Source organism: Micromesistius poutassou (assembly GCF_964030765.1).
Source record: "Micromesistius poutassou genome assembly, chromosome: 9".
Classification (NCBI taxonomy): Eukaryota; Metazoa; Chordata; class Actinopteri; order Gadiformes; family Gadidae; genus Micromesistius; species Micromesistius poutassou.
In genome coordinates, this window is record NC_140279.1 from 1189468 (window position 1) to 1259371 (window position 69904).

General features: G+C 46.1%; 8 protein-coding genes across 10 annotated transcripts in view; 4 read left to right on the forward strand and 4 right to left on the reverse strand.

Moving 5' to 3' along the window:
• The first annotated feature begins 5943 nt into the window (after positions 1-5943).
• Positions 5944-11016, forward strand: tmem161a (transmembrane protein 161A). The gene is made up of 11 exons (XM_084472875.1): positions 5944-6056; positions 6642-6745; positions 6946-7029; positions 7219-7310; positions 7445-7601; positions 8267-8482; positions 8691-8834; positions 9151-9264; positions 9428-9602; positions 10178-10274; positions 10630-11016. Exons 1-11 carry the CDS (start codon positions 6054-6056, stop codon positions 10941-10943), a joined length of 1500 nt encoding a protein of 499 aa, XP_084329001.1. The 5' UTR covers positions 5944-6053; the 3' UTR covers positions 10944-11016.
• A 3210-nt stretch (positions 11017-14226) lies between these two features.
• mef2b (myocyte enhancer factor 2b) lies at positions 14227-26988 on the reverse strand. 2 transcript variants are annotated; one of them, XM_084473290.1, is made up of 9 exons: positions 26807-26988; positions 21961-22041; positions 21205-21408; positions 20288-20422; positions 19777-19963; positions 18397-18581; positions 17364-17490; positions 17073-17187; positions 14227-16301 (listed from the first exon to the last, which is right to left on the reverse strand). In XM_084473290.1, the coding sequence occupies exons 2-9, from the start codon at positions 22012-22014 to the stop codon at positions 15962-15964; spliced, it is 1347 nt and encodes a 448-aa protein (XP_084329416.1). In that variant the 5' UTR covers positions 22015-22041; positions 26807-26988; the 3' UTR covers positions 14227-15961. The 2 variants fall into 2 exon arrangements, with proteins under 2 accessions (XP_084329416.1, XP_084329417.1); XM_084473291.1 differs by lacking the exon at positions 26807-26988 and adding an exon at positions 22314-22396.
• A 3393-nt stretch (positions 26989-30381) lies between these two features.
• tmem221 (transmembrane protein 221) lies at positions 30382-33631 on the forward strand (the record flags this gene model as incomplete). Its single annotated transcript, XM_084472863.1, has 3 exons — positions 30382-30680; positions 31193-31278; positions 32483-33631. 3 exons carry the CDS (start codon positions 30382-30384, stop codon positions 33019-33021), a joined length of 924 nt encoding a protein of 307 aa, XP_084328989.1. The 3' UTR covers positions 33022-33631.
• borcs8 (BLOC-1 related complex subunit 8) lies at positions 31551-35206 on the reverse strand. Its single transcript, XM_084472866.1, has 6 exons — positions 35049-35206; positions 34775-34887; positions 34179-34243; positions 33985-34092; positions 33612-33703; positions 31551-32112 (listed from the first exon to the last, which is right to left on the reverse strand). Exons 1-5 carry the CDS (start codon positions 35083-35085, stop codon positions 33634-33636), a joined length of 393 nt encoding a protein of 130 aa, XP_084328992.1. The 5' UTR covers positions 35086-35206; the 3' UTR covers positions 31551-32112; positions 33612-33633.
• rfxank (regulatory factor X-associated ankyrin-containing protein) lies at positions 34825-37776 on the forward strand. 2 transcript variants are annotated; one of them, XM_084472865.1, is made up of 9 exons: positions 34825-34903; positions 35467-35610; positions 35761-35886; positions 35976-36041; positions 36193-36293; positions 36383-36508; positions 36708-36774; positions 36882-36962; positions 37096-37253. In XM_084472865.1, exons 2-9 carry the CDS (start codon positions 35496-35498, stop codon positions 37167-37169), a joined length of 756 nt encoding a protein of 251 aa, XP_084328991.1. In that variant the 5' UTR covers positions 34825-34903; positions 35467-35495; the 3' UTR covers positions 37170-37253. The 2 variants fall into 2 exon arrangements, with proteins under 2 accessions (XP_084328991.1, XP_084328990.1); XM_084472864.1 differs by lacking the exon at positions 34825-34903 and adding an exon at positions 35258-35392 and having other exon boundaries at positions 37096-37776.
• nr2c2ap (nuclear receptor 2C2-associated protein) lies at positions 37390-38874 on the reverse strand. The gene is made up of 5 exons (XM_084472867.1): positions 38835-38874; positions 38593-38683; positions 38185-38290; positions 37973-38042; positions 37390-37800 (listed from the first exon to the last, which is right to left on the reverse strand). The coding sequence occupies exons 1-5, from the start codon at positions 38870-38872 to the stop codon at positions 37680-37682; spliced, it is 426 nt and encodes a 141-aa protein (XP_084328993.1). The 5' UTR covers positions 38873-38874; the 3' UTR covers positions 37390-37679.
• Positions 38875-39851: 977 nt separating this feature from the next.
• Positions 39852-41601, reverse strand: LOC311353561 (uncharacterized protein). The gene is made up of 2 exons (XM_084473480.1): positions 41473-41601; positions 39852-41010 (listed from the first exon to the last, which is right to left on the reverse strand). Exons 1-2 carry the CDS (start codon positions 41598-41600, stop codon positions 40029-40031), a joined length of 1110 nt encoding a protein of 369 aa, XP_084329606.1. The 5' UTR covers position 41601; the 3' UTR covers positions 39852-40028.
• Positions 41602-64514: 22913 nt separating this feature from the next.
• The window catches only part of ncanb (neurocan b), a gene marked incomplete at both ends in the record, with an annotated part of 106130 nt that continues 100740 nt past the window's right edge, over positions 64515-69904 (forward strand). The window contains one exon of the mRNA XM_084473505.1: positions 64515-64676. Within this exon, the coding sequence (XP_084329631.1) occupies positions 64515-64676 (162 nt within the window). The remainder of the gene's footprint in view (positions 64677-69904) is intronic.

Here is a 69904-nt window from a genome sequence, read left to right on the forward strand (position 1 = left end):
ATGGAAGGACCAAATAAGAACTGTGATCAGTGCTTTGAGTGGGCCTCCATAGCCACTGCTGATGAAGCAACACTCTTTGGTCTACACAGTAACACAACCAGTTGACCAACATCGAATTCATTTCACACCGAGCCCCAACTTGTACCAAACAGTGTAACTGAAATAGGCTCGTTGGAGGGAAACCAGGAGGGGCGCGACAGACCTCAACACGTGTAGGCCCGCACGGTGATGAGACCTCGACGGGCCATGCAGCCCAGCCCGCCCTCCGTGCGCACATGGCCCCGTGAGGGACAGACCGTGAATCTATCGCCCGGGTGCACCTCCACCACACAACGAACGAGGACAACCAAACACTCTGATGAACTTGACGAGATGTAGTGAATAACGTCAATAAACAGACATATTGTCTGTAGCCTAATGTTGCAACCGACCCCAAATATTGCGCATGTATCAACAAAAAATAAATACAATGACAATGACATATCTGCAAAATACACGCAAATGACTCCACTTCCAACTCCTGTTAAATCCAATACCTTTTGTAAATCGTATAAAGATAATTACTCACACGCTGATGCATGGATAGGGCCATTCCCTGCTCGGATGCAGGGAGAGATGTTGATTCATTCCTTGCCATGTGAGAACAGACTGGCTTGTCGCTTCTTTCCTGGTTTAATTAGGAACAGGCGGAATTTTATGCTAATGAAGGCTGACATCAGTCTCGACAGCCTCCACTCCATAAAGGAGAGGAGCAAGGGCCACATTCCCGCCTCCCGCGCTTCCATGCAGCAGCGGTCAAGTTCAAGCGCAACACTTGTACGAGCAATAGACAGTTAAACAGGCTTTCCCGCGCGCGCGCACACACACACACACACACACACACACACACACACACACACACACACACACACACACACACACACACACACAACACACACACACAGTTGGGTGAGAACCTCGCTCAATGTGCCTTGATTATTAACTCCCACAGTTTAGGTATACAAAAAAAAATCAATATCAATATGGAAAGAGACAATTTAGCCCTATATTATAATATTATTATATATATGATGTGAGAATTTGCATGTGAAGGGCTGTGTTGGTGTGTGTGTGTGTGTGTGTGTGTGTGTGTGTGTGTGTGTGTGTGTGTGTGTGCAGTCACATATGTGTGTGTGTGTGTGTGTGTGTGTGTGTGTGTGTGTGTGTGTGCAGTCACATATGTGTGTGTGTGTGTGTGTGTGTGTGTAGTGTGTGTGTGTGTGTGTGTGTGCGTGTGCGTCTGCATGTGTGTGCGCGTGTGTGTGTGTGTGTGCTTCTGTGTGTGTGTGTGTGTGTGGTGCTTCTGCGTGTGCGTCTGTGTGTGTGTGCGTGTGCATGTGCGTGTGTGTGCGTGTGCGTCTGTGTGTGCGTGCGTGTGTGTGTGTGTGTGTGTGTTCACATGCCCCTCTGTACATGTTGGCCAGAGACTACATTTGCTTACCGACTGTATTCCTGCTCACTGGTTCACGCTGCCATCCTGAAGCAGCGTGCCAACCCAGGCCCTCTAGCAGCTTAACACAACCGCCAGCAGGCAGGGCCTCCACACACACGCCTCTGTACCTAAAGTCCCATCTTGAATGTCTGGATCATCTGGAACATCTGTTTAGGTGGTGCAGACGCTGGGAGGAATCAGAATCGAGACTCGAGAATCACTATTCACTCCGTGTTTAGACACAAAGGCAGTAGTGCCTCTGACAGGCGTTGGCTGAGTGTGTATGTGTGTGTTTGTGTGCTTGTTTGTGTGTGTGTGTGTGTGTGTGTGTGGGGGGGGGGTGTATGTGTGGGTGTGTGTGTGTGTGTGTGTGTGTGTGTGTGTGTGTGTGTGTGTGTGTGTGTGTGATGTGTGTGTGTGTGTGTGTGCGCGCTGTGTGTGTGTGTGTGTCGGTGTGTGTGTTTGAAATTGTACCGGAAAGTGTGTGGCTTCCATTAAGAAATGCATGATTCAGCTATATTTCTCGACTGCATCATTTTTACAACCTCAAAAATAAAACCAAGCATAGCTTTGATGCCAAACTCATCAATGGATTATTGAGAAAGGGTGTATACTCTGGATTACTGAGAAAGGGTCTAATAACTGTGTTGTACACAGAACATGCTTACATTCTGAGGGCAAGGATATGAATTATGCATCTCTGTAGGCTACACATTTTTCATTACACTCATTATAACCCACTTTAATTGACCAAGTTCTTATTTGTCACCAACTCTGATTTGCGCTTCAAAACCCATGTTCTCACAATCTCACGTTTTGATTGACTCATCTAGATGAGAGATGTGAATGTTGTAGATGAAGTACATGACAATTTCCAAATCAGCAGAGTATAAGTAGGATGTGCGCTGTTTTCATGATCCCAAATGTACTGTCTGAAATTATTGCCAAACTGTTAAATACACTATTAGTCAACTAAAATCATCAATGTAGCCATTTAAGTATAATAAAGAATGGCCAGCCTATCATGCATGTCACTTCCTTTTTACACTGCAGATTACAGTAAGGAGCACGCTAACATATGCATTCGGTCGCCATATGTCACAGTGGTTCTGGACAGATGCCAACTGCTTAATCGATTCCAAACGAAGAAGGGAGCCTGTCGGCTGAAACAACCGGCTGGCACATCTGGGCCAATTTTTTATTCTGATTACTGCATTGTTCTTTCTCTGTCTCTCTCCGACTGTGTCTGTCCTTCTCGCTCTGTGTCTCCATCTTCCGATGCCCCCCCCCCCCCCCACCCTCTCTGCTCTTTTCTCGTTCTATTCTAAGGAGGCAGCGTCAGGTATCTCTCAGTGGTGAACCCTTGTCCCACGCTCACTGTTAGCATACACAAGCTACAGCCACTCTCCATCTTGCTCTCTGGTTCCCCGTGTTGTTCTTCCACGGTCCCTGCCCCGCTCCCATCCCCACCAGCCAGCCGCCAGGAGGCCAAACGCCGCGGTTAAAGGCGTAAAAAGGAGACAGAGAGAGGGGGGGGGGGGGGGGTGGGGGGGGGGGAAAGAAAATGAAGGCGGTATTTTATTTTGCAACATTTGCATATATTTAAATGAGATGGGGCGAATCTAGATGAATAACGTGCGCGCGGCAAACAAAGGCGAACCACTGGGAGGGCTGCGCCTCTGCTGCACGCCCAGGGTGAGGCGACAGCACCGCTGTGTCTCCCCGGGGGGGGGTGGGGGGCCGCACTGGGCTGTACGGTGGGAACCGAGAGGCCCCCCACTTGTGGCGCACTGGGAATTAGCATTTTATTTGTGTCCGTGTTCCCCCAGTCATCTCTGGCCAGACACTTCCACCACAGATGGCTAATATGAGCAGAGGGATTAGCGTGTGTGTCAGAGATGATGTTGATGAGAGTGTACCCCCCCCCCCCCCCCCGTTTATTACAGAGTTGGGGTTCTGGGGATGTGAACACAGAGGGGACACAGTCGAGGCGTACGTCCATGGCTGGGCTGATTGTGGTTGATCGCAGCACGGAGACTAGCATGAGAAAATATGTTTTGGTCGCATGGTTGGAAAGCATTAGCAGAAGTAAATATCTGTTGTTCTACGTGACTCATTTTCTTTGTGTATTGGATAATCATGGACACACAAATGCATTATCTGTGCATTATCCAAGGTTAGACAGGTAGACTTAGTGTCTGAGAACTGATATAACATTGTTTATAAATGTGTGATGCTGCAAATCAGGTCTCTCTTAGAAGAGAGGCAGCCTCAGTGGGACTAAACTGTATACAGGTCCGATAACTACATAGTATACTTATTAGGCCCAACGGAAAAATGTTGTAGTAAATAGGAGATACCTGCAACTGTACTTGCACTCTTATGTTCCTCAGCATCGGCTCATCATAAAGAAAAACAATTTGATGTATTCTCTATCATATCACATAATGGGAATCATCTCCATGTCAGTGATGGTCCTCACAAGGTAAATATTTTATAGTATAGTATATAGTTTATGAAGCAATAGACACCTAATGAGTCTTAACAAGGATGTGCTCAGAGATGATCATATTAATACTAGGACTGATACAAGTACTTTATGATGGTAAAACAAAATAAGTTGTTATTGTTATGTAGAAAATGCAACAAAAAACTGTAGGCTTTATAGAAAAGGGACAATACATATAATGCTTGCTTTGAATAAATCAAAAGTTGGTATGAATCTAATGACTTGAAGTCGTTTATTACTTTGAAAACTGGCCTTAAACAGACTTTTGGGTGATACCTTAACTAGTGTTGAGCTTGTGCTATCAATCAACACTAAAAAGTGAATGGAACCCATCGGAAAGACGGATATTGTTATACGCTCTTTCAACCCATATGTCATATTCAACAGGGCATGTTTTGCAATTAATCATAGAAATGAAAAAAACTAAATTGTCCTCACGACAAACAGGTGGACGAGGTCCGTGGGTGCATTCTCAATCAGGATAAAGAAAACCAAAAGCCATTAGTTTCAGAGGAGCAGAATCCACCTACTGGAGGACGTACAGATGTCGGCTCTTGGATGTGCTGCCTGGCCTCCCACCGGAGAGCCCTGGTGCCTCAGCCCACCGAGCAGCTGTTTGCCCCCGGTCGGTGTTACCATTGACGCGACACGCTCGCACGCACAAAGTCTCTGGGCAAGGCTTCAAACACATCTTCACCGGGAGGCCGGTCTCTTACACCGATTAGTGGAAACTGGCCATTTAATCAACTTCTTGGACCACCCAAATGACATGAACACACATGCTGAACACAGATCTGAATGGAGATTGGAATGGAGGCGTTGTGGACGGTGTGTGTGGATCACGGGCCCCGCTGAAGGCATAAAGGCCTCCGCTTTACACGGTGATCTGACATTATAATGCATGTTCAGACTGCAGAGTGTACTGGTGTGTGTGTGTGTGTGTGTGTGTGTGTGTGCCCTTGCATGCGTGTGTGTGTGTGTGTGTGTGTGTGTTTAAGTGTGTGTGTGTGTGTGTGTGTGTGTCATATGTGTGCATTTGCATGCATATTTGTGCATGCGTTCATGCGGACAATGACAACCATGCACATCCTGAGAGATCAGGCATGCTGTATCATGGCATTCACTGATTTTTTGAATTTATGTTGGAGAGATATTCCCCCAGCCACTCAAGGCTTAGTCTTAGCAGAAACTCATTGCTCAACTCAATGCTATAAATTACACATTACAATGTGTAATATTTTTGCGCAGCTGTGTGTGTGTGTGTGTGTGTGTGCCCGTGCATGCGTGTGTGTGTGTGTGTGTGTGTGTGTGTGTGTGTGTGTGTGTGTGTGTGTGTCCTTGCATGCGTGCGTGTGTGTGTGTGTGTGTGTGTGTTCGTGCATGCGTGTGTGTGTGTGTGTGTGTGTGTGTGTGTGTGTGTGTGTGTTCGTGCATGCGTGTGTGTGTGTGTGTGTGTGTGTGTGTGTGTGTGTGTGTGTGTTCGTGCATGCGTGTGTGTGTGTGTGTGTGTGTGTGTGTGTGTGTGTGTGTGTGTGTGTGTGTGTGTGTGAGTGTGCCAAACTTCAGAGCTAAACATGCAAACCTCAGAGTTAAATCTTTTGAATTTGCATACATTTTCTTTTCATTCAATTCGATGTATCAAGTATTCTGTTAGGGGCATGTTACAGGGAGATTATTGTTGGAGGGATTTGGCGTTGGGCATTCAGCTGTAAAAGAAAAGGAAGAGGAACAAAAAACTAAAATGGATCCAATCTTGGATAGATCAAGATACACAAAAAGGGGGAAGGGGCTTTAGCCCTTCAGCCCCTTACTAAAATGAGTATAACTTATATTATTAGTAGTAATAACGGTATTGTATTAACGGTAATAGCGTTGTTATTAATACTATTATTATTATTAGGCTTATCTGCTACAGGAACCAGCACTGCTGCTGGTTCCTGCGGCTCCGTGATCACATCCGGTACATGCGACACACTCACACATGTTAGCTGCTCCAGCTGTCAGGGCAAGGCGTTTGAATGAGAAGGAACTACACGCAATCACGGTTCTCTGAATTGAAATCCTTCGCTTAAGATGGTAAGTCACTCTCGGTAGAGTACAGCTACCAAGCCAACCACAAAGGTGCAGCGAGCCCATTTCAAACCAGAAAGCTGCCTTTTCGTACAATGCTAAAACGAAGTCGCTAATGCTAGCCAGCTAACTTGCTCCTGCAGAAACGTTCGCAGCTCCTATTGGTCATCTAAATTTAGCACGTTAAGCAACTGTCTTAACTTCCATTCAAATGCGGACCGACGCTTTCTAACATGTCTACAGACCGGGGTTCTTCGTTATTAAATCATTAGCATGCGTTCTGTTTATCCTACCCTCAATCAGAGCTATAATCCCTCACGTCAAATGAGCAAAGTGGTGTCGGTGTCAACACAGCTGACTGGCTTCCACAGCTGTGATAGAGCGTGACATGTGTGTGTGTGTGTGTGTGTGTGTGTGTGTGTGTGTGTGTGTGTGTCTTGTGGTTGTAATCGCTCTTAATGAAACATTTGCTAATGCACCTCGTTAGTATATACTACTAACAACAGTGCAACTATCCATTGCATACATACAATTTACCAACCATGTTTGTTGTGATATTAAAAGCCAGTTTGGTGTATACTCATTTGATAGGCGCTCATGGGGATTCAGCTGGTGGTCAGCTTGCTGGCTGCCAGTATTATGCAGAGAATGGCTCCCCATTGCTCCTTTGCCCGCTGGCTTCTGTGTAACGGCAGGTAATCTCTCTCTCTCTCTCTCTCTCTCTCTCTCTCTCTCTCTCTCTCTCTCTCTCTCTCTCTCTCTCTCTCTGTGTGTCTGTCTCTCTCTCGCTAGAGATGTCTAAAGATATATATACAGAAACCAACAAGAGTTAGTCATCATACACACATTTCTACCACAGTGTTAAAAGCAAAAGTCACTGTTGTGTGTCTTCCAGTTTGTTCCGGTTCAAACACCCGTCGGAAGGCGAGTTGTGTGCGCTGGCTGGGAAGCTCATTCCCAAGCCCAGCAAGAGAGACAGGTGAGGCCCGGGGGAGGGGAGAAACCACATCCATGTGTTGCAGCAGCACAGCCTTCTTCTTGTGTGGCTCAGCTCTCATGCAGTCACTGAAATATCTGCTGCCGTTTTGGTGTCCTCAGTGAAAGTCTTCCCAAGAGCCGACTTTTACCGGACAAACTTTAACCAAACTAAACTTTTGTCTGCTTTTAGGAGACAGAACGGGGAAAATAAACCTCTCACGGTGCCAAAAGACATCGACCTTCATCTGGACAAAGCTCCCGTCGGTGCCCTTGACGCGCTCGGTTAGCAAAACAAACACTCCTACCCTGCACCGTGTGACCTTCAGGACTCGACGGGAGTGCTGCACTTCGCTGTGGCTCCCTGCACTCAGTCCCCTGCAGAACTGACTTCCTCGTCTGAACCTTTTTGTTTCCAGTGTTGCGGTTTTTCCTGGAGTACCAGTGGTTGATAGACTTTGCCTTGTACGCCGCTGGTGTGTTCCTGTTCACCGAGGTCTATGGCACCGTGGTGGACGCCAGCAAAGAGGTGAACATCGGAGCCATCTGGTGTGTCCTCACCGTGCTGTTTTCCCTGTATCCTTTAAACCGACAGTCCTTCTGTTGCTCCTTCGCCGCAATCTATATAAATGAACATTGTAACGTTAATAACATGTTCATAATAATGTATTGCATAACATTATCACGTTGCTGAAAAGTAGTACCACCCTGAGCACTTGATATGAAAATGAATGATGAAGGGAGTCACACAGTAAACGTTAATATTTAAAGTTGAAAAGGTGTAGATAGCCTGGTGGTTATCAGCTCTGCTATCGGTGCAAATAGTGGCCTGAACGCTCACATACGTTCTGGAATGAACTCAAACCGAAATAGACCTTACCTAAGGAGTAAAATCACTTTTGGTGGCACAAAAAAAGATCAAATTAGCATATACAAAATGAATTGAAACCATGTGCCTGTATGTATGTATGTATGTATCCATGTATGTATGTATGTATGTATGTATGTATCCATGTATGTATGTATGTATCCATGTATCCATCCATGTATGTATGTATGTATGTATGTATGTATCCATGTATGTATGTATCCATGCATGTATGTATGTATGTATGTATCCATGTATGTATGTATCCATGCATGTATGTATGTATCCATGTATGTATGTATGTATGCATGTATGTAACGTGCGCTGGTAAAGTCACCCCAGGGTTAGCGTGACCTTAACCGGCAGGCCCCAGGCGGTCGCTGCACACCCTGATGAGCCACTACTTCCGCTCGGACGAGGGCGGGGAGCGCTCGGTGTGCCTGGCCTTCGGCTTCCTGTCCCTGCTGGTGGCCATGCTGGTGCTGGTGGTCCGGGAGGACTACTTGGAGTTCGGCCTCGACTCGGGCTTCGCCAGCGCCTTCGACAACTTGGAGGTGTTCGCCAAGCAGCAGGGCTACGCCGACTGGTCGTGAGTACACCTCAACGTTTTGGGTCCGAGTTCTCGATACAGGGTGTGTAGCAACTAGCACTAGAAATGCTTTTATGTGCGATTCTTTGAAGGTGCTGCTGAGTCACCCTACATTCCCGTTTCACAAGACATCCTAAGGAAACATTACGATTAGGAAGAAATGTCTGACGCCTAATGCTTTTTTGACCTCATTTTTTTCTCCGATCAGAATCCCTGTAACCAAACTCACAGTGAAGCTTGGTCTGGCTGGTATCTGTGCCTTCATTGGTGCTCTGTTGGCCTTCCCTGGACTCCGATTGGCTCAGACTCATTTAGATGCTGTCCAGATGAACTCGGACCGCCCCCTCATCCAGTAAGAACCTCTCTTTTCACTCTTGTTAAGTGGCACTGCGTTCTGATGCTCTCAGGCGTCAAGAACTTCTGAATTGGAAAAGAGCAACACAACAGTGACTTCAGTTGGAATTAAAGCTTAAGTAAAACTAAAGGGTCAAAGTTTTCCTAACCCAGATAGTAGTCCTGATATGCCCATGGTTGATGAGAGCACATTAAAGACTTAAATCAAATTTAAGTCACTAATTAACTTTTTTTGTGTCTACATTTTTGCACGACATTACTGAACGCAGCCCTGTGTTCCGGTTCCTATCTAACATCCCCAACACTTCCTATAGGATGTGTCTGCATGTAGGATTCCTGTCGCCTGTGATCATAGTTCTTCTGTGGATCAAACCCATCGCCAGAGACTTCCTGGCCAACGCACCAATGGGCAAGACCTCCATCACACTGTAAGTCATCACACACACAGGACCCGCTGTTGAGCCTCTGTCGGGGGGTATTAACTATGATGGCAATAGCATCGTTGGCGTCCTTCTATCCATAGGAGACTTTCCTGTGCAGCTTGAGCTGATCTTGCTCCCTGTCACCCCGCTCTCTCTCTCTCTCTCTCAGTGTGTCCAGTGAGGCCTTCGACAGCGTGCGTCTGTGGGTCATCGTGACCCTGTGTGTGATTCGGCTGTTGCTGACCCGCTACCACCTGCAGGCCTACCTCAACCTGGCCCAGAAGTGGGTGGAGCAGATGAAGAAGGAGGCGGGACGCATCGCCACCATCGACATCCAGAGGAAGGTCAGTGACGGCCGTCACTGTGTCAACTTAAAGGGCTGATGTCACGCCACCAGGTGGAAGCGTGATCAGCCATTACACGCTGTTTGGAAGCAGCGGCCCTTCCCCTGTGCCTTAGTGACATCACAAGTGGGCGTGTCCGCCTAGACATATGATGGATCGATGAGCAACGTTTGCTACAGTCCACTGGGTAGGCTGGTAGACTGATCTATCCACAACACATCTGGGTGGACACGCCCACTTGTGATGTCACCAAGGCAAAGGGGGAGGACAGATTTCCAAACGGCTGGTGTTGGCTGATCACACTCCCACCTGGTGGCCTGACGTCACCCCTTGAACTTTTGTTTAGGCGTGGGAGGACAGACGCTGTATTGGCATGAATTGAGTAACGGCCGTCCTCTGACATGTTAAAGGAGACTGGATGCTGTCTCCAGTCCGCTGAACGCCGGTGCCATGAGCAGCACGCAACCTCGGCGTCTTTGCTAAAGATTTTATCATAGAGGTTTTTTTATTATTATTATTTTTAACAAACAATGGAAAATTCATAAAAAATGACCCGAAACCGTGTTTGCCCTCAGGTGACCCGCGTGTCCTGCTACCTGACGGTGGTCACCCTGCAGTACCTCATCCCCATCCTCATCATCCTCTTCTCCACACTGGCCTTCAAGGCCCTGGGTAAGACGGACCGCTCAAACAGTGTATATCTCTGTCGGCACAGCGAGGATGTTCGTAGAACCAAGTGCAAGGCACTAACGATCGCTAGGTTAACCCCGTCCCCCGTATACAACAAAGACAGCTAGGGTAAGGTGCTACACACTGCTAAGGACTATTTTTTACGGGCAAGGACGTACAACAGACAATAAGTGCGTACATCAAGTGCCAGTATGTAGTATATACATGTAGTACATGCTACATACAGTACATCCAACATGTAGTGTATTGTGAGGGTCTCAAGTGTGCTGCCACCTAAACAAGTAACCCCTGAGCCAACCCTTTGATCCGGTCCGTCCCCCCCCCCTCCCCCCCCCAGGCGAGTTCTCCTGGGGGCTGTACCCGGACCAGACCCCCGGGGTCTCGCCCGCCCTCTTCATGCCCACCGCCGCCCCCGTGCTGCCGGGCGTGGCGGCGGCGTCGGACGAGGACGAGGACGGCGGCGAGGACCCCGAGGAGGACATCCAGGCCACGGTGGCGCGGCTGACGGAGGCCTTCGCCGCGCTGCGCACGGTCCTCACGCCGCTCTTCTTCCGCGGCTTCTTCGCCTTCCTCACCTGGTGGACGGCGGCCTGCCAGGTCATCAGCTCCCTGTTCGGCATCTACTTCCACCAGTACCTCATGCAGAACTGAGGGAGCCACGCCCCCCCACCCCCACCCCCTACCCCCCTCCCCTGAGGGACACGCCTCCCTCGAGGACACGCCCCCCCCCCCCCCCCCCCCCCCCCCCCGGAGCGCTCGCAGCCACTGTGTGTGTGTGTGTGTGTGTGTGTGTGTGTGTGTGTGTGTGTGTGTGTGTGTGTGTGTGTGTGTGTGTGTGTGTGTGTGTGTGTGTGGCAGACGGTTGAGATGAAGGCGACAGGACCGGGTCTCATCATGAGGGGGCCCGTGTGAGAGCCTACCCCCTCCTCGTTGGCATGTCCCGGACCCCCTGGCTTCTGGTTTTCCCTCGGCCTCTTGGCTTCTCTAGCGAGGTTTAACCGTAGAAAAGTGGTCGTTTCCGCTACTATGGAACGGCATGGTTTATGTTTTGAGATATACCTATGCCAGTGTTAGCCCACTGCTAACCATTAGATGCTGCGTAGAGATTTAGCAGGTGGCAAAGTAAGATGTCCTACTTTGCATCCTTTGTACATTTTAAAAGTCTATTTTTGAGGGACTCCGTGTCCCAATATGAAACCGATTTCATGAGTGCTCGAAAGCGTTTTTAGTTTAGGTCGTGTTGCTGTACCGCACTAATCACGAAGCAGCCGTCAGATCCGGTCACAGCCTGCGCCGTCACACCCAGCAGACCACACGGGGAGTCTGACGATGAAAACGTAGACGTGGCTGGCCTATTAATCCAAGCTACTCCAATATCTTTTTTTTTTTTTTGCCTGAAAACAAGAGTATTACGAAGCAAGTGGGCCTGTCCGACGCAAGGCTTTACTCTTTGACTTCTTAAGTGCCTGGGATCTCAGGGATTCTAAATGATGTAGGGCGCCTCTGTCCTCTCAGTGTCATATCGTTTTGGAATGAAAGGTCTCCAGTGTTTTTGTCTCCTTCGCTCAGCTTATTCGACGCGTTGTTTTGCTACCTTTTTACGTTTTGAATGGCGCACGTTTTACATTTAAAATTTGTATTGCGACACACTCCCTTAACAGAAAATACTTCTTAGAAATCGGTCAACGTCTGAAATGGAATTAAAAATGGATGAAATGGTTTATTTATATATTTATAGTGCCGCAGATAACCTTTTTGTTATTTTCAAATGCTACTGGATATCATTTTGCGGTACATTTGCGTGTTCCGTTTGATTTGTTTGTGTGATTTTTCTCTTGACTGAGACGGAACGTTAGTTAAATCATGTTAAACTGTGACGGGAAAATAAACACTTTTACATCAACTTAAGAGTTTTTTTAAGTGCATGGTGTGTGTGCGTGTGTGTGTGTGCGCTTTTGGCTGTAAACACATTTGTGACGTTTTGTATGATTTTGTTTTTATTTTCGTGTGACTTAAATAAAGTGTTTACTAGTATTTTCCCATCTCATGGCTGGTGTCTGGTCTCGGGTCTCCTGGGTTCCTCTCGCGTTCGTGGCCGCCGGCGGGGGGAGTGTGGGAACCATGAATGATGATGAAGGGGCTTTCTTCCCTCATCGCCGCCACTTCGTTGGACAAAAGACACACGCATGACAATGGTGTCTGGCCGTCGCTCTGGGCTGTGGCCTCAGACCCGCAGCCGTCGGTGCCCCCTTCTGATGATTGCTCTCGTTGCCTCTCTGAGACATTCGGGGAGCAGGTCCAAGTTTAAGGCGGTGATGGATTGTACTTTCTGTTCCCAACAACCCTCCCCCAAAAAAGTGTGACTACAGAATCTGTAGTCGCAGATTTCATTCAACTATTTGTCTGATTTCAAAGCAGTTTTAAACAAGACCTTAACAAGGCTTTGATGTATAATAATGCTTTGAATCTATCAGCAGCTAGTCAACATTACAGAACAACAACATCTTTCCAAGGTCTGCACCCCTGAGCGTGGTATCTTCGGCTCTAGTCTGGTTTTATGTGGCAGTTGGAAGATGACCTTTTAAACAAGGCAGGGTGTGGGTCTTTGCCTGACATAACTGACATTATGTACAATCAATGATATTGTTTGACTTCCAGGATCAAACCTAACCCAAGACATGGAGAATATATCACAACAGCTGAATGGAAGTTAGGAAACGTAATGCGCTGCCAATTAAACACAAAAGACTACTCGCAAAATCAGCAGAGATAATAAAAATACTTGTACTGAGAGAATGGATCTGTGGTTCTGTCGCAGATTGATTGTTTATCTGACGTTTGTCTTTGAATGACTTTATAATGACTATAATATTCTACCTAATACTTTACCCTTTTTAGACATGAAACTGTTAAAGGCTTTCTGTAAATCAGTAGTTGTCTGTGAACCACCCTGCCATAAAACATGGAGCTTTGTGGAGTGTGTGAATGTATTGTTTTAAAGCACTGGCTCTCTGGTTGTGGGAGACGACGGTCAGGCCTAATGAAGTGCAGGTTGACAGTGCTGACCTATCCATTAAATCTCATGAATCATGTGTACCCACACTGGAGGCCCCAGGCCAGCCCAGTCTGCTCTGTGGTCTGCAGCCGGCAAGGGAAACATAACCACCATGCAGTCTCTATGGGGACGTGTGAGCGGGAGACAGAGAGAGTAGAGAGAGAGAGAGAGAGAGAGGGAGAGAGAGAGAGAGAAAGAGGGAGTAGAGAGAGAGAGTGAGAGGGGGAGTAAAGAGGGAGCGGGAGAGAGTGAAAAAGAGAGCTAGCGAAGAGGGAGTAAAGAGGGAGTAAAGAGAGAGAGAGAGAGAGAAACTGTGTGTGTGTGTGTGTGTGTGTGTGTGTGTGTGTGTGTGTGTGTGTGTGTGTGTGTGTGTGTGTGTGTGTGTGATGTGGAGCCCAGACATGGCCTCCTAGACTGGACCTCTAGCCCCCAGGGGACCAGACCAGACGTGACCCCTGTGGGACCTCCTCTACATTTACGGCTGAGGGTCCCCTGTCTGAGGGCCCCTGGCTGGGCGCTGCTGTGTGGGAGTCCTGGTTCCACTTTCACAGAATCCCTCTTGGGTTTGTCAACATGTAACAGAGCCGGAACAGAATGGTGGAACGTTTCCAGTAAAATTATCCACCGGTGAGACACCAAACTGTGACGGAAGACACAATATAGTTTGTAAGAAAGTGGAATGATGATGATATGAAATAAGTCCTTTGAGTATTTTTGAAGAGAGACCCACGATTTTTAAGTGTCTGTGTTCGTCCCTGTGTTCAAAACAGATCCAAACAGTAGGTAGGCATTTTAGCAGTCTAACGTATTGATAAAGAAGAACACAGAATCACAAACGTCAGCCAAAACAAGTGTACGAATAAAACAGCGTTTATTTTAAAGAAGGCACAACATAATTACACTTCAAAATCCTTTTCAAGGATTGCAAATCCTTTTTAGGTTCAAGTTCGACTTGTCGAGGTTTCAGCTCTCTACACACCAGAATCCGAGTTAAACATAGTTGTTCATGCAGAAATATATCCATACAATCAAATAAAAATGTTCTTCTTAATAGTATCTGGTTGAAATGTATTTTCTGGGTCCTTCTGTCAAGGCAGAACTGCACACACGATCACGGCCATTTTTTCTGTTCCCGATTTCTCTTTTCAGCAAGCAAAACATAAACTAGGACGCCCCCGTGTGGGCAACGCACGTAAATTAAATTGTATTAGAATAATCAGAATTCATCTCAAAAGGCTCTCTTGGTAAAATCAAGCTGAAAAAAATAATCATCACAGGCGCACACAGTTACATACAAACTCATTGGGCAAATTCAGTTCTCCAATTGACCAAACTAGTGCATATCTTAATGCACCATATCATATGATCAGATCTGTTCATTATAAAACCAAAAACGAAAGATATATTTTTTTCACCCAAAACAAAAAGACACACACCTCTAGCATAGCATATATTGAGATAAAAGACAATTAAAGCTGTAGCTAGTTAAAAATGATCATATATCATTAAGGGGCTGGGCAAAATCAATAAAAGGGCAAACATTGGTATGTCAAATACATTCATTGTATCAAATTGAACACAACATATACAAATCAATATACTTGACACCAGATATGTATTATCAATGCTTTGGTTGAATCAAACATTGAAAGGGAGAAATAAAAAATAAAAAACATTCTGATGACATAAACAAAAAGGTCTGATTTAGCTTAATAAAGGCACTTTTATCTTAACTCTCCAAATACAAACTGTAATCATGTCGACGCTATCTACCATTATAGTTATTTGTTTGAAGTAAAAATAACGGAAGGCGTGTAAACTATAGATGAGACTCATCAAACTATATGACCAGGATTCAGGGATCATTTACCTCATTCTGGTTTCCACTTTAGCTCCCAGTCGTTTCCACGCATTGTTTTGAATCAGTGTTTGAATAGCCTCAGCATAAAAAAGGTTTCTCCTTGTTCTTTTTATTTGATCTCAACACATAAACCAAAACATCCCCCGGGGTCGGCTTTACTGTTCCTGTGGTGCTCGCAATATAAGTTGTATATAAAATAAAATACAATGAATTTTGACTCATAAAACCCGAAGCCAAACCAAACAAAAACACTTGCTTCCATGCATCACCTCAGGATTAATCAGAGATGCACTTAAAGTTGTTTATGAACCAGCAGAGACCTGCTCTACATCAGAGCACACAGAGACACTCTTAACCATGGGATCTATATTCCCTGTGTGCGTGTGTGCGTGTGTGTGTGTGTGTGTGTGTGTGTGTGTGTGTGTGTGTGTGTGTGTGTGTGTGTGTGTGTGTGTGTGTGTGTGCGTGTGTGCGTGTGACGTGTGCGTGTGTGCAGCGCGCGCATGTGTGCCTGCATGCGCATACGCGTGTGTGTGTGCGTGTGGGTGCATGCACGTGTGTGTTTGTCTGTGTGTATGTGCATGTGCTTGTGTGTGTATGTCTGTGTGTATGTGCATGTGCATGTGCATGTGCGTGTGTGTGTGTGTGTGTGTGTGTGTGTGTGTGTGTGTGTGTGTGTGTGTGTGTGTGCGTGTGCGCGTGCTTCAGACCTGGGGCCGGTGTGTGATGGCGCTGCCGTTTCTACGGCTGCCGCTATCTCGGCCACCCGTCCGTGCTCACTAATTGCCTGGGAAACTGCATTTCTTTCCCCTCGTCTCCCGGTTGCCGGCCGACCACTGGGTATCCACCTCTGGGAAATTCCTTCCCGTCGCCGGCCGCCGCGTAGGCCTCCGGCGGGCTGTGGCAGGCGGAGCCGCCCGCCGGGGACGGCTGCCCAAAGTGGTGCTGAAGGGCCGGGGAGGCGGAGGGGGAGGAGGAGCTGTTGTGCTCCGGGGAGGTCCGCTCCGACTTGATGCTGAGGTTCAGGGAGAGCTGTGGCGGGGAGGTCTGGACGGGGGTCTGCGAGGGGAAGTAGCAGCCTCCGTCCGAGAGTCTGGGAAACGAGCCGAAGAAAAGTGGGATGTTGGTTAACGGGACGGTTTTGGTGCGAGCGTCTCGTTTCTATAGAAAGTGGACTTGATCACTGGTTCTGCTTCATGCACTCTGATTCCTATGTCAGCCTGATGTATATATCGCCCCCTATAGGTCTCCTAGTATCTATGCCTCAAGAGGCCATCTGGTGGTCGCTTGCTTCCAAAGCAATACCCTGGGAGTGTGCACCAAACCCACAACACTGGCAGTGTTGACGCCATGCTCCACCAGCCCAGCAAGACGGGAGCACCGTCAGAGCACAATGATAGCTATCCATAATGTCACACGATACCTGCAGCCCACAGAGGGATACAGAGGATTCCCCAGGGGCATGCAGATGCATATTAACATATGATTTCTACATCTTTTCTGGATGTTTTCTAGACGTTTTCTAGATGTTTTCTTCATGTTTTCTGCATGTTTTCTACATGTTTTCTACATGTTTTCTAGATGTTTTCTAGATGATTTCTACATGTTTTCTACATGTTTTCTACATGATTTCTACATATTTTCTACATGTTTTCTACATGTTTTCTACATGTTTTCTACATGATTTCTACATATTTTCTACATGTTTTCTACATGTTTTCTGCATGATTTCTACATGTTTTCTACATGTTTTCTACCTGTTTTCTACATGTTTTCTACATGTTTTCTACACGTTTTCTGCACGTTTTCTGCATGTTTTCTGCATGTGTTCTACGTCTCTTCCCCGGGGTATCCGAGCTCTTACCCTGGGCTGATGTGGAGCCCTGTGGGCTCCTGCAGGGCCTGCTGCATGCTCTGCCAGCCGTGCATGGTCCCTCGCTGCAGACTCGCGGGGTGGGGGAAGACGCTGGGGCTGTACTCTTGGGGGTGCACAAGGTACAGGGCGTAAAGATCAGTGCTGCGCCGCGAGCAAGCACTCACTGCTTAAAGACGACATCAGTGCTACAATACAGCCTGTTGTAAAGCCCCCGGCCCGATTTGAAGATTTAGACCGGACTCTCTGGAGCTGAGAGGCGACGTCATGCAGCGGACGTACCGGTCTGCATGGTGGAGGCTCCGGGGGAGGGGAGGCCGTATGCACCCAGGCTGTGGCCCAGCAGCCCTGCCTTGCCCATGGACACCATGGAGTTGCCGGCGTGCAAGCCCTGGTACAAAAAGCCTCTCTGAAAGAAATTGGAGGAGGAGAAGAAGAAGAACAACAACAACAATTCAAGGATTAAATTCGAATAAATGATATTAATGAAAGAAATGTGCAGGCACATATGTAGACAGGAGGAGGGCCACGGCTTCACAAAGGGGGCGGGGGCATATAATAGACGCTGAGACTGAGAATACAATAAATGCAGCACAAAATATATTGGTTGAGGAGGAGGTAGAATCGATGGTGGAGTTATTTATAATAGAGCTGTGCAAATGGTATTATGGCAGTCGGGCAAAACGAGAGCCGCGCTCGAGCTGCAAATGCAAAGTAAACAAGGCGGGATGCGCAGGAGGAAGAAGAGGAGGAGACAGACGAACTCAGTCAGGGAGGAGGGGTAGTAGAGCTGCGTGTTGCCCTGGTGGAGGTGACATAACATATGATGTGGCTACGGGGGGTGTGTTTTTTGAACATTTTAGAGTGAAAGAAATGTAATGTCCGCAGCACTTTCTTTCACTCTATACTACTTTATTTGTCCTGCACCTGGCCAGAAGATGGCACGTGCACACAGCTACTTTTTGTTGTACTTTTGAAGGTTTTAACCATAAGCACCATCCTGGGGCCTGGATAGTGTAGTGCTGTATGTGTTGGATGTGTTCCAGACACCTCCAAAGAGGTCCTGGGTTCGATTCCCCCAGTGCCTGCAGCCTACTTCTAGGCTATCCTCGAGTACGACGAACCCAAAGCCCCACCTACGTTCCTTAGCGACCAACGAGACGATGGATCTGAAAGAACTCTATCCAGATTCTCTTTGGACAACAACTCAACGGTATAAATAGTCCCGTCTGTCTTTAGACGCATGAATCCTTAGCTGTTTTTTGTTTTATTTTGGCAGCTGTCGCCGCGCCACAGAAAGGAGCGAGGGTCTCACCGGCGAGCAGAGGTTTGTGCGTGCCACACCCATGTTCCCCACGCCGCCGCCGCTGCCGCCGCCACCGCCACCGCCTCCGTCACCGCGAGCACCCTCCCCCAGGTGCACCTGGGGCGGGGGGGTCTTGGCCTCCCGGGGCCTGGCCTGCAGGTTGCCATGGGAGAACACATGGGAGTAGCCCCCGCCTATACAGACGAGAGGAGGGGGGGGGGCGGGGGGGGGGCAGGAAGTGAGAGACGAGCCTGTGGTTACCAAGACGTTTGTTTCCCTTCTCTTTCTGCACACGCACGCACGCGCACACACGCACGCACACATGCACGCACACACACACACACACACATGCACGCATGCGCACACACACAGACACACACACACACACACACACACACACACACACACACACACACACACACCACCCTCCCGTCTCTCCCTCCATCTGCAGCGAAACACGACTTCTCCTTTTGGGCTGACCGTCGGATCTCGTCTCTGTTGGACAGCTGGCGTTTCGTTTGTTAGTGCGATATTAGTATTGTAGTTATAGCAATATTCCTTTAAATTAGAATTGGAGAGCTGAAGAAATGAGCCTGGGATTGAGCACACAGAGAGTACAAAGCAAAAATGCGATCATAAAGACGCCATAGAGAAGACGGCGCTGTTTCTTATCTCTGGCTGCTCTGAGTCTAAATGACCTCAGCATCAGAACACACCACACGTCTACTTATAGTAATGCAGTGGGGAGAGGCACAGTAGCAGGTGCTATACAGTTCTGCGCAAAAAAACCACAGAACTGATTGCTGAGTAGGTTTCACAAAACCCCAAGCCCAAAAAACCCAACAGATACACACAGACACACTCAGACACACACAGACACACACAGACAGACACAGACACACAAACGCACATGCACGTGCGAGCGTACATGCATACACATACACTGCACATACACATACACACACACACACACACACACACACACACGCACACACACACACACACACACACACACACACGCACACGCACACGCACACAAACACACACAGCCACACACACACACACAGCCACACACACACACACACACAGAGTTCCTGTGAGTTAACAGCTTGCTTATCAGCACACGCAGATATTTGTTTCTCTATTTCTCATTGACCTTAAATTTCGATTGCCCCAAATCTTAGTTTCCAAATTTTTTAAGTTGTGTCATTTGGGAATCTGATTTTTTTTGTAATGCATTAGCAGTAAATGTCATAGAGACTCATACAATCATGCGCCGCATGCAATCATTTTTCATCTAATCTTTAGTTGTTCAGATTACCAATGACTCTGTATATAGGACGGCCCCTCCTGGCGGTGGGGGGGGGGGTCCTCGCTGCCGGTCCTCACCTGGGTGGGGGGCCATGAAGGGGCTGTGTGGGTGGGGGCCGACGGGGCTGGCGGAGGCGGGCCTGGAGCCCAGGGGCTTGAAGTCGGGGGGTCTGTGGGACAGGCCCATGCCGGAGGCGTTGGAGAAGCCGTTCTCACAGCCTCCCGACAGCAGGAACTGGGTCTCCTGGGTGAGCAGGGAGGGGGACTGGAGAGACCAAGCGAACCAATCAGCCTACTGTCACCTTTCTTCAGTAGGGTTCAAAATACGGCGGCTCTGTTAAGGAGCTATTCAGATTGAGATGACCGGTACAGATCGAAAAATATTCATTCATTATTTATAGGTAATAAAACCTTCTTCCCATTTGTGGCGTTCAAAAGTGTGTGTGTGCGCGTGTGTGTGTCTGTTTGTGCGTGCATCCGGGGTGCACGTGCGCTCACGAATAGTGTGTGCGTATGTGCGTGAGTGTGTGTGTATGTGGCACTTTTTTTTTTTTTTTTTTTTTTGCAGAAGTACAAAGTTTTGACTCACAAAGTAGCGCTGGCGTGACACAGACAGGTCCATGCCCTCGCTCAGGGGGTATTTCTCCGCGCCGGCCCCCGCCTGCACGCTCTCCTCGCTGTCCAGCTCCGCCGCCTCCAGACCCAGGCCTTTCCGACGCAGCGTCTGCGGGGGGGGGGGGGGGGGGGGGGCGTCAACAGAACGGCTCACGCTCACGGACACGTCGCTACGCAAGCACACGGGGGGGGCCGGGGGGGGGGGTAGCGCTTGGGTGCTACCCCGACGCTAAGGTCAATGGGATCGATTTGTTCAGAGTTCACCTCGACTCCGCCTAGCCTCCCTCTTCCCACCCCCTATACTACTTATTGTTTTGTTGTACTTCCTGGCACTTAATGTACGCGCGCGTTGTATTATTGTCGTACTTGGTTATAGTACTTTAGCATTGTGTAAGCGTCTTATCCCAGCTATCTGTGTTGTGTACGGGGGAAGGGGTTAACGTCCTTACTGTACAACACATGTCACATCACCACTTGATTCAGTGATGTGTGTTCATTTGTCAATTCAAGTTCTGTCAGTATTCCGGCTTATTTATGGAGGCCTAAATGGCCTCCGGAGGCCGGGGGGGTCAAGCGACACTGGGCCCCGGCTGAAGGCTGGTTAGCGGCTAACGGGGGTTCATATCCGTGGCTGCCTTCGACAGCCACGTCCATTAAAGGCCCTGATCCACGACACGGCTTCCAATTCACTGCAAGTCGCGCCAGATAGGAGCCTCATCCTAAAGGTCAGCGGGAGGTTATCAACCACAACATGGGGATTCTGTGCAGCTCCACTACGGCATGGATGGCATTAGGGTCAGGGGCCCAGCCCGCGCTGAGATGGTTAGCAGCCACCACCACGCCTTTATTCACACAGAGGCGGTCGTACTGTACCGGAGGGCGGGGTTTTACCTCCAGGATGTCCGTGTTGGTGCGGCTCTCGTGGGGCTCGCTGTACTCTGTGTACTTCAGCAGCACCTTGTCCATGTCGGTGCTGGCGTACTGGAAGAGGCGGTTGGTGCTGTTGAAGATGATGAGGGCGATCTCGCAGTCACACAGCACGCTCAGCTCGTACGCCTTCTTCATCAGGCCGAACTTGCGCTTGGTGAAGGTCACCTGCGGGGGGGCGGAGGGAGGCGTCTGTCTCGTGATGACCTCGCTCGTAATGAACGCTGATGGTGACTGTGGTATGATGTCATTATATGCTGGGTTTCGTTGTATATATCTTTCTTTTTACTTTTTTTTGCATCCAATTTTTTTTTCACACCACCGATTAAAGTTAGAAAAACATAATAAAAATATTTGTCCAATAAATGTTTCCTGTTAACTATGCATCTCTTTTTATTAACTATTAGTTATAGTTGTAGTAACAACATGATGCAAAATGTATTTCTGAGACACATCCCCCAACACTATTAACAGATGTAATAATATATATATATATATATGTGTTTATATATAGATGGAGCTGTCCATAAAAAGCAATCAATGTGGTGAGATGCGAAAAAAAAAGTGATCTGCATGGTAACTACGGCCATAATGTTAATCGGGTAAGGTAATTAATAAACCCAATCATGAAAGACACTAGGCGTATTCATATAAAATATCACACTTAATGCTATGTTGAACTCAAATGTAAAGTGTAACTGTTGCGTCATTTGTGCCTACCTGTCTATTTCTCTGGTCCAGAATGCGGGAAATTTGAATTTTCTTTCGCCCCATCTTGTCAAGCTTTTAAAACTATAAAGACTGTAAAAGAGGTACAACAATATTAAAGGAAGTTGATAGACATTATTATATTTAGCTATGCAAATATGTTCTACTGCATTGAACATTCAGTCAAATGAAAACTGTTACAAAATCCTGGAATTAAAGCTCTTCCCCTTTGGGCCTATTTGGGTTAACGTAATTATACATATGTTTAATATCAGTAACTTATTTCATCATTTTAGCTACAAAATTTAATGAAGATCGCTCACAGTGTTTAAACATTCAAACATTACTTCATTTATAGCCATTACCAACACAGCACTGATGATCTTCAATCAGGCATCATGTCAAAAAAAAAACGTACACAAATGTGCGAAGCAAAATTTCAAAATCAGTGCATTCTTCGCTTGGTCACTTCAGTCTGGGCCTCTCCCTCTGGGCTGGGCTTTATTTTTAACCCCCTGGAGCAGCGGGGTCTAAAGTTAGTTTGGCCCCCGCCTGGCCAGCAGTCCTCACAGCCTAACGCTATGGACCCCTAGCACCACCCGCCACCACCTCCACCCCCGCCGTCTGGGTTACCCCAAGGCCAGCACCGCCGCCGCCCCACCCGGGCCCTCTGGGGACTCGGAGAGTGGGGGGGGGGGGGGGCTAAAAATACACACAGTAGCTCCTTTTAAAGGTAGAAGCAGCCATGTTGAAGAAAAAAAATATGAACTGATAGTGCAGTGGACGAAAAAAATGTTTTTGTTTCTGAAAGACGACGGGAACGGTTGAAAGTTTACGCTAACCACCCACTCCTCTCCCATGTTTCAACCAGGTCAGAGGAACAGATGTGTGGGTAAGGGGTAGTGGTGGGGTCATGTCTGTATAGCAGAGCCTCACTTATTTGCTGCCATTGCGAGTCGTTTCACATATCAGTGATTAACGGAACGTTTGACACAATAAAGGAACGAGGAGAGCGCGTAACGCCACAGAGATAGCGTTCAGCGGCCGGGCCTGCGGAGAACCACCCTTCCACGGAGGTGGGGATGCTAATGCATCAGTTCTTGTACTCCATGACATGAAGTGAAGTACAAATCTCTCTGCATCACTGCGAGAACCTTGACAAGAAATCAGCGGCGGGCAATTTATGAACCGTTTCTTTTCTGCGCCCTTCCTTGATTCCTCCACATTCCCGGGGCGGTCTGAATGCTATAAGTCAAGTCGGGGGTCTGACCAAACTGTGCGCATGGTATTCGAGACGGAGAGAGAGTTTTTCTGTGGTTTTCCCCTCTTCTACGGACAACAGCAGCGACCCGGGTCTATATTTAGTTCCCTGACCTACTCATGGTGGCAGAGGAGAGGATGTCGCGCCCGTCTTCCCATGACCCCTAGAGTGCCTGGCCACCCCCGGCCCACACTCGCCACACAGACATCTGGGCCCTCTCTACAGGACCCCCCCCCCCCCCCCCCCACATAGACTCTGGTTTTACCTTATAAAGTACTGATATTCCCCCATGCTGGGCCCCCCTCATACGTATGGTACAAGGAAAGTATTGACTCTGTTAACATCCACAGGCGCACTCATACGCGAATGAAGTCAAGCATCGTTGTTATGGTTATTATGATCATTAGGAATTTGATTATGATTATTGTTAGGATTGTTATTATAAGTACTACTACGAATAAGTAGTCGTAGTAGAAGTAGTATAGTATAATTAGGTAATCACAGTGTATCTGTGGATACTTTTCGTTATTACAAGTATTGTAAGTAGCAGTAGTAGTATTATTATTAATTATTATATGTAAAAATATGATATAAAATATTACTATACTGATAGATGATTGATCATTGTCGTATTAATAATCTTTACATTTCTTTCTAATTGAAGGAGGAGGCATAGCTGGAACAATTTCCCCCGTCTGTTCCTTGTAACGGTGCCATTGCTCGCTGACGGAGGTGAGAAAACACACATTCTGTATTACACGCTACACATCACACACATCACTGAGTGTTTGTGTTGAGGAGATGGAACTGGGAGATATGCGCAAAATAAAAACAAAAATAAAAAGGAGAACACGAGTACTGAGAGATCTTTATGCTTGTAACAGAGTTCCTTTCCCACACAGACGACACTAGCATCGCCATCACCCAACCAGCCAGTGTCCGGATACCAGGTCAGATAGAGCTGCACTGCCAACCTATCGGCTTGCGTCAATACTCTTTACGCAAGGTTCTTGCGTACCGTCTTAACACAAAGAAGTAGCAGAGAAACATGACTGCTTGAGTTCATACAGGATATAATGCTGTGTCCCCGCGTCCACTGCCGTGTGAGATCCGTGAACAGAGAATATCAGGGGACCTGACCTCATGTCACCCTGACACCATCATCGTTTGTAGACCAAGCCGACCCCCTTCTCTCCCCTCTATCACGCGGCGAGTCTCCCCGCATGCCGGGATCACGACCGGCGTCGACGGTGGAATCATGGCCCGCACTTCCTGTAATAGTGCAATCGTTGCACACATTCACACACCTCTCCCGCCGGGCCTGCTGCTTCTATAGGGTAATACCTCCCCAGCCGCCACCAGGTCCCTTCCCAGAGGCTAGACGGTGGAAAAACCAAAACACACACAAACAGTAGCGTGGCCACTTAAGTCAGAGATCCCCCCACTCGCCCTGCGATCCCTGAGGAACCGGATCTTTCCCTGTATCCACCGGGGGACGGCCCTGGGACAACACACCGAGCGCTCGCTGCCACACAAACACATCGGATCGTTATGGACGGCGTCGCAGCTAGTGAGAAGCCACAGAGGTGTTTAGCGACTGCTACAGTTCTGCCATGGCTGACGTGTGGAGACACGACGCGACGCCGTCCGCTGCGATGCTGCGGGTTTGATACGCCCTGACGCGGGTTTAATGTTGATGTTCTCCATTGGGAACACTGATCTGATGGATGACGTGTGGCCTGTCAATAGGAGCCCCTTTAAAATAGCTTTTTGTCCGCATTGACAGATCGTTTGATCGTGATTGCGTTATATTTGTAACAGGGTACGAAAATGTGTTTTTGTAAATCGCGCGTCAATCGATGTAGTATTTCCTTTGTTAGATCATTATGTTCCTTGTGTCTTGTATATATATATATGTATATGGATAAAAGTCCATCAAATCAAATAAAAAATAAGAGTCTGGATAAGTATGAGTTTGTAGCAACGATGAAGCAGTTAGATAGTGTCAGACCTCTGGGGACTGGTGTCACCTGACCGTTTAGTGACTCCTCACCTTCAGTCGCTGCAGAGATACAACCAAGAGCTCCAGAGATGGAACATAATCATATTTGCATGAACTACGTCATACTCTCAATCACACAAAGATTTGAACATGTACACATCAACATTTTAGTTTCCTGTTTTTAAAATAGGAGGACGGTACAAGAAACACGTACAATATAACACTAGACCATATTACTATTAAATATTTGGCTATTTTTATAAGTAAAATAGCCAAAAATATTATAATACGTTACTATAATATAAAACTGTTTTTCTCACCCACCTTAACAATCTTCGACCATTTAAATTCAGGAGGATGAATATGTGAGACTCTCTCTCTCTGTGTCTCTCTGTCAGTCTCTCTCTCTCTCTCTCTTTGCCACTCTCTCTCTGTGTCTCTCTGTCAGTCTCTCTCTCTCTCTCTCTTTGCCACTCTCTCTCTGTGTCTCTGTGTCTCTCTCTCATCCTCGAGGTCAGACAGTTCATGTATTGCTGAGACTTTGAAGAGCAATGGTGTGTGGATATTTCTCTAATTTTAACAGGGGATAATTGAATTGCCCTCATATTTGTCATGGAGCCAGCGCCGCAACATAGACACGAGTGGAACACCTGATCATTCTATAAAAAGTAGGTTTTATTCAAGCGTCAAAGGACAATATACTGACGTTTCCCAGAATAAATCCTGCATTTCCCTGCATCAGAGCCATTGTCTCCTGTGTGCATTTGTCATCAAGACTATAGTCATAAATCTGTTTTGTTAATAGCTGCTTGATGATCTGGTAATGTACATGTTATCGACGTGGCACTCAGCCAAGCAAGTTGGCAAGCGTGAATCATTTGAACTTACATTCCTGTCAATGGTCCCATTCGCTTATTTCATGTCTGCGTTATCTAGATGCCCTGTATGTTTGTGTTTATGTATTCAGTTACTGACTCTATTTCAAAGTAAGATGATCCACCACGGCATGTCTGTCTGTCTGTCTGTCTGTCTGTCTGTCTGTCTGTCTGTCTGTCTGTCTGCCTGCCTGCCTGCCTGTCTGTCTGTCTGTCTGTCTGTCTGTCTGCCTTTTTCGGCCACTTTGTTTTAAACTTGATATAAAAATACAAACTAGTGAGACATTTATGCATACATAATGACATTAAAGTAAAATGATTGCTTCTGTGAGAAGAGCAGACTATCTTAAAGCATTTCATGTTAGTGTCCGGTTCCCATTCTGCTACACTTGGTGTGTCTGAGCCAAAATAGGCAATATTGTTGACTTGGGTGCGTATTTGGCACAATAAATTAAATGTTAAAAATACACTGCTTTGAGATATTTGCAGATAATTAATAAATTGCTGACGTCATTCAAAATAGTTTCGCTAAGAATAGCCAATCTGTCCCCAAGTTACCAAGCATCCTTGGCTAAATTAACTTCAATGATGTGTTACTTTCAATAGCACTTGCATGTTAACACCACGGAACACATAAAGTGAACAACCTTGACTTGACTTGATTATAACACAATAAGCTGTAATAGGTGCGTGTAATAAACACAAAAAAATGGATCTCACCTGTAATTTGACGTGGAACCTCTGGTCTTTTTATTATCAACTCTTCGTTTGACTTTATTGTCATACGAAAAGGACGAGGAATTCTCTTTTCCAACGTTTGGTTTTCTCCCTACCGGGTCTCGTCTTTTTAATTGGACCCGTTAGTGAAAGATGAGGAAATGTTCACCTGATGCGCGCGAGGGGTCGGAGCGCTCCTCTCTCCAAACGAGCGCGCGGCAGCAGCAGCAGCAACAGCTGGACTGCAGCCCAGTTCCAGAGCCCGCCTCCTCTGCCACGCCATTGGTTCGTTACAGCGACACAACCGTCCGCCTCCATTCCAAACATCCACATATAGGGACTTTACATTCAAATATTCGGAGAAACGTATCTTTTCTTAATATATTCACAGGAGGAATTTTATAGAAATTGTAGTGCTCATTGATAATATAAGATACAGTAAGAAGATCCAAAAGTTGTTCATGATTTGACCAAATGGGATTTCTTTCTTACTTTTTATGTAGGCATGTGTATCGAAAGTGTTATTATTATTTACTTATTATTTAATTATGACAACCCAGAAACCGTTTGTGTTTGAGTGAAAATGGGTGTGCCATAAATGAGACAATATAAATGTTGAACATTATTGAAGCCTCATTAGCCTTCATAAGAAATGTATCTGAATGTTTAGATTAGATGTTTAGAATTGTGCTCTCAATATCCAAAAACGATTCAAAAATGTATCTGGAGATTGATAATATATATCGTTTATAACATACTCCAGCTGATTAGATGATATAATTTTGGGGAAAATAAAAGAATATTGCTGTACTTATACAAACCACAGTTCAAAGTCAACTGACCCAATCCGTTTTGCTACAATTCCACTAAACAATGCACCATCACCCTTTGTATACATTCAATAGCTGCACTAACTCGACTGAATCAATAATGAAGCCTAAGAATAGAGATGGAGGGATGGGATGGAGGAGGGGGGGGGGTGTGGAGGAGTGGCAGTGGTGAGGAGGTAAAAAGCAAGGGAATAAATGATGGGAATAAAAGTGGCACTTACAGTAAAACAACACCAATGCAGGAGGGGGGGGGGGGGGGGGGGGGGGGGGAAATCAACGGCAGATGCTATAGATAGCATCCTTGATGGGTGGCTATTTTTGCAGACCAGTGCCTTTGATTTACACTCTTGTTCCATTCAGACTGATGACAAATCAATAATCCACATCCAGTGGTTTCATACTATACTATAGACTCTACACTCAAAAGCAACGCTGGTGCATTTGTCGGTCAATATAATTGACCGACAACCGCACGTACATACAGTCTGTAAGGTATATGGATGCCTTGATTCTCCCCCTAAATGAGCCGCGCTTATACAAAGGGTACACATACAGTACATATACATCCGTACTTATTCCACGCATCACTGGTGAGAAGTGGAGGGAAAACCCGCATACTGTCAGTTTGACGGATATTATTAGCTGTAATAAATGAATGGCTTACATGAGCTGTCTGATTCCTGCCTATTCTTGGGATGTGACACATGCACTCAGAGCTGCTAAAAATAGACCAGACCACGGAGTACATGACATACAACAATCAGCCATAGGGACATCAACTCTCTCTCGTTCTCTTACACACACACACACACACACACACACACACACACACGCACGCACACATGCACACGCACTCGCACCAAGAAACACAGATGTGCACACGCACATGCATCCATGCATGCATGCACACACATACACACACACCAACACATGTGGGACCATGCACGTACACACACTCACACACACACATACATGTGAGCACACAAGCACACTCACACAAACACACCTCTAAATCAACAGCACTCAAAGAAGGTAAGTTTGTACGGTCACAAGGAGACCCAAGGTGCATCTGATGCAAGTGTTCAGCAACATCCCAGCAGCTAACTAGGCCTTGGAGTGTGTCTACTTCAGAGCCTGACTGCCTCAGACAACCTTGATCCGTTCATTCACAACTCACCCACTGCTATTGAAGTTATTGTTTTACCAATACTGAAATCACAGCTTTTGGCCTGAAAATAAAAGTTGTTTATAGATCAGTTCAAAGACTTACCAGCCATCATAATAAGCATATAGATAAGCATGGGGCCTATGAGAACAGTTTTTATTGAAATACAACAACAAAAAATCATTGTTAGAGCAAGATAGAAATGAGTTTGGAACGTTTTCACATTTTGCCATTTTTTTCCCCCCTGAAACGTTTCACTTCTGCTTTTTGAACAGGCCGGCGCTGTGGCCCTCATTAGAATGTGGTATAGCAGTCAGATTCAGAAATAGAACACACTAGTCAGTGTTTGTGTGTGAGAGCCTTGAGCGCATCCCAACAGCATTGGGCTAAAGAAGCGATAAGCCAGTCTATACCTTAACCTCTCCTCGAGACTCATGTAGTGATCGCAGCTCTGCTGGGCAAACTTAGGGCCTAAAACAATTAAAGCCACAGTTTATAACAGCATAGAGGACTACAAATATCTGAAAATTAGTATTGCTAAGTATAGTGAATGTATATTTAGGAATATGTGTTCATCACTGTGTTTACAATGGTTTTTGTCTTGCTCTAATGTCGTCGTGGGCCTATTGTTATTCTCCTGTGTGTGTTACTGCTGTGTTTCACATCGGTGTAGCAGTGTTAATTTGTTTGTGTGCAAATCATAATGTACTCCTGGGGATAGATGTTTTCATTCATTAAATCCAATGTCGCCAAGTTAATTGCGGCAGAAAGGCATAAATCAACAAAATCAACACGCGGGAAAAACGCACATCTGTTGGTTTCCATGGTAACTGATGCAGAAGGGTTCAGATGAGTTAACAGCCATGAGTGATTCAAAGTGATGATTGAGTGATGCAAACTATTTTGTTTAACAATTCAAGTGCATTTCTTTTTGCATCTCGCTGTATACTAAATTGGATGGCTACATCGTCTGGGCATGAACGTCTGCATGAATGTCCAACACAGTCTAATAAATGTTTGATTAAGTATTACTTATTTATTATTGACTTCAAAGCATACTTATGTTATGAATAGGCCTATTGATTAGTTGTTTATTATAAATATTGTAGCAGACACGCAGGACCCTTGCCAACAACTATGCAGTTTATTACATGAATATAGGGCCTATTTGTATATATTCAAAGTGTTTTATTTTATTATTTAAAATGGTAATACAGCCTATTGTTTTCATAGGCATGTGGGACTTGTGGCGGGTCAGGTCAACTCATTGTCTCCAAGAACCCAAGTGAGAAGTCTATTGTTGTTGCAACTTTTTAATCTGAGGATTTTAAGGCACATCACATGCTCGCCTCAGTCCGGCCGGTGATTGCGCTCCTACAACAAGCAAATCACTGCAAATTCCTGCAGGGCCGCACACGCCTGAGGGTTTAAGGATTCTGCAATAACTGCTGCCCGTGGACGGATTTTAATCCTCGAGGCGAGGTGTAGTGTCTGGGGGATTCGCGTCGGTGTTTCTATGCTGCCAATTATTTTTGTTCTAGTTGATCAAAGTTTTGGCTGCCGATGATTCGTCGCCAGTAAAGATGCCGCCCAGCTACAGCCATCGTTCTGTCATCGTTTTATCCCTCCTTGGAATTCTGTCCGCCTTCGCCTCCGTTTTATCCGTCATACTGATCTTCCAGCTCCACTCCCAGCAGAAGACAGTGAAGGAGTCCCCCCGGGATACCTCCATCGTGCCGGCTCATGTCTGGGACGTTCTGCTGCCGGTGTCCACGGTGCTATCGGCGTTGTCGCTCACCCTCAACCTGAGCTCAGTGGTGGTGTGTCTCCTTCACAGTTACTTTTCAACAGAGATATGCAGCGGAGAACAAGACACAGAAAGGTACCCGCTCCCCTATAGCACAGGCCGATTATCCTAATTTACCCTTTGCGAGGAATGTATTGAACCGCCGGTGCCAGATGTAGTATTTCATGACTGAGTTTATCTGATAAACAGTAGGCCGATTATTGTTTTTAATCGTTTTCAAGCGTAGCCTGCATACTGGTGATGAGGCATTCGCCCGCAACCCCCCACCTCTAAAGTCCATCGGAATCTGGTCTAAACAAAGACATTCCCCTCATTATGCTCCCAGCACACGGCCCCTCGCTGGCCCTTTCCCAGTTCGGTCTCAGTCATCCACTATCGCACCAGTGATCAATTGGAACTATGGCCACAACAGGTGCTTAATATCTGTGTCGCTGTGAAGTAACTTTTCAACTAAAACAAAAAGCTTGATGGGTGTTTCAACATAGTCCTACCATATCGAATTTACTGGTCGCATCACTGATTTCAAATCTGTTAAATCTTCATTTCTGGCGCCCAGAATGCCCCATGCAGCTTGTTTGCTTCCACAGAGCTGACTGGTTCCTGCTGGAGAGCCGAGCGGTGCGGCACGTGGCCATCGGACTCTTCTGTCTCGGGGTGTCTGTGTACCTGGCAGGTAAGGAAGGAGACGCAGAAAATCTCCCTAAAAACATTGGAGGACATTTGCCTCTCGAGGGCCATCTGAGCTCTCAGTGAAATAAACATTACTTTTGATAAAAGAGGTGAAAGTTTGTACCATGTACCTCCCAAGCAACTATTAAGCCTAGGGAAGCTGCAATCATAAGGCTAAAGAATAATAATAACAAGTTAAATTTAAGTTAGTTAAAGTTAAATTTTTATTCAAAAGCAGATCATTAAATTAACAAACATTCCCATTGAGTGCAAGCTTACACACTTCAATCCATTTCTCACAACCAACGTCACATAACTTCAGCAGCAGTGTGTTCTCATCCAGAAGTAACCAAACCTCAATAGCAAATAAAATGGCCTCTCTACACCCCCCCCCCCCCCCCCCCCCCCCCCCACCCCACCGGTGTCTAGTGTGTCCCAGAGAACAAAGATTTCTTTGAGTGGCGTCCATTGCTCGAATGTTTTAAAGCAGAGTCCAGCAGTGCATTGGCTCCATTCCACTGAGCTGTGTGTGTGTGTGTGTGTGTGTGTGTGTGTGTGTGTGTGTGTGTGTGTGTGTGTGTGTGTGTGTGTGTGTGTGTGTGAGAGGTGGAGAGGGGGTGGGGGTGGTCAGTTTCCAAGTTTCTCAACGTAATGAAGGAGGAGGAGGGGGGAGGGGGGGGGTTAGGGTTGGAACTTTAACCCCACCCCAGCATCCATCAGCTCGGAGCGGAGCGGCAAACTGAAGGGGTGACAGCGCCGGCTGAATGGGCCAGCTCACAGCCCAGAGCCATGCTTCTCTCCCGCTTCTTTCACCGCCCCAGGCTCCACGCCCCTTTTCCTGGAGACACACACACACACACACACACACACACACGTGACAATGCATTTCAGGATCATTTGTCAAGCAGAATGAAAAGTTACTTTAGTATGGAATGGGGGACATTTTAGAAGATAACTTGAGCAAACCATCCCGTGTTCTGTACTATAAAGTCCTCACTGAACAGGTCAACCTAGCAACAGAAAGCAAAACCTTTTTCTTTTCTTTTCGCACTCAAAAAGGTGCAAAATATGTCAATCACTTCAATCTCAACACTAATATGCGGTTAAAACAAATAAAAACCCTGGTTACCATTTCATTATTGGCTGACATTCACCCTCTGAAACCAGATGTCTCTACTCTGTATTTGCTCTCCTTCCCCTCTTGTCAGCCATGTCCCTCTACATGCTGCTGTTGTTCGAGGTGGAGACGGGCATCGCCAGCGCCTGCGTCCTCTCCTCCGGCATCCTGATCCTGCTGATCGTGGTCATCCACTCTCTGGTGAAATCCTCCCAGACCGCCGGCCACGACCAGAACCCCCGCCTCAACACTCTGTTCCAGAACCAGCACGGCGGCATCGGCGGGGGCCCCTTCCCCCAGCCCGCGGAGCTCAAAGTGGGGGTGGACCTACCGCGCACGCACCGCAGCCAGCCCGAGCTCCAGAGACAGATGTCCTACCCACCCTGCCCGCCCCCTAAACAGCACGAGCCGCTCGCGGCCCAGCAGTACTCGCCGGCCAGAGTGTCCCAGGGCCACAGCGGGGATAAGGACGGCTACAGCAGCGGCGGCAGCAGCTCCCGGATGCACAGGACCCTGTCTGCCGAGCTGCTGCATGCCCCGACGAAGCCCTGGAACGGGGTCAACAACGAGATGAGGAGCGTCCTGGCACGCAAGACCGGGGTCTCGGGGAAAGACTCGACGCTGGTGTGACCGATGAGGTGTGGTTTGGTCTAGAGTGCCAGGCGCTACATGATGCTACATAAATACAGAACTTTGTAACCAAGATAAGTCGACCTTTATAACGCTTCAACCGGGGGCTGCCGTCGTTGGTGTCGTCTCGACGGATTGCCATTGTCATGAGAACAGAGGAAATCGGAACCATTTTAATACGAGGGTAGTTTGAGCTAAATTTGAGTCGCAAGAAGGATTTTGTTGTCTGCTGTTAATCAATAAATAATCACTTTTAGATTATGGAGTTGACCGATACCTCTGAGTTTGTACTGTTTTATTTGGATGATCACAATTTTAGAATCCACTTCCACCCAATGCCACAGATGTGTAAAGTTTTGTGTAGAATTGTAGGCATTCCCTGATGAGTATTTTGTAAAAATGTTAATAAAATGTTGGAAAGCTTTGACTCCAATGATAAGCATTCAATCTGTTGCAGTCACACTAGGACACAACGTGGGCACCAAAATATTGAGAATTGACCCGATGATTACCTGATGAAATCAACCAAATAAGTGTCATAAAACAATCGTACATGTTTTATTGGCCAGTTCTCAAGTGTGTGCACTGACCTTTAACGGCTGCATCCAGGGGTCATGAGGGAATAGTTGGGGAGGGTGTGGTAGGGGCAGGGGGGCTGGGGGCTTGGATCACATCAAGTGAACTACATGCACGGGGCAAAAGAAACGGGAACAAAGGGTAAAACCAAAAATAATAATGGAATGAATAAATCTAATTATTAAAGGGAAGTGAGTGTAAGGTTTTGTAAAGCATAATGATTACAAAGACACCAAAAGACAAAGAACACAAAAGGAATAAACAGTTAATGGGTGATGGAAGGAAAGGAAGCTATGACAATAAGAAATCATTGAAAAGAAACCCCAAGAGAAACAACTAAGGAGCTTTGATGGGAGTGAACTTGAACCATTCTCTGCTGCCTCCTACCTGCGTCCTTGAGAGTTGCTTGTTTGCTCCTTCATGCTGATCGCTTGGCGGAGGAGGCCATCTATGCTTTTAAAATACACGGTGCTGTTGGCCATGCTCTTCACTGCACTGCAAATCAATAGATCCACAAGGATTAAATGACTCAGTGGGCGGTTAGAATGATTACTAAAGGTCTGTATGGGTGCTCTTCTTACCTGCATGCATACTCCACACTGTATATGGCTCCTTGACTCTGCTCCTCCCAGCTTTGCATATCAGTCTGTGTGGGAATATGGAAGCGCTTTAACATCCGCGAATGAGCCTAACAACACACACACACACACACACACACACACACACACACACACACACACACACACACACACACACACACACACACACACACACACACACACACACAACTGACTCACTTGTGTGTTCAACTCTGCAACTCTCTTGGTTTACAAAGGTATTATATGTTAAGTTGCCAAACACATGTGTAAATAATGTAACAAAAGTGTAAACAATGTAACAACAAAGGGTCAAACCAAAAAGGTCTCTCGCCGTTGACTACCATACATATCATCTTCAGAAATAAGGTCCGATGGGGAACAGCGGCAGGATCAATGAATACTGATAATTCTGCTTGTGTTCAATGCCAATGATGGACATAAGCCAAACATGAACAATTGATTAGATATTGCTTTAATAATGCACTGGGGGGGGGGCAAACGAATCACGCCTGTCGAATGTAATGTAGTGTAATACCGACAGCGTTCCCTCCATTAAAGTACCATTATTTATATCAGACCTTGTGTTGCACCAGCTCTGGCAGCGACCTGCGGACGTGCTCCTGCAGCCGGTACAGAGCCACCGAGGGCTCGTTGGCCAGGACGTACATGCTCTCCGTAAACTTGTCGGAGACTGTAAAGATAAAGAGGTATTCGTTTGACATTTAGAAAGTTTAAACGACGCAGTGATATGACTTCCGTTCATTTTCTATTGTAAATGTATAGTAATGAATCAGTTGACAACAAACTGCATGATAACCAATATAAATAATGCATCTCTCACAAGTGATCTACCTCGTTTTACTTTCAGTTGCATCTCCTGGTCTTCCATGTCGCCGACTATCAGACTCGGCTACAAATAGTCCGATCGATGTTATTTAAATGTTGTGGAGTGTATGAGTCTGAGATATTAAAACAGGCAAAAATAATGACAGGCTATTTCCGTGTTTTGATCGGTCGGTGCCCGGAGATAACTCTCCGGTCGTACACGCGGTGCCTTGAAAGTCGTTCCTACCCTCGATGTGAATGAACTCGTTATGCTCTTGGATGTAGCCACCCGCGATTTGGTTTTTAATGTATCGACCTCCTCATACATCATCTGTGGATATTCATAACATGGAGAAGACAATGAAGTGATTGTAAGATATCATCTTTTCCAAAATCGTTGTCTCTGCTGACGTGATTTTGCATAATTTACTTTCGCCTCTTCCAGGAAGTACAGTAATATGTCATAAGTTGGCAATGCAACTTACTCAATTGCGGGCAATGGATGATATTGGAGAAGAAGAGCTATCGAAGGTTCAAAATGAAGCTTCAAATTCCTGCCTCCCGGATCCCAAAGAACTGGGTTCACATGGTATGCGATCTCCAACCTCTTTGCTCACAGATATCGGTTACTTTACCCATTGCACCAACGTCACGTTGTTTGTCTTTTGCCCAATGACCCTTTTATTGTACTATGTCGTATGTCAAACATCTTGCTGATGATCTCCACGTCCACTCCTAGATGTGTCCTTGGTGGTGTCTCAGGAGAACATGGATGTGGACGACGAGGGTCTGATCAAACACTCTACCAGCCTAACCAACAGGCAGCGGGGGAACGAACTCACAGTCCTCCCAGCAACGCTAGACTGTATATATGTTCTCATCTTTAGAAGTGGACCGTTTTATATTTGTATTTGTCTCGCTCATAGTTATTTCTATGCTTTCTGCTTTATCAAGGTCTGTCCATACATCAGTTGGCAGCTCAGGGAGATGTCTGCCAGGTTGCGGTACATCTCAATAAAGGTGATAACGTTTTGGAATCAATACCAGCCCCAGGGCAATACAACCCTAATTAGTATTTGGACATCTAGTTTACATCTCACTCGAATGTGTTAGAGCTACTGCATTAGCCTATAGTCAAGGGAGGATAACAGAGGGTATGTGCATTTTCCAGATTGTTCTCTGCTCAACAAACAAGATGACAGGGGCTTCACTCCCCTCATGTGGGCGGCTGCGTTTGGGGAGAAAGCTGTGGTGGATTACCTCTTGGCAGAGGTGAATAATGGACACTAATATCTGGATAAGTTCCAGCAAAGGAAGGGGAGAGCATGCCATCTGATCTGTGTGTTTTCACTGTGTTGTAGGGAGCAGACCCCAAAACTATTGCATGGGAACGAGAGAGTGCATTAACCCTGGCAAGCATGGGAGGTTTTGTGGACATTGTGAAGTCCCTGCTTGCCCGTGGGGTGGACATTAACACGTACGACTGGGTATGTGTTCAGAAATGTATTTCATGAAGTATGACGTGAATGCCGGACACAAGCACACACAGAAAGACTTGGCACTGCAATCACGGACTACACACACACACACACACAATTGTAACATGACAACCAGAGCAAATGTATAACTTTAATCGGTCATGGTTTCCAGATATTTTCACTGATTTTAACTGTTTGGTTTTTCCAGAACGGTGGAACCCCCATTCTTTACGCTGTGAGAGGGAACCATATCCGGTGTGTTCAGACACTCTTAGGTAAAACCAACTTACGTTTGTTGATATCCAAAATACTACGAAAATGAATCACACTTGTCTGAATATAGTATACAGTAACTGTGAACCCTTAATGCAACACCTGTCAGACAGAGGTGCAGACCTGACCATTGAATCCGACTCAGGTTACAGTCCAACAGCCTTGGCCGTCGCCCTAGGACATAAAAAGAGTGGGTATACCTCTATATATTTATATCTCTGGTAATATTGCAGTGTTATTTCACTGTAAATTAACTTGCATCTGGACATATCGCTGCCAATCTACTGTACTGACCACTGAGTGGTTTTGGATTTGACCTCCAGTTCAGAAAGTGTTGGAGGAACACGTTCTACAACTTTACAGCCCGGACGACGAAATGAAGGAAAGACTGGGGTGAAGAAAGGAGTGGTATGGACGTGCTGCACTTAAATTAGCACGGGACCAAGAAGGCATTGGCTGGTTGTGGGGACTGATCAGGACTGCTGTGCGGTGCGATGTGATTTGATGTTATGAGGTATCAAATCACTCCAATAAGCTTGAATTGTATCCGTATGGTTTTCTATATTTCATTTTCTTATACATGTGATATATTTTTTATAAGACTTGGAAAGCCAATGCATTGGTTTATAATGTATTTTTTCTTCAAAAAAAGGCCTAATGAATGGCACAGATATTGATGAAAAATGAAATCATTAAAAAAAAGGTAAACAAATATTTCACTGTCACTTCAATGCCACTGCAAAGCACCTCGCATTTACACTGGTTGCACACAGAGTAGTGGGAAGAGCCACTTTCCTCCAGACTACATCCAGCGGAACCGGTTCCTTTGGGCCAGATGTTTGTTGGTGTCATTGGCTGGTCAGAAGTCTGAACCTCTTCTGCTCCCTCGGGGATAAAACAACACATGTCATGAAGCTCGCTCCCCGAGGATGTCCAAAGAATAAATTATTATTCTCCCAAAAAAGTCACTGCTGTTCTCAAATACTATTTTTAGCCGGCTGACTGCAGGGACTTCCTGTATGGGAAAGCTGTGGGTGTGGAGTTAAGATCAAAATAAGCGTAGAATGATGTATTGTGTGACTCGAATCCAATGTGTGTGCCAAGTATAAATATTGCTTGAGATCAATATAGAAGACTGAACATAAAACCTGTACTCCATATGGTAGTGAAGACAAATTCTAAACACTAAAACAAAAGGATATTTGAAGGGAATTGTTGTCCTCGGGGTAAAACTGACTGATGGCTGTAAACTCACCACCATTCACGCATCCTAGGGATATCAGAAGCACAGTTAGAAAAAAATGTACATATATGAAGGTGGTTAACTTTAGAAATGTCAATTTTGGTTATTGACCAAATATGATCAACTTATTAAAGTGACACTTTCCCAAGTGTCACTTTATTATCGTTACCTTCTAGTCGACACGTTCTCCCGGAAAATCCTCCCTGGAATTGGACTTTCAATTCTGACATCTTGACGTTCTTTGGAAACTCGAGAGCAACCCACTGGTTCTCACCCTGTTGAAGTTAAAGATAGTATTTTTTGCGTTGAGCTTCTTTTGTGGGGAGAAATTAGCCAACAGGTGCATGAAGCACAGGTCCATGCTTCTCACTAAACTGAGTTGTTGTTTTTTACCCAAAAAATGTTTTGCACCGGTAAAGGGGGAACTCAGCTGATAAAATATCTTGAGGGGGTACAATAGTAGAAAAAGTTTGAGAACCACTTTTCTGGGAGATCATAGCTCTAGAGATGTCCCTGAATTGAATTGATAACACATTAGACTTAGACTTACAATACATATAGACTGGAGTAGTTTTACCTGGTCGGAGTTCCAGCAAGTTTCCTCGTTGGAATCAAACATATACTTCTTTCCAAACTGCTTAGCATCTCTGTTAAGTGTGGAACTCACCCTGGAAGATGATAACTAATTATACAGATCTGCTGGGTTTGTTTTTTTAGACACATTGATCATTTTTGAAAGAACAGGTGGATAGAACAGTGCACGGGATCCGTCCCTTATCAATGATATACAGAATGTATTGAGGAACCATGCTTATTTACCTGCTCTGTGTTTCTCGGCATATCAACGATGTAGCCATCTTGCAGTTCCCATTTGGTCAAACTGCCGTAAGTGTGTTCTCAGTTTACGACAGCGAACTGTGTGCCATACTCAGCTTCTCCGATAGATGGCAGCCACGCACTTTGCTACTTCGTTCGTTGCACCAACTCATCAGGACATGACCTCGATAAAATAACTTAGATTTTCAATAACATGCTTATCATTTATGCACAAAATTAATTGTTATGCGCATATGGTTATTTTAGATTAGATCAGTTCAGTTTAGTTGTTTTTTTTCTCGAAAAATGGGGAGGACAGAGTAGTAGTTGAACAAGATGATAGTAGTTGAACAAGAGGATATAGATATCTCCCTGACCGAGATGAGGCGATGAGGAAGATCGGAGGGAGCTCCTCCAGTTCAGCAGGATGGTGCACAAGATGTGAGGCAGGGACAAGGACAACGGACACAAACCTTTAATGAAGACTTTCTCCTTTATATTTGACTATTTCTACTTTAAGATTTGCACTCTCAAATCTTTGACACAACAAGCAGACATCATTTGCACAGATGTACATTTTCCTAGTTTTATTATTGTAATAACCTTTTCTTGTACACTTAGTTTCACAAATTCTGCTTAAAAAAAAAGATTTTTTTTAAACTCATCCAAGCCTGAGTATGTGTCTGTGTCACCCAATTTTGCTGAGTTACAGAGGCACCTTACTGCAGTCAATGCAAAGGATACCTTGCATTGTTATCATCATAAATAGTGTAAACCATCACACCCACAAATAGTATGAACCATGTCTGTGTATAGTTGTGGCTTAGATAGGCACACAATGTCTTAAGTGCTTATGGCTCTAAGCAATTACAAGTGCAAATGCCTGGAATGGCCCATTTTGAGTCTGGAATGTGACATTTCAGACAGATTCACTTAAATGTTTTAATCTGATTCTACAATGCGATTACTGTACTACCCAAGCCTTTCCATTTCCCCCATTAAATAAACAGATATATGGATATAAATAAAGAAACATTCATTTTATGGTTGAACACTTTTACTGCAAAACACAGGAAAAGTGTCAACAACACAAGTCATATACGTAATATACGTCAGAAAATGGGAAGTAGATAGAAGCATCTTTCAATTAACTTGGTAGTCTTTGGTTTGGCCCGAAAATTGCCAGAACACCACCTTCTACTCGTCGTTGGCATCTTCCTCTCTTGGACATCCATCTGGGTGTTCATCACATTCTTTTGAGGAGCCTTGGGCAAAGTTGTGGAGGTAACATGCAGCCAAAATGATCTTCACCCCAGTGCCAGTGCGCGTGTTCTGCAAGTCTCTCATGCGCCTCCACTTGCACTTCATCCTCCCGAATGCCTGCACAACGATGACCTTACCCCGACTGATGTCTGTGTTGTGACGAAGGTCTGCACCTGTGAGAAACCCGTTGTCACACCGGGGGGTGACGATGAAGGGGAAATCCTGACCGGTGTAAGCAGCATCCCCTAGCAGAAAGTAATCCCCCATCTTCTCCCGCCATTCCTCAAAAAATGGGGAGGACCGCAGCATCCTGGAATCGTGCACTCTCCCGGGGACTCCAGCGAAGACGTTGATGAAGCGGCCTTCAGCATCAACAATCCCCTGGAGGAGGACAGAGTAGTAGTTCCTCTTGTTCTTGTAGTCCTCTCCTCTGACTGGTGGCTTCTGGATCCTGATGTGGCAGCCATCAATCACTCCTATGACACCCTCAAGGCCACAAATGCGTTCAAAGCTGGTGGCAGACTCACCCTTCTCACTTCCGCCTGTAGGCCAAGAGACAAAAGCCTGGCCAAGGGCGGACATGATGGTCAGCACTCGGAATATGGCCCGGTGTGCTGATGAACGCGAGACGTTGAACTTGTTAGATATCTCCCGGAAGCAGTACTGGTGGGCCATGTACAACAGGAACATGAGCACTTTCTTGGCCACAGGAAGGGGAGGCAGACCTTGGAAGTGGTCACTTCGCAGGCCACCCTCCTCTAGGTACCCTTGAAGGACATTAAACTGGGTTTTTGTGACTCTGAAATGCTGGACAAATGTGTGGTCTTCCATGGCCAGCATTACCTGCCACTCTGTGCCAGACGTGACGACATTATGTTGCCTGGACCGCAGCATAGCCATAGCCACAGCCACAGCCCTATGTGAGGGAGAGAGAAAACCTGATTAATAGATAAACAACAATTCATTCATTCATTCATATCAGCAACCACGTTCAGTTTGGTGTTTAAATTGCATTACATCACAAGGCAACGGATCTATCCATAACTGGAATGCCCCATAAGCAAACAAAAATAAAACAAAAATAAAAATATGCATGTCCAGTGTACTTTTCGCATTAGCATGTAGATGCCTTTAACAGGTTACATTCACATTCGCCAAACGTTATCTTAAACTTCCAAAATGCATTAATTCTAAAGTTGTTACAATAAATGCGTTCCATGAAAGAGTAAAGAAGTGCAGAGCAACACTTCGGCATCACAACAGTCCACGTCGCTATTGTTTTTAGCACCCCGGGCAGCTAGTTAAAGATGCTTCTTTATAACGCTGCAAAAAAAGAAAACGTCCACAAGCGACCGAACCTACTGAAGTGAGGACATACCGTTTGCGTCTTCTATGTTCCTGTGCCTCCTCATCCTGGAGCTTGTTTAGAAGAGCCACTATCTTGTTCTCGTTTTCTACGAAAGCGTCCAACACTACCGAGACAGCCGCTGCCCTGATGTCGTCCATGTTGTCCCCCGACCCGACTCGTCGTGTAGCGATGCCCACAAACACCAAACGGGAACTCTAAGTGGTACGACCCAGGAAATTACGTCACGTTCGCGCGCAATGGTGCGTTCGCGATGCCTCGTACACCACCCGCACCCGAGGTACAAAGTGGGACGCCTCCCCAGCTTTCTTGCGGCATTTCACCGAGGCACGCCCCCTTTTGGTCGGTCCCACTCGGGATTCTGAGAGTCCAACAAGTTCACAGAGGTTGACCGTACCATAGACATCTTATAAGTAGACGCAGCATCGACCGCTACTGCCTACTGGCGCTGACGAGACGCGGGGCCGCCATCTCGGAGTGGTGATCCGCTCCACTCAGTAATTCATTTGGCAGGATAAAGGTTAGGTTTAGGGATAAGGGTGAGGATGAGGATAAGGGTGAGGATTAGGGTAAGGTTGGGGGTGAGGGAGGCGGGCGGTTAGGGTATAGGGGAGAGGTTAGGGTTAGAGGAGAGGGAGGGGGGGAGGTATGAGTAAAGGAGGGGGGAGGGGGAGGTAAGGGTGTATGGGGGGGGGAGGACAGAGGTCAGGGTATAGAGGGGGAGGTTAGGGTATAGGGGAGGGAGGTTGGGAGAGGATATGGGAGGGGGGGAGGTTAGGATATAGGGGAGGGGAGAGGTAACCTTACCTCATTAGGGTAACATGCATGTGTATAATAAAAATGACCATACAACAAGCCACACAACCAGGTCATTTTAAATGATTTTATATCATAAAACATCAGTATACATTTCAACATCTGTGCGCACAGTGAAAAAATTCTGGGATGTGATTAAAAAAAGACAATGGTTCATCGTGATACCATCTGACCCTAACTCTGTCCCTAACACTGAACCATGAGGAACCCGCGAAGGAACCCTTGACAACCCGTGACTTAAGTCACGTCCTGCGAGGTAGAAGTTGCATCTGAAGTCTCCACCGTCCAGTTCCGACGAGGCGCCGACAGTGGGTCACTGAAATGTTGCAAGAGGAAAAACACAAATCGTTAGCCTCATAGCATAATCTATGTTGCTAGCCATAGGCCAACAATGTCAATGAGGCTACCAATGTCGATTACACTATGAGGCTACCCATGTCGATTACGCTATGAGGCTACCATGTTGATTACACTATGAGGCTACCAATGTCAATTATGCAACAATATCAATTATACTATGAGGCTAATGATATAGATAACTCTATGAGGCTAGCGATGTTGATTATGCTATGAGGCTAACAATACCCATTATGCTATGAAGCTAACGATATCCATTATGCTATGAAGCTAACTATATCCATTATGCTAGGAGGCTAACGATGTCCAGCTAGGCGGCTAACCAGATTCCGGGTCTCCCTCCAGATAGGTGGCTCCTCCTCCATAATTTTGTCCATGATTTTTTTAGTTTATATTATGTGTTTAAGAAAATACTTTTGTTTTGAGAATTCTACACTAGAAACACAGTGGTAGTAGTTTATTATTCTTTGGACACCTTGTTTAAATCATTCTGAATCAAAATCAAATTTTAAACTTCAACATGAAACATGCACACACTTGGGAATTTGTAATTCAGGAACATAGTAAAACATTCTGTGAATTTAACAGCATAGCTTTGGTGGTGAAACGATGTAAAAAAAACCTGTTGTATTAACCTTCCAAAGACTTGAGCAGTCCCATCGTAGTCCTCGTCTCGCTCCTGGTGGGTCGTCAGCTTAATCTGTTCACAATACAAACACACATTAAAAGGGTGATGTTACGTTACCAAGTGTGACCAGCTGTTACGTTTTAGTGTCCACCTTGATGTACGCTGGATAAACTATAGTAGTAGCAGCTGATGTGACCTTAATTACTTCAAATCACAGCTTTGGCTAAAATTCACAGAATGAAAAATCTGAAGGAAAAACTAATGAAGACCCTCTACGATCGTTTGAAATAATTAAAAAGAACCTCCAGGTGTCAAGTGTTTGGTTATGGTTACCCTCCGGTCCACAGCCTCCGGTCCAGCCTGGTGCCCCATTCCTGGTCCAGGGGGATCTGGATACCCTCTGGTCCAGCCTGGTGCCCCATTCCTGGTCCAGGGGGATCTGGATACCCTCTGGTCCAGCCTGGTGCCCCATTCCTGGTCCAGGGGGATCTGGATACCCTCTGGTCCAGCCTGGTGCCCCATTCCTGGTCCAGGGGGATCTGGATACCCTCTGGTCCAGCCTGGTGCCCCATTCCTGGTCCAGGGGGATCTGGATACCCTCTGGTCCAGCCTGGTGCCCCATTCCTGGTCCAGGGGGATCTGGATACCCTCTGGTCCAGCCTGGTGCCCCATTCCTGGTCCAGGGGGATCTGGATACCCTCTGGTCCAGCCTGGTACCCCATGCCTGGTCTAGGGGATCTAGTTACCCTACATTATAATTAAGTGCGAGAAAAGCACTAGACACATCCACATAATAATAATAATAATAATAATAATAATAATAATAATAAATTATTATCCACCCTGGTGACCCATACCTGGTCCAGTGGGATCTGGTCACCTGCTGGTCCTCACCCTCTGGTCCACCCTGGTCCAGGAGATCCTGTGAAGTCAGACAGCATCTTTATAGACCCGTGCACATCGCGGTCTCGAATCTAACTACCAACCCCCCCGCAGGAGCCCCTTACCTTGAGCTGGAACGACGATGGAGATCTTGGGGTGCTTTGGTCGTCTTGTTGCAAAATACAGCCAACAGACTTACCTTGAGCAGATCTAGTAGTTTGTTGCTGTTGGTTCATGTACAAATAATTGACTATACATTTCATATCCCCCCCTATTTAGCAAATAATTCCCACCCATAAACAAGGCTGACAACAGTACAAAATAACAAACTGTTCTCATGCCTTTTGTCTACTTCCTTACTACTCTAAAACATTGCATGCACAACGCATGAGTGTTGCCTTACTGATTAGGGTGTGATCTGAGTGACCAGAGATGCATGCTGGGATACTGTGCCATCTGACCCCTACAGTTCTGTAGAGGTTCCCCCTCAGGAGAAACCAAGTTTTCAAAAGGCTGTCGTGACATCAGTCACATGACCTGGAACGTCCGTCAAGACCGTGACAGGGACTCCCCAAGGAGAAACGCCAAAGGGTAGGCTGTGAGGCTCCCCCTCTCGGCTACTAGAAATACAACAGCTCTTACAGGAGAGAATCATGGCGCACATTTCAACGTTCCTCTTCATAGACCTTGAAGCCCCAGTGAGGCTTTCTTCACCTCTTCTGAAGAAGAGCACAACTGCAGCTTGACAGGGACGCTAGTTGGGATGTTTCCAAGATGGTTTCCGATTCAGCCCGAGAAATACTTTGATCTCAGGGCAGGAGTACAGGAGATCCAGAGGGCTTGCCAGCAGTCCATCATGTTGAGGTTAGGTAGGGAAGCCACGTTGCAGAATGTTTCATCTTCAATTAGTTGGTTGGTTTCTCATCCGATTCTGTCCATTCGGAATGCCGTTAGTCCATCATCCATTGTACCAAGTAGCCATTGTCGCTTCCCATTGTTTGCATGATTCAGTCACACTACAGTCCAAGCTGCATGACACTCAAGTCATCCTGTCCAGTGTGTAGAAGGTCGAATTGAGATCCAGATGCTAGATCGCTCCAGGCTCTTGCTGTATTGAACACCCACTTTGTTATCCTCTTTGATTTAGGCCACAGACTTGAGTCATCAGAAACATCCGACCAAATGACACTCAAGGGTGTTTCAGGAAGAGTAGCATCCTCCTATAGCTGAAAATTAAAATGTTCAGGTAATACAAGCCAAGTAGAAGTAGAAAAATTTCCCCTCACACATGTGGTGCCCAGTACCAGGTTAAAGATTGCCCCTCTCACACCTAGTGCCCCATGCCAGGGCAACGATTGCCCCTCTCACACTTAGTGCCCCATGCCAGGTTAAATATTGCCCCTCACATGAAGTAGTGCCCCATGCCATGCAAAGATTGCCCCTCACACTTAGTACCCCATGACATGCAAAGATTGACCAGTACCAGGTTAAAGATCACACCTCTTTATTTTCAGTTATTAGATTGTGTATTTACACAAACAATGACAATACTCAAAAGGAATACAAAGCCAAACGAGAGGAGAGACCAGTGGAGGGTTTGTAGGTCTTTGAGAGAGGAGAGACCAGTGGAGGTTTTGACAGACCAGCGGTGGCTTTGTAGGTCTTTGAGAGACGAGACCAGAGGAGGGTTTGACGGAGAGACCAGTGCTGGGTTTGTAGGTCTTTGAGAGACCAGTGGAGGGTTTGACGGAGAGACCAGTGCTGGGATTGACGGAGAGACCAGTGGAGGTTTTGTAGGTCTTTGAGAGACCAGTGGTGGGTTTTTAGGTCCTTGAGAGAGGAGAGACCAGCGGAGGTTTTGACAGAGACCAGCGCTGGGTTTGTAGGTCTTTGAGACGAGACCAGTGGCGGGATTGACGGAGAGACCAGTGCTGGGTTTGTAGGTCTTTGAGAGACGAGATACCAGTGCTGGGTTTGTAGGTCTTTGCGCCCTGCCCTTCACAAAGAAAAGAGAACTCTTCCCGGAGCTCCCGCCAGCTTCTCCGGGTTGTTTGCTTTACCGCACTGGATGCCTCGCGGCGCCTATCTCCGCCTCTCCAGATTTGGGAATCTGAACCCGACTCCCTTTCGATCTACCGGGGGCGACGGGGGGACGGAGGCCATCGCCCCGCAGAGACGAGAGACCAGTGGAGGGTTTGTAGGTCTTTGAGAGGAGAAACCAGTGGTGGGTTTGTAGGTCTTTGAGAGGAGAAACCAGTGGTGGGTTTGACGGAGAGACCAGTGGTGGGTTTGTAGGTCTTTGAGAGAAGAGAAACCAGTGGTGGGTTTGTAGGTCTTTAAGAAGAGACCAGTGGTGGGTTTGACGGAGAGACCAGTGGTGGGTTTGTAGGTCTTTGAGAGAAGAGAAACCAGTGGTGGGTTTGTAGGTCTTTAAGAAGAGACCAGTGGTGTGTTTGTAGGTACTTGAGAGCGGAGAGACCAGTGGTGGGTTTGACGGAGAGACCAGCGCTGGGTTTGTAGGTCTTTGAGAGAGGAGAGACCAGTGGAGGGTTTGATGGAGAGACCAGTGGTGGGGGGGCTAGGGCTTCAAAGCGTACGGAGGGAAACGTTGGAACGTGCTCCGTGGTTCTCAGGTGCAGGAACCAGGTTGGGTTCTAGTTGCTGAGAGGGACAGCCCTCACATCTCGCCCCCTGGTGTGTCTCCTTGAGGAGTCCCTGTCTCCATCCTGAAGGACGTTCCAGTTCATGTAACTGACGTGACGACGGCCTCTTAAACACTAGGTTCCCCTGAGGGGGAACGTCTACACAACTGAAGGCCTCGAACAGTGCAGAACCCTCGCATGCATCTCTGGTCAGTCAGTCACACACCCTTATCAGTAGGACAACACACATGGGATGTGATGCAATGATGAGGAATGTAGTAGGAAAGTGGACGGATAAAGTATCTTCTAGGGACGAATGAGAGGCATGAGAACGGGGGGGGGGGGGGGGGGGGGAGGAGAGAGATAGAGAGAGAGGCCAGAGAGAGAGAGGGGCCAGAGGGGCCAGAGAGAGGGGCGGGGCAGGGCCTACGTTGGGCGGGGCAGGGCCTACGTGGGGCGGGGCAGGGCCTACGTGGGGCGGGGCCTACGTGGGGCAGAGCCTGAGAACCGGTTCAAACTAAACGCTGTCAGCCCACAGCATTAAAAGAAAATGTTGTGACTTACAGTTCGCAGTTTCTTCTTCTTCGTGGTTCGATCGTGATACTCACAGAATCTGTTTCTTCTTCTTGAGCTGTGAAGGAGAGCAACGAGATTAGTTTTACAGCACGTGTGTGTGTGTGTGTGTGTGTGTGTGTTTTAATTAGTGATTAATCCAATAAATCCAAATAAGTTATTAAAATAAGTTATTTTTCCCATCTAACTACGACGGTAACCGAGTGAGTCATTGTGTGACGTACAGGCCCCGCCCCCCTACGTCTTCCGCCGCCAACTCAGCCGTTTCTCAATACCAAGTACGCGGACTACGTTCTCGCGGACTTGGAAGTACGTACTTGGCAAGTCCGGACTTTCAAGTAGGCTACAGACGCGAGTACGCACCTGGAACAGCAGCGGACTCGATGATGCATTCTGGGATATTTAACGGTCCCAAGTCCACACGAGTCAACTCCGATGCATCCTCGGTAGAACGGCCTCATCGAGAACGCATCGAGAACACTTCCGGGTTTTACGACAGTACTCGCGTTCTCGCGTACTTGGAATTGGAACAGTGCTTGGGCTACCACTGATGACGTTTATCGAGAACACGAGAACACACGAGAACGCGAATTGAGAAACGGCCATAGATAAATACCTGCAGCCGCGTCACCCGGCGAAAAATATCAATTAACTCAATTAAAAACAGCTTACGACGACATACATCCAGAACTACTATTATTCAACTTATCAAGTAGGCCTAGAGTAAAAAACTATTAAGATAAATTATAAATAAGTGTCCTACTCACAGCAGGTCCGGATGTAGCGGGCCGTTTTACTTCAAAAAGTGTTCGTTAATTAACCCGACGGTCAACCTGGAAAACAAAAGGACCAGACGGATCATTAGTTACTTTTATAACTTCAACCGGACGTTTCTAACCATGTTTCGGTTAAACTACTAAAATAACGTCAATATTAACCGTGTAATGGAGACGGCTCAGCGTCTTTTTCAAGCTAACCTGTGGTGGAGCTGACGGAGCGCGAGCAGCACAGTGAGGCTCAATGGAGATCCGCACCGAGACCCGCGAAATAATCAGCGAATAATCAGCGGAACTACATGCAGGTGTGCGCCGCCATAGATATGTGTGTGTGTGTGTGTGTGTGTGTGTGTGTGTGTTGAGCGGGGGTGGGAGTGGGTGGGTGGGTTTGGGTTACAAACTGGGTGTGTGTTTGGGTTTGTGTGTTTAAAAGGTGAACGATATGTGGATGAGTGGGAATAAATGGTATATATTATGTGGATGTGTGAGTGTGGTTTAAAACCATATGGAGTAGAGGAATACTGTTACTACCAGGAATTGTATGCTGATTGAAGTATGAAATTACACCGTATGATGGTGTATTCCGAAAGTCATTCCGACAGTCCTGTGCGCGTATGCAAATTAGCCATGTGCGCCAAACAGAAGAAGGGCCCTATCTTGCGCCCGGCGCAATTGACTTTCTACACCGACGCATGTGTCGTTGCTGTTTGCACCCGGCGCAAAGCTGATTTTCCCCCGCAGCAACCAGGCACCACTACACTTGCATGTTAAATATTATGATGTCAAAGATTATTCATACGTGTGAAACTGCATAGAAATAGCGTGTGGATTGTGGAAACATTTTTTTTCCATAGGGCTGCATGAATGAACATGAATGAAGTATAGTAGGCTATGCCATGCGTTAAAATAATAATAATAATAACAATAATACATTCGAGCAAAGTATATTCCAGGCTTCCAAAACAAAATCTAGTTTTAGGGTAAGGGAAAGAACAGCTGATACAGCGGTAGGTTGTACTTTTAAATCAATGCATCTGAAAACACCGTACAGCAAACACATATGTTCTTGACCCAGACATCGTGTACAAGCCCATTACTTTTAGGATTGATGAGTATTTGATCGTGAGAAAACATAGTTTTACCGCGAGTATTTAATAGAATGAATGAATGCGGGTGATGCTTGGTGCCCATCTGTCTAGACACACGCAAATTAAACACGTAGGGCCTAAGTGTATGAGAAGGAAATCGAGTCAGTCGACCTGCGATAAGCAGCTGATTCTGAACGAACTCGTCTTCGAGATGGACGTGTTCTAACGCATTTTTAATAATAAAAAAAAATCGAAAATTAAATGGTCAGATATCTATAATATCTGACCATTTAATTTTCGAAATTTAAGGTGAAGCCGAGCTTCCCTTGCAGTCGAGAAGTCGCCACTACGAAAGAATGCAATGCAACTAGCGGGATCTAAACAAACTAAGCTCCAGCGAATTACTACAATGCAGAAGTAGTGGAGAATGGCGAAACACAGCAACTCTAGCCTAGCCAGGCTAGCGCCGCCTACTGGTTCCGGCAAATTTAATTTGCCTCAACCATATAGTCAGGGAACTAGCAATGCGTTTCGGTTTGCTCCGTCCGCCAGAGCGGACGGACCAATCAGCGAGCAGATGTGGCGATGACGGGCGATGACGGGCGATGACGTCGAACTGAAGCGCCCAAACTGAAATACCGGTGTAGTTCCCAAGCTGCGGTAAACAGTTGACGAGATGGATGTCGGCGAAGCTATACGCTCTGTGCTTGAAACTATTCCGGATATTGAAGACTTAAAGCCAGAACAAGAAGCATGTTTGACGAATTTTTTGGAGGGCAAAGACGTTTTTGGACTAATTCCTACCGGGTTTGGGAAAAGTTTAATTTACCAGCTGGCCCCGTTAGTGGCGAAGACATTATGCAAGCCAAACGCTAATGCTAACCCTATTGTCATCGTTGTGTCCCCCCTGCTTGCCCTGATAGAAGACCAGATTAAGGAGGCAGGGATACTGGGTGTAACAGCAGGCCAGCTTGGCGTTAGTGATGACCAGGACATAATAAACGGAAATAAATAAACGCATAGCATACGTCACCGCCAAGCAGCAGCGATTAGTCGAAGCAAACGGAAGCAACCGCCTCCCGGAAGCAAACGAATCTCTACGGCTCGTGTTCAGACGCTATATGAAATGTAATGAAGTAAGCGGCTGATGCATCAGGCTAACTCTAGCCTACTCTCAACCACAATAAAACTATTCGCCGCCCGGTGCAGCAGTGTGAACTGCCCGCTTTTTAGAACGTCTCAGCCCGTCTCGTCGCAAGGAGTTGCGAGTTGCAAGCAGTTGCGTCGCGAATCTTTGGTCTGAACTGGCACATTGCTACCTGGTCTGTGGGAAACACTGAAGTAGCCTACGTAATTTTTTCATTTCATTGACAAGCAATTCAATTATGGTCATACTCTTGTTTGCTAGCGGCTACGATTTCAGTACTATTGAAGATCTTTGCTCCTTCTCAACTCTGTGGTAATATTTTTTTTCACAAAATACAACCAATAGTACGTTAATGTTAAATCTTACTTGTGAAAAGTAATCCCCAGATTCCTATTTTCGACGGTCCGCTCATTTGAGCAGGAACACCAGCCCGGCATCCTTGTTCTCTTCTGTAGACGCGACCTGTCAGCTGTCAGCTCAGGCTGCTCATCACCACTCCAAGATGGCGGCCGAATTTCTCGCGTCACAGCAGCCAATGCTGCGTCTACTTATAAGATGTCTATGGACCGTACGACTCGACAAACGAAGATGGCCGCGCCTGTTTAAAGAGATGTACAGTATTTTCTTTGTATTTGTACCAAGTTGGTCATTATAATGTCGATTTTAAATGCTCGTACACACTTGATTACATCGCTGAATTAATCTGGTCACCAATTTACGCATTGCACGTTCTTGCTGTGCGTGCAATACAATGTAAAGTTTTGTAGTTTGTTTTCGAGCTGGTTTGCTAGAGAGGCTAATGTAGCTCATAATAACAATGACTAGCCAATGACTGTTCTTCCCCGACTCGTCATGTAGCGATGCCCACAGAGACAAACGGAACGCTATAAGTGCTACAAGACAGGAAATTACGCCACGTTTGCGCGTAAGAGCAACCCTGGCGGGTAGTGTGAGATGCATCTGATCTGGATTAATTGTGTGTGTGTGTGTGTGTGTGTGTGTGTGTGTGTGTGTGTGTGTGTGTGTGTGTGTGTGTGTGTGTGTGTGTGTGTGTGTGTGTGTGTGTGTGTGTGTGTGTGTGTGTGTGTGACAGTTGTATAACTGCTGAACCTGGGCCCCCATCTCGTCCTTCCTGTGCTGCTCGCCACAATATACTGTGTGACTTACACGTATACCCTATATGTGCTCTATACTACTGGAACGGAGTATGAAGTGCATTGATTCAAAGTCACTGATAAAGAAAAATCATTATATCAAATCATTATACTGAGCTAATAACGCTGGACAAAGGCTTTCCCTTGGTCATCAAAAATAGCCATTGGGCCAAATGCCACCAAAAGGTGAACTGATCAGCGAGAAAGACATTAGGCCCCCATGCCGCATAAAGCCGAAGCATCCCCGAAAAGCACAAAGGCGAATTGATCGCCTCACCATTGCAACCTTTGGATGAATACTAGGCCTACTTGATACAACAAGGAGAATCCATATTGAGTGTTCGGCTACCCAGGAGGGAGGTACGCCTCAAAAAAAGTATAGAGTCACCAGTTATATTTCTATGGATTTAGAAACGTGTATGTGTGTGTGCGTGTGAGCGAGCGTGTGCGTGTGTGTGTGTGTGTGTGTGCGTGTGTGTGTGTGTGTTCCAGTGCAGATGACCTCCAGGATGTCCCTGCTGTTCCGATAAGCATAGGTCTGAATGAACATGCCCTGATGAAATCCACTCCATCCCCACGACAACAGACCGGTCAGGGACTGCAGACGTATTGGAGGGAAGGCTCTGGAGACAGTGACACTCCGCCCATGACTCCACCGCCGCTGTGACACTGCCATGCTTTCATCGAAGACGGTATTCTGTTTTTAAAACTTTATGCATGGGAATCACAATCGTTTGTGGTTGATTGGAAGTGCTGATTTATGAATGCGCCTGTTAAATACGTTTTCAATCATGGCAAATTGCCTATTGCAATAAAGAGGAAGAAAACGGAGGAAGGAAACGTCATGCCAGTTTCTTTGGCAACGTAATAGAAACGGACAGCTCATTCTGGGCTACCAATTCCAATTTTATAACAAAGTAGCATCAATGGCAGGCTGAAGAGATGTTGCCGTCCCGGTTTAAGTGTGATTGAATAAAAAAAACAAAAAAACGTTTCAGCTCAAAACCGCATCCTGAAATGTATTTAACAAAAAATGAAGTAAATATATTACTGACATACAGCTGATATGATATTGCATCAGTAATAGAAAAAAAAAAAAAAAGTGAGTTCCTGATTTGATAGACAGATGGACACAGAGAGACAGACGTTGCTTGTGGTTTATCGGCTATTCTGAGCTTACCCCCAATTTTGTTTGTGAGTTTCCTGAGTTTTCAACCACACATTTTTCACAAAACATCACCCAATAGGATGTGGTGCTGCTGCTTCAGTGGGTGATTAAACATATGCTCTGTGCCCACAGCCAAAAGCGCTGCCTTATTGATTCTGATAGAAGGTTTAGGAAATAGGGATGCCACAATGGACTGGGGATGTCGTAAATCATTTAGTCTGGAGAAAAGACAGGATTTAGTGTTCTGTGGGGTGCGGCTCATTTTAATAAGGCAGCAAATGGGCAGGAACCTGAGACACATCTGTCTGCTGCTGGAGCAATTAGCGCAGAGTCCTGAGCGTCTCTGCCGGCGCCCAGGCCCAGCCTCATCTCCATGTCGGAATTTTCCGCCCTATTTTGAGCGTGGTTTCCTTAATGAAACCATTAAAAGCCAAAGCATTCGCACAGTATGCTCCGCTGCCTGCGTTATTTGCAATTTATCGACGCATGTTAGAAAGCGTCGTCGCTGTGTGTCGCTGTCTCCCTTTCTTTATTTTCTATGCTGGCAGGTTTAGTAGGAACACCGGGAAAGCCGAGTCCCCGTTTCGCCCGCTTACCTTTCGATCTACCCGCCTGGACAGGCTGCCATGTTTTACTGCTGTAAAACATGTAACTATGAGAAACTCAGGGACAATACACACAACACATAATTACATTTGAAGGAGGTATCTGTGCGTGGTGTGTAAACACACTTGAATTCTTCAATTAGTGTTCATCATTTGCATATGCAAGACATTGGATGCCAGTGGCCTACAGGCTCGGTGCTATTAGAAATGAAGGCTTGCCTCATCTTTCAACGTGTTTATCCAACGTGCAGTAAACCATTCTTTCCAGCGAGATTATGAGGACAAAGCCACCTTGCGCAGAAGGCTCTAGCAGTGACTCATATCGTCTGTGCTCCACATCAGAGGTGGGTGAGTGTCGGGGCATCACGGGGGTGTGCTGGCTCCAGCCTCCGCCTCTGTCCAGTGGTACTGCAGGCTCATGACGACGAGGTCGGCCTCCGCGGCCTGCTGTTCCCCATCAACACACGCCTCCTACATCCGCCTTCAGCGGTTCACTCCTGTGCGCTGAAGTAGAGAGAGCTGTGGAGAAGCTCACAGGAAAAGGCGGACGTTGCCGCACACACAGAGACTTTCACTCGGCTCTCTTTCCAAAGTTTTCATTTCATTTGTCCACAGCAATTTGTTATGCAGTGCGCTGTTCTTTCATGTATTGCCGGTTCCCTACAACATCGCTTCTTCATTGAGAAAGGTCCACTCAGTCCTCCAATCAGGACAGACTTCTGATCTCTCAGCGCTTGAGCCCCAGCATCTTGCTGAAGAGTGCCTCTAGCTTTTTCATGTCCGAGATGAGTGAGGCTATCCCGGGGTTTTTGTTATCCCCAGGGCTATAGCTGAAACACACCCTACAGATCTGCCCAATCTTATTCCTCAATCTCTTGGCTTGGCTTTATTCACAGCGTCACATCTCTTGAACAGAGAACACAGGCGAAGCCTCCATACGCTCGCCATACCTCCCTGGGACCTCCCTTCTGGCGGGAAGAAAACACAAACAAAGAAACATGGGAGGGTGTCACAGAGAATGCCACCAACCATTGGGGTGCAGGCATCTGTGATGACAACTTCCCGTACTATTCTATGCACCACATCAGGAATACTAGCAACCTTCCGGTTTTAAGTCAATCCGCTCTACCTCCTGAGCTTAGTCGACCCCATCAACCGCAGTGTATGCTTGTTTGTTTCTCTGACGGTGTTTTGTTTATCTATTTATTTATTTATTTATTGGTTTATTTCAGGGACATTGCACACTAACCAGTCAAACTGTAAGAGACTAGTTTACATCCGTTGTCCCCGGCCAGATATTCAAAAGGCAACCTAAAATGACAGAAATAAAATGCATGTATAAACAAAGATTAAAAAACAACATAGGTGACTCAGAAGATACAGTAACACATAGTGAGAACGAATTGACAGACAATTGCAAACAGACACTAAAATATGCAGAAAATGTAACACAGCGAACATAAAACATCATAGGAAAGTGCAAAGCAAAACAAAGCAGTAGATTAGAGCAGAACATCTACAATAAAAGCACATACAGCAGCATAAAGCACAAACATGCAGCACCAACACATTAACGTAGACACTAGAATGCACAGCACAAGAGAGGAGCTCAAGACGGGACCTTCATTCCTGTGACGCTGTAACAGAATTCTGAGTGGCGAAAGGCACTTTTTCTAAAGGGTACTACACAGTCACCTCTGGACGAGCCTCTTGTTGTCCGGTTTGTATTTGACCTCTGAGTGATACACTGCTGAAGAGGTGGGGGGCTTTGTTATTCAACATTTTAAATATAAGGCAAAGATTTGCATACTTTATTAGGTTGTCCCAGCTCAGAAGTTTATACTTTCTTCAAATAAGACAATGGTGCTAGGTGTTTGACTTCAGGTCCAAGACTTTGAGGGTTTGTTTATACAGCGTTTCAAGTGGTTTAAGTGTTGTTTTATTGGCTTGTGCAAAACTGGTCAAACAGTATGTGAAATGTGACATTATAATAGCATGCATATATAACTTGGCTGCATCGGTGGTCATTGAATTTCTAATAAAGCGAAAATTCGATAACTTGAACTTGAGGCCTAGGTACTTGAACTCAGAGACAACTTGTAATTTTTCTCCTGATAGCATTATGGCTGGGTCTGGAGTGCTACATCGCTTTTTTGAGAAAAACATGCAGACTGTTTTTGATGTATTTAGTTGAAGGCATGATTGAATTAGCCAAGTTGAGATGCGGTTCAGTGCATCGGTGAGTTTTGCTGCAGCCTGAAGTTTATTGCTGCCATGTGTATAAATCACAGCGTCATCAGCATTAAGCTGAATCTCTACATCAGAGCATACAGAGGGCAAGTCATTTATGTAAAGACTGAACAAGAGTGGACCTAGTATAGATCCTTGTGGGACACCAGTTAGTGTATCCAGCGCAGTAGTTTTTTGATTGTGGATATTCACACACTGAGTTCTGTTCTTTAAATATGACTCTGACCACTTGAGGGCGTTGTTGGAGCAATTAAATGAGGAGAGTTTAGCAATGAGTACCTTATGATTTACTGTGTCAAACGCTTTTCTCAGGTCCAAGAATACAGCCCCAACATTATTGCCCTTGTCCATCATAGACTTAACGTTTTCAAGTAAGAGGCAGTTGGCAGTGGCTGTAGAATGATTGGCTCTAAAACCAAATTGCATGGGATGCAGTGAGAACGGGCTATTGTTTAAATGGGAAATAAGTTGTTCTGCTATCCACTTCTCTGCAACCTTGGACACTAGGGGCAAGATGCTGATTGGTCTGTAATTACAAATAGCCTGAGAATCGCCTGATGTAAAAATAGCTGATACAACGGCTGTCTTCCAACCATTTGGGAATACCCCTTGTGAAATTGACAGATTTGTGATCTGTGTAATAGGATGTGCCAATACATCTTTAAGGTGTTTGAGCATAGCTGAATCCATACCATACATATCTTTTGTGGTGGAAGCTTTGAGGGAATTTACAAGCATTTGCTGTCTTAGTTTGGAATAGGAGCTTTTTCTTGGAACGTAAGTATCAAATTCCATGAATGCAACACTTACCTGGTAGGTTGTTTAATCGTCACCCTTGCCCTTGAGAAATGTTAGCGCTGTGTTGTTATTCACGTCTCCGGAAGCACATGCGCTCAGTCTGACATTTATGTGTGGGTTTAGGCCCTTATGGCAAACACACACACACACACACACACACACACACACACACACACACACACACACACACACACACACACACACACACACACACACACACACACACACACACACAGAGACAGACTGCATTGACACAGCTCTTTTCTAGCAACTGTGCCCACTCAAAGAGCTTTACAATGAAAACACCCCCCCCCACACACACACACACACGCACGCACGCACGCACGCACGCACACACTAAAAAGATGGTGTCAGTCATGCAGGGCAACCAATAGCTTGTTGGAAGCAGTGCAAGGTTATTGGAGCATTTCTCAAGGATACCTTAGCACTCCTATTATTCGAATCAGGGAATTGAACCAGCAACCCTCCAAGGTTTGTTTCTATACCAGTGTGTGTGTGTGTGTGTGTATATATATATATATATATATATATATATATATATATATATATATATATATATATATATATCTCCAGGGCCGGCGCTAGCCATTTGGGTGCCCTAAGCACAAATGCATTGTGGTGCCCCCCCGAAAATCATCAATCAAACATCAATTCAGTAATTGTCAGTACGTTTCTCTTTATTTCCAAAATAACTTCTCAACATTAATGTTTTGCAAAATGTAATGTGCAAATAAAGAGAAATTAAAATCTTGATAAAAGACTACACTAATTTTGCATTAACAATAGCACCAAACATTAACAACACAAGTCCTGAACTAGTAGTTGATGGTTGTTGGTCAGGGCTGGGTGCTGTTGCAGAGTCTGCAGATTGGTTGGTTGATGATGTGTGCTTGAACTGCTGGTGGATGGTTGATCATCTAAATCTTCCTCCTGGTCTTGAGGAACTCCTTGCACATATCTAAGCATTGACCCTGCATTCAGAAATACAAGAAAAAATACTAATAAGGATTGTACACTGAAATACGGTTTTGCACCTTGATTCAAAAACAATATTACATATTAATTACAGGTTTATGTAAGCCAATGTGTAAATCACTGATGCATGACAACATGTAAAACTATTTTACCTTTAAGACAATGATTGATGGCTCACAATATAAAAAAAATCGACATAATTTGAAAACTATGAATGTGAAGGGAGGGGGGTCTACATAACTAAGATTTCTTTATTTTCTTTCAAATTGTAGTTTCACCTGCAGATGTCGCCCTGCAGATGCAAGGTTTCTCAGAGTGCATGTTACCAGGAGCCATTCTCCATTCATCAACTCATTACTTTAATGTATCATCTGTAGCATTACTTTTTCCACTACAGTACACAATTGCATACTCGTTGGTTCACAGTACACATGCATAACGTCATAACGTAGGCTACATAACAAACGCCAAATAAACGTCCTGAAATGCAGTAGACCTTGTTATGGTCTGGCTCACAAGACCACAACAAAAACGACCAAGGGAGGACGGAGGAACGATAATAAAGATATAATTTATTTACAACTAATAGAATTTGCAACATAACCATGACCAAACAGAAACCAAACGAAAAAAGGAAACGGTGGCTCGGACGGAGCTTCGCTGGCGGCAGGCAGAGAGAGACCGAGCAGACTGCAACCCTCTAATATAGACACAGGTCACAGGTGTTTCCCATCAGGGCCCCGCCCCGCCATCAGCCACTGCAGGGGGGAAAGGGAGAATACAGAAGGAGAACACCTAGACCGGCCTGGGCCGTCACACCCCCCCCCATCAAAACAGGGTCCCACCAGGAACCCTGTGGACCAACCAGCCACGACAATTACAACAATAATATAAAGTACATTACCCAATACCCAGTTTTCAACATGTGAGGAAAACACCATCTACTCCCAACATCACCTGCGTGACCCCCATCCCTCCCAGCAACTGGTACCTGGAAGCAATTTAAGAGAGAGAGAGAGAATACACAACAGAGAAGCAAAAAATCAAACAGGAGCACGAGACAAAGCGTCGGCCACCAAGTTGTCCTTCCCTTTAATATGCCTTATATCTAAAGTATAGGCCTGGAGAGACAACGACCAACGAATAAGCCTCTGATTTGCACACCGCAGTGAGTTCAAAAATGTGAGAGGGTTATGATCTGTGTAGATCACCACTGGACCTGAGCCCACATACACTTCAAACTGTTGTAAGGCCCATATGAGAGCCAGGGTCTCTTTCTCCACCACAGAGTAGTTCAGTTGATGTTTGTTGAACTTCCTGGAAAAAAAACACACAGGTTTGTCAACAGCAACATCATCTTCCTGTAAGAGTACTGCACCAGCACCGACAAAACTGGCATCAACCTCCAACTTAAACGGACTGTCCAACCGAGGTGCAGCCAAAACAGGAGAGTCGCACAAAATCGCCTTGACATTCTCGAACGCCTGTTGACACAAAGGAGACCAGATAAATGTAACTTTCGCCTTCAACAGGTCAGTCAACGGCGCAACAACAGTAGAAAAATTGCGACAGAAACATCTGTAATAACCAACCAAACCCAAAAACCTCATCAACTCCTTTTTTGTCAGCGGTGGAGGATAACCAGCAACAGCCTGAACCTTCGCCAGCAGAGGGCGCACCTGGCCCTGCCCAACCTGTTTACCCAGGTAAGTCACTGTGGCCTGAGCAAATTCACACTTTGCCAAGTTCACAGTAAGCTGCGCCTTGGACAAACGGACAAACAACCTCTGGATACGGTCAATATGGACAGACCATGAATCAGAAAAAACAACAACATCATCCAGATACACTGCACACCCTTCCAGATCACCAACGACTTTATTCATCAAACGTTGGAAGGTGGCAGGCGCGTTTCTTAAACCAAATGGCATGACCTTGTAAGAATACAACCCAGCCGGAGTGACAAAAGCAGAGATCTCCCGCGCTCTCTGGGACAATGGGACCTGCCAGTACCCTTTTAAGAGATCGAATTTGCTGATAAACTTGGCAGAACCCACCTGATCTACACAATCGTCCATCCGAGGCAAAGGATAGGAGTCTGGTTTGGTTATACTGTTAACTTTCCTATAATCTGTGCAAAACCGCTGCGTATTATCCGGCTTTGGAACAAGTACGCACGGTGACGCCCAAGCGGAGGACGACGGTTCCGCAATGCCATTTGACAACATGTAAGCAATTTCTGCATCTATCAACACACGCTTCTCTGCACTTACCCGATAAAACCGTTGTTTTATCGGCTTGGCTTCACCGACCTCAACATCGTGCTCCAACACACTGGTGCAGGACGGAGTGTCCCCAAACAGACAAGGAAATTTTTGAATGAGGCCAACCAACTCTGTGCGCTGCGCCTCCGACAGATGCCCCACAACGAGATCCAAGTTTGCCAACATCTGGGAATTTTCCAACCGACCAGACATCACCGCAGAGTCAAGCTGAGGTAAACCATCCTCACAAAATCTGTCACCAGAAACATTCAGTGTGTTACCAACACAAACTGGATGTGCACCAACATCTGGCACAACATCAGCTGACTCACCCTGCGACGGACTCTCCCGAACATGGTACGGCTTCAACAAATTTACATGACAAAGTTGATTCTTTTTTCGACGATCAGGCGTGGAAATCAAGTAGTTCTGTTCCGACAGCTGCTTGACCACTGTATACGGACCCATAAACTTTGCTTGAAACGGTGACGTCACCAAAGGCAACAGCGCCACAACCTGGTCACCTTCAGAAAAATTGCGACACTCAGCTCGCCGGTCATAAATGCGCTTCATTTTCTTTTGGGCTGAGGCCAATTTTTCTTTTGCCAATTCAGTAGCGGCATAAAGACGATGTTTGAACCCATTCACATAATCAATGAGATTCTGCGGAGGTTCTGCCTCCTCCCAGCCACTCTTCAGCGCAGCCAGTGGACCTCTCACCGTGTGACCAAAAACCAACTCATTTGGACTGAACCCCGTACTCTCTTGTGTAACCTCCCTTGCTGTAAGCAACAACCACGGCAAACCTTCCTCCCAATCAGCATTCAACTGCACACAATAAGCCCGCAACAAAGATTTTAATGTTTGATGGAACCGCTCCAGTGCTCCCTGGCTCTGTGCGTGATATGCTGAGGACTGGTTGTGCGTGACGTGTAGCTGTTTCAACACTTGAGCAAACAGGTGTGAGGAAAAGTTTGACCCCTGGTCACTTTGAATGATCCTTGGAATACCAAATATAGAGATGAACTGGCTGAGTGCACGCACCACCGCCTTGGCTGACAGCGTGCGCAACGGATACGCAGCAGGGTACCTGGTACTTTGGCACATCACCGTCAACAAATACACTGAACCAGACTTAGAAGGGGGAAGAGGACCAACACAATCAATTATCAGATGTTCAAAAGGTTCACATACTGCAGGAATGGGACACAACGGAGCCACTTTAATTACCTGGTTTGGTTTCCCTGTCATTTGACAGGTGTGACACGTTTTTATGTATGCTGAAACACTTTTCTTAACTCGTGGCCAGAAAAAATGACGCAAGATCCGGTCATAAGTTTTTGCTACGCCCATATGACCAGACTCATCATGCGCAACACTGAGAACCACATCACGGAATTTCGACGGTACCACAACCTGATACACTGGTTCCCCCATGAAACCCTCTCCGTGCGGCACCCACTTCCTCAGCAACACTCCTTTCTCCACAAAATAACCCTGTGCCAGGTCCTTTACCTCACCCACAGGACGCACAGACTCAAACAGCTCTGCCAATGTGGAGTCGGCCTTCTGTTCCTTCACCAATTCACTGCGAGATATAGAAAATGGAGAGTTAGACACACGTGACAACAATGATTCAGCAACAATGAGTTTTTGGTCAGCCTGATCCGCGCCACCGGCGTCCGGACAAGCTCTCATCATTGCGCGGGTCACAGCGCATGCCTTAAACACCTCCGGGAACCTCTTCTCGTTTTCATCTGGCCCCCGAGTACCAAGCGGTACCGGGACAACCAGCGGACGAGCCGGCTGATCCGGCCAGACACGGCCCCCTGCAACATCGTTCCCCAAAATGACATGGATCCCTTCTACAGGCAGAGCAGGACGCACACCCATGTTCACTACTCCACTGAACAGATCAGACTGTAGGACCAGTTTGTGTAATGGCACACGAAAAACTGACATCCCCATGCCTCTTATGGGAACAAAAGAACCCGTATCCGACTCCTCGGAAAACGGCAGAGCAGACCCCACAATGAACGAATCAAATGCCGCCGTATCCCGCAACATTATCACCGGGACTTTGTCCTGGCTGCCCACCAGAGACACGTAACCTTTTGAAACAAACGGCAAAAATGATTTCAAATCAGGATTCAACTGAACTGACGACGGAACATCTCCACACTGCCTCACAGCACCAGAAACGGGCGCAGCCATGGCAGCTGGCTTCACAAATCCGCCACCAAACTTAGTGCGCGTTTTACGCACAGGGCACTCATTTTTCCAGTGTCCTTTTTCGTGACAGAAATGACAAAAATCCTCATTCTCGCGGCCCCGACCTGGCAGCCAACTGTTATGACCCCGATCATTCCTCCTAGCCGGTGAAAACCCAGCTCGAGGCCTGTCCCAGGAGGACACCCCCCCCACTGGACCATCAGCACAGACAGGGAAATCTCCTCTGCCTCTCTTATGTGTCAACAAGTAATCATCAGCAAGCGCGGCCGCCTCCGCCGCCGTACTCACTTTCTTTTCACTGATGTACATTGCCAACCTCTCAGACACTGAGTTTTTAAACTGCTCAAGCACAATCAGGTCACCCAGCCCACCAAAATCTGTTACACCGGCAGCTGCACACCAGCGGTGAAAATGCGTTCCCAACACACGTGCAAACTCCAAATGAGACTTGTCCCCTTTTCTCCAGCTCCGAAACCGCTGTCTATACGCCTCCGGAACGAGCTCATAACTTTGCAAAACCGCAGCTTTAACCTTTGAGTAGTCACCGCTGTCAGACGCCGGCAGCGAGGAAAATGCTTCCTGTGCGCGCCCTGTCAACACACACTGTAACAACACGACCCTGTCCGCGTCGCTCCAAGCTCTCGTATTGGCTACACGCTCAAACAAGACAAAAAACGTGTCCACGTCTCTTTCATTAAACTTCGGGACTAACCTTAAACTACTCAAAATATCACCGGAGTCACCACTTCGACCCCCAACAAATTTACCGTCGCTCATGAGATTCAACCTCTGAGTTTCCAAGTCCAATTTAGTCAACTCAACCTGCTGCTTTACTTTTTCCAGGGTCACAGCCTTCTCCAAATCAGCCTTTTGCCTCAGCTGCTCCAATTCCAGTTCCTTCTCTGTCTCTAACCGGAACCTTAACGTAAGCAACTCCTTCTGCTGCTCAAACGTTAAATTTGAATCTGCAACCTGTGCACTGACTCTACCGGCAGCCTTTCCCTCCGCAGGTGGCCCCGACGCACACGCCAACACACCCTGATCATACAAATTCGCCAACACAATTGCCTTCACATTGTCTTTCAACCTTTTATCAGAGACATATATCTTATAAACCTCAGCGAGTTTCAGCAATTGCTCCTTTGTGCACTGCTCCACAAATTCCTCTGAAGGTGCCCTCACAAAATCCTCTACTCCTGCCATGATAACAGACGTGCAAAGACAAACTCACCAAGGAAACGAAAAAGAAGACACGATTATGGCCTCAATCCCAGCGGATGAACCCCCCCTAACTGCCTATCCATTTCTACCTAAACTCAACCCTAGTCTTCAGGGGATACTGATGGCGGGTACTTACGCACTCTCTACCACTAGTGTGACCAAGCGACCAGCAAGCTGGCAACCCGTCCGCACTATGGACGTGCTCCCGAGACAATCGCTCCAACCACTTTCACCCCACACTACAGTGGCACCACGAAACCCAAAGGGGAAACGCGCTTATCCTGCCGGGGAGACACCACACTGATTGCGAAAACCGAGGCCAACACGCAACTTCTCCCTGTATCCTCCTACACAAACACACTCACGTCTATCACAGCCACATACTTAGCCCAAAACAATTCCTCTCGTACAATCCTCACCTACGAGCGTTCCGACGGGGAATCCCTCACGGAACCCCCAGAATGACGTCACAGCAATCAACGCGCGAACATCAAACAAAGCGCTTCGCAAACATCAGTCATCAATCTCCGCAGAAGCAACATTACGCAACAACTTACACCAATCGGACGAGCCCCCATTTGTTATGGTCTGGCTCACAAGACCACAACAAAAACGACCAAGGGAGGACGGAGGAACGATAATAAAGATATAATTTATTTACAACTAATAGAATTTGCAACATAACCATGACCAAACAGAAACCAAACGAAAAAAGGAAACGGTGGCTCGGACGGAGCTTCGCTGGCGGCAGGCAGAGAGAGACCGAGCAGACTGCAACCCTCTAATATAGACACAGGTCACAGGTGTTTCCCATCAGGGCCCCGCCCCGCCATCAGCCACTGCAGGGGGGAAAGGGAGAATACAGAAGGAGAACACCTAGACCGGCCTGGGCCGTCACAACCTATATAAGTAAACTTGGCTAATACTTGGCTGACAACTTCTGATGGCTAAAAGAATATAGGAGCTAACGTTAGTTTGTTGACGTTAACGGTAACGTTAACATTACCTGGCATGAGCATAGACATTCATACAAGGACTAAATTACAGAATTAGCCATTTTTATTTAAAACATTGTCTTACCTGCCATCGACGTGCGTGCATCATCTCGCTGTCTCTTCTTTTTTCTCTTATCCGCCCCCGACTCTTGATGCCTTTTCGAGGCCATGTCCAAACACAGGTGGCTGCCAAACTTGAGAATGATCTAATCGAACATACCACTGGGATGTGGGGGGGGGGGGCACCAAGGGGAGGGCACCAAGGGGAGAGAGAGAGGGCCGCACAGGAGACGCATCTTTTTCTCGAGCAAATGTTACTTTTGTATTGCTATTAACACGTTTTACACATGTGAAATATATCGCATTATTATGATTATTATTATGATGATGATTTTTTTACAAGACAGAATTTTTTGGTGCCCCCCCAGACACTTGGTGCCCTACGCGCAGTGCGTGTTCTGCATGTGCGGAGCGCCGGTACTGTATATATCCAGCGCCTTCAACACCATCCAGCCCAAGCTGCTGAAGGCCAAACTGGAGAACATGCAGGTGGATTCTCCCCTCGTCACATGGGTCGATGACTATCTGACGGGCAGACCGCAGTTTGTGAAACTACAGAGCTGTGTGACCGTCTGATCGGCAACATCTGTGAAAAATATCCCGTTTGGTATGACCAGGTCACTGATATCTTTGCAACACAAACAGCGAGGAGGATTGACTTCTATCTATAAATATAAATCTATCTATAAATTTAGTCCCTCAATCTTATTTGGCTTAACACCACGACCAACATTTTGAAACATCGATTAACATCCACATTTGCCTCAAACAATGTTAGGCTTACAGGCAGCCCGTGTCAATAGTTGTGAAATTATGTTCTTGTTGTTCTTTTAATTGTTTTTTACTCAGACTATTCTGTTTAATATTGTGGAAAGGATGTTAGTGAATGATTCAGAGCATGATGCATTATAAATGGCATCACTTTTGGTCTTGTGTCTTCATTTTTCTTAAAACAATTGTAGCTGAAAATGATCATAGCCAAATTACAACCAATAGCTTCAGTCATTGAGGGCAAAAATAGGCCCGATGATATTTAGTTTTACAAATCAAGAGTAGGCCTGATTTGACTAATTGGCTTTGCATCCTTTCCTTCTGCCCTTGTAGTCCAAGACATGCCGCCCACCAGCTTTCAAAGTACAATGCTGCCTGGTGGATTTGTATCAATTTTATTCACATAATTATCCCTCCCTGCTATTTTGTAGTTCACCAAAACATCCTGAAACAACTTGATTCTCACATACTTATGCCACCATACGCCACTAACAGTGCAAGCAGGCCAATGGCAACCAAGCACGCAGTCCTTTCTCCCTCACTTTAAAAACCACCAGCCGCCACTGATATATATATATAGTATACATTAAAGATGGTCACAGAGTTCATACAGAGAGCGATTCTGTTTCTAATGATATACATCCATATTCGTGCTGTTGGCATATTATAAACAATAATGTCTTCTTAGGATTCATGTTAGAATAAAACATTATTTTTTTAGTGATGCCATTTGTAATGCATCATGCTCTGAATCATTCACTAACATCCTATTTAGACATTTACAGATCTAAACATAATGATATGACAAATAACATAACAAATGTCTCAAATAATTAGCACAAGAATATTCTATGTTCTTACTCCACGATGACTTACTAAGTAAAACATGGGACATGCATCCACAGCATTTCAGTCTTTACTTTCTTACTTTCTTCCATAAATAAGGTTTCTGGGGGTTTTGTAATTTCAGGGAAGTCCAAAAAGCAGCTGTGGTTCTGTCCAGACACCTGACAAGACATGGCCATAGAGTTTAACCCTGGGAAAGCGTGTGGCAGCAATTAAAGCAAGTCCAATTAGTAGCTTTCAGTCTCATTAGTGCTTGGTCTTCTCTCCTCACTGGATTTGACAAACAGCCACTACAAACACCTGCCGTGAGCTGTTGGTGGGGATGTGTGCAGTGTGGGTTTATGTGTGTGTGTGCAGTGTGTGTGTGTGCGTATGTCAGACCGTGTCAAAAGAACAGGTGCTGTGCGATATGAGCACCGAAACATTGCATGTACAGTATGTTTATGTTGGTGTCGTGTGTAGATGACAGCGGGGAAGGTTTCCGCAGTGTGTGTGTGTGTGTATGTGTGTGTTTGAATGTGTTTGAATGTGTGTGTGTGTGTGTGTGTGTGTGCGTGTGTGTGTTTTAGGATCCTCATACATTCTTTGTTTCCTGCGCTAGTCTCTGTGAAATGTATTTGGTGCATGCATGTATGTGTGTGTGCGTGCGTGCGCGTGCATGTGCGTGTGTGTGTGTGTGTGTGTGGCTTTTGGCTCCTGATTTAATGTGGCTGTGTGCTACCCGCTGTGTGTGTGAGGTGCATTGTTGAGCTGCTGTCAGACGGGTTCTTTAATCTATCCGGGCGGCTTTGTAATTGGTCCACGGCACGGAGCGAGGACTCGGCTGCTGATATTACACCCACTGGGGGAGGCTGGGGAAATAATAGGCTGGGTGGAGGCTGGGTGGGGGTGGGGGTGGGGGCAGGGGGGGGGGGGATGACCGAGGTGTGGGGGTTCAAAGACCTCGAAGGTGTAGGGGGGAGCTCCCCGTGTCGAGGGGTGGAGTGAGGCGAGGTGAGGCATAGGGGAGCGTAGCTCAGGGAATTACAGGCCGGGGGGTCGGGCGTCCCCTCCTGGTGTCGATCCACCCCAATGCTCCGCCAGTTTACCGGATCGATACGGTCAGAACCAATTGAGAGGCTGTCGGGATGTGAGTCCAATGACTGCCGCTGCGAGAGCTCCCAGATTTCCATTCCGGCGCGGCGCTGAATCTCTTCAGAGTCAACGCCCTCCCAGAGAGCTGGGGCGGATCATAACTGAGTCCACCAGAGTCCCCCCCCCCTCCGCACCCATCTGCCCTCAAAACACCCCCACAGGGCAGGAGGTGCGCTCACCGGAAAGGTGAAAAAAAAAAGGGACTATTTGGGGAAAAAAAAAAAACAATGACGCTCGGAGTCTGTTGTTTCCTCTGAGGATTGATTACGGCCGTCACTAAAACCTCAGCGAACGCATCCTATCCTCCCCATCACCATGAACCTCCCCCACCACCCTCTCTTTCTCCCCCTCCCCCTCCCTCGTCTCCCTCCTCGTCCCCCTCATCTCCCCCTCCACCCAGGCCTTGGTCCTGCTAGGGTAAACACTTTGTAGAACGCATAGGTGTCATTTACATTGGGGACACTGGGAACACTGGCTTATAGAAAGGTTTATTTCCACGTGTAGGTATTTCATCTGAGCCCTTATGTTCCCTCCACTTTGCAACACAACGTGATTTCCGTTACAGAACTTCATTTCCATTGGTGCTTTATTGTCACATTTGAGCCCATCGTTTTTCATCGTTTCTATGTGAAGGATTTGTGTAGGATTTTAAAATGTACCCATTTTTTTCACAAGTTAAACCCATTTGGTTCCATTCCGGTGACGACGCAGACTCTGTCAACAAACTCACTCTGTGAGAAGAACGTGTTGGGAGTGAAACGCAGTCCAACTTTGAAACAACGGAATGACCTTCAATCTCTCTAGCGATCCACACACTAGCTGCTCTCCCAGCCGAGGCAGTGCTAGGCAACCACATTTCGTGACCATGACGACTTCAATGATGATTGCGTTGGAGGGCTGAAAAGAAAACTAACTAATTAACAACTGTGCCCAATACCAACATCAGTAATCTATCCTGCAATGCTGGGAACATTTGTTTGTTTGTTGTTCAACATAATTATAACCCCAAACAAACAATAAAGGAGCTGCAGAACTGATAAATTAAATGCCTCTCAGCACCCGTGTATCAAACAGCTGTACTTGTCAATCAAATATCACAGCATGGGAGGGTGAGGGGTCAAGCACCTGTATCAATTCAATCTAATTCAATTCAATCCAATTGCAGTCTCAAAGGGCTTAACAGGCCATATTTTTTAATCAAATGACAGTGTTATGAAGGGGGAGGGACAGCATTCAGGAACAATTAAAAGTACAGAATATCTGTTTTGTATCATCTATTTGATCATCTATGCAGAATTCATATTGTCTTTGAAATTGGAAAAGCACATGATCGTTAAATTCCTTTTTGATAAATTGTGTTGTTATGTTTGATTTCCATGCTTGTGCCTCTAAAGAAACTGCCTGTCCCCTTCCTCCATTTAAAAACAAACATTTGACTGAAAAATCCATTTCCACACTGCGTCACTAATCAAACAACAGATGCTGTACAGATCCTTTCTCCCCCAGTGCTGCGATCTCCCAACACTGCCTACTGTTGTGCGTTCCTCTGTTCATTCTTGTATACACGGGCTCCGCTTGCTACACATTGTATTACATGGATCGTATCATGAGGATTAAAACACACATAGCAGCCCGGCTTTTATTTATCGGCTTCACCTGATAACGTCCTCTCCCACATCAGTCTTTTACGTGCTCCATAAATATATCTGCCCTGAAATTGGATTCAACCAATGTGCAACTCTTGTTTTTCTTTGCCTCAGCGTGCTATTGGTGGATAATGAATAGCCTGTTCCGTTCTTCACTTGTATGATACAGCAGTGATTAAATCTGCCTGCCCTGGGTTGTTCGAAAAACTTACCTGTTTGCTTAATTCAAGTGGGAGTAGTCGTCTCTGTGGAGTTCCAGTGCCTGTGAAGGGCTTGTGTATGTTTGTCATGACATTATTGTTATTATTCAGAATAGTACAAATCACAGAAATAAAAGGAGTGGAATTAGTTCTGGCTTTTTGCTGGCTACCACTGGGCTCATTTATTAGTGTTAGCGGAGCAGTGGCTCAATCTCAGACAATTTTGAGCTATGGTGGTTGTTGAATACTGTGGACCCCTTTGTCTTTTTATTAATTTACACTATTAATTTGAAAACTCCAGTCCATGTAGCACCTATGCAGCACATCGGATCGTCATGCGTGAGGGGATATTATTATTGGCTTCAGTCTTTTGGAAAAGTGTTGACAATTGTATTTCACCCGTGTTTATTTCCTTGTATAATTGGAAGACTTAACTCAAGAGTTTTCTTTCCCTTCTCTTCTGTTTATCATCAGTTTGTGTGCTCCTAGGAGACCGCGGCTGTGATTAAGAACTAGATCATTCCGCCACGTCACTGTGGCCAGAACGGGATCCGAGACTTTGTGCTTTTAACTAGCTAGTTCTGCTAATCAGGTTCCCCATTTCCACACGTCAGATAGAGCAAGAATACACTGTCATTCTGTAGGTCTTTAATTATCTGCACAGTCAAAGGGGATAACAGACTTACCTGTGAGATAAAGACAACTTGTGAACCGCTCATTCGGATGACAGATTGTTAAAAGAAATTATGTCTTTATAGTGTATTTCACAACCCTTTACTACGCTACACCGTGCAGTATGCGTATGCCTCGTTCAGATATTTTTTGTCATACAGGATTGTGTCATTTTCCAGTATGTCTGGTTCCATAAGATAATAACTCCTTGATGATTGTGCACTCTATATTTATTTTCCAAACCACTTGCATGAATTAAAACCATCCACTCTTAAATAATTATGCAGACCTTTTGTTATTCAAATAATGCACAAGAACATGTTTGGATAATTATTTGAGTATCATTCACACAATGAGCACAAGGCCTTCAAATGTTCCAGTTTGATCATCCGTTGCTTCAACATGAACCCAGACATAGCAGCAACAGAAGGCCTTGTGTCACAATGAGAGACCATCTTGGCTTCTGGTCAGCATGCGTCATTGAAAAAGTGCTGTTTTTGGACTTCTTTGTGAATTCTCTGTC

Coding starts and splice junctions, on each gene's coding strand:
- tmem161a (XM_084472875.1), top strand. Junction 7,311..7,444: donor CGGTGCCCTTGACGCGCTCG/GTTAGCAAAACA, acceptor TTTTGTTTCCAG/TGTTGCGGTTTTTCCTGGAG. Junction 9,265..9,427: donor GGCAAGACCTCCATCACACT/GTAAGTCATCAC, acceptor TCTCTCTCTCAG/TGTGTCCAGTGAGGCCTTCG.
- mef2b (XM_084473290.1), bottom strand. CDS start 22,014: ATGGGGCGAAAGAAAATTCAAATTTCCCGCATTCTGGACCAGAGAAAT. Junction 21,409..21,960: donor TGGACCAGAGAAATAGACAG/GTAGGCACAAAT, acceptor GCCCCCCCGCAG/GTGACCTTCACCAAGCGCAA. Junction 19,964..20,287: donor TGTCACGCCAGCGCTACTTT/GTGAGTCAAAAC, acceptor TGGTCTCTCCAG/TCCCCCTCCCTGCTCACCCA.
- borcs8 (XM_084472866.1), bottom strand. CDS start 35,085: ATGGAAGACCAGGAGATGCAACTGAAAGTAAAACGAG. Junction 34,888..35,048: donor GCAACTGAAAGTAAAACGAG/GTAGATCACTTG, acceptor TTATCTTTACAG/TCTCCGACAAGTTTACGGAG. Junction 33,704..33,984: donor AGCAACTCTCAAGGACGCAG/GTAGGAGGCAGC, acceptor CCGTGCATGTAG/TTCACTTGATGTGATCCAAG.
- rfxank (XM_084472865.1), top strand. CDS start 35,496: ATGCAACTTACTCAATTGCGGGCAATGGATGATATTGGAGAAGAAGAG. Junction 36,509..36,707: donor ACATTAACACGTACGACTGG/GTATGTGTTCAG, acceptor TGGTTTTTCCAG/AACGGTGGAACCCCCATTCT. Junction 36,775..36,881: donor GTGTGTTCAGACACTCTTAG/GTAAAACCAACT, acceptor AACACCTGTCAG/ACAGAGGTGCAGACCTGACC.
- nr2c2ap (XM_084472867.1), bottom strand. CDS start 38,872: ATGGCTACATCGTTGATATGCCGAGAAACACAGAGCAG. Junction 38,291..38,592: donor CTTGCTGGAACTCCGACCAG/GTAAAACTACTC, acceptor TAACTTCAACAG/GGTGAGAACCAGTGGGTTGC. Junction 37,801..37,972: donor GACAACAATTCCCTTCAAAT/ATCCTTTTGTTT, acceptor CCACACCCACAG/CTTTCCCATACAGGAAGTCC.
- LOC311353561 (XM_084473480.1), bottom strand. CDS start 41,600: ATGGACGACATCAGGGCAGCGGCTGTCTCGGTAGTGTTGGACGCTTTC. Junction 41,011..41,472: donor GAACATAGAAGACGCAAACG/GTATGTCCTCAC, acceptor TCCCTCACATAG/GGCTGTGGCTGTGGCTATGG.